At 37.6% G+C, this 68,800-nt stretch overlaps 3 protein-coding genes across 3 annotated transcripts; 1 reads left to right on the forward strand and 2 right to left on the reverse strand.

Annotated features, from left to right (window-relative positions):
* The first annotated feature begins 11,142 nt into the window (after positions 1-11,142).
* On the forward strand, positions 11,143-31,390 carry Arp10 (Actin-related protein 10). Its single transcript, XM_089235670.1, has 13 exons — positions 11,143-11,386; positions 14,540-14,612; positions 16,921-17,000; positions 17,993-18,101; positions 20,305-20,412; positions 21,328-21,395; positions 22,476-22,561; positions 23,241-23,276; positions 24,155-24,252; positions 26,979-27,061; positions 27,935-28,016; positions 29,100-29,301; positions 30,960-31,390. Exons 1-13 carry the CDS (start codon positions 11,313-11,315, stop codon positions 31,085-31,087), a joined length of 1,227 nt encoding a protein of 408 aa, XP_089091796.1. The 5' UTR covers positions 11,143-11,312; the 3' UTR covers positions 31,088-31,390.
* A 1,702-nt stretch (positions 31,391-33,092) lies between these two features.
* LOC149082156 (lewis-type alpha-(1,3)-fucosyltransferase-like) lies at positions 33,093-34,620 on the reverse strand. Its single transcript, XM_089236868.1, has one exon. The coding sequence runs from the start codon at positions 34,586-34,588 to the stop codon at positions 33,194-33,196; it is 1,395 nt and encodes a 464-aa protein (XP_089092994.1). The 5' UTR covers positions 34,589-34,620; the 3' UTR covers positions 33,093-33,193.
* An 8,737-nt stretch (positions 34,621-43,357) lies between these two features.
* On the reverse strand, positions 43,358-50,344 carry baf (barrier to autointegration factor). The gene is made up of 3 exons (XM_089235675.1): positions 50,182-50,344; positions 49,832-49,971; positions 43,358-45,381 (listed from the first exon to the last, which is right to left on the reverse strand). The coding sequence occupies exons 2-3, from the start codon at positions 49,955-49,957 to the stop codon at positions 45,235-45,237; spliced, it is 273 nt and encodes a 90-aa protein (XP_089091801.1). The 5' UTR covers positions 49,958-49,971; positions 50,182-50,344; the 3' UTR covers positions 43,358-45,234.
* Between the last annotated feature and the right edge of the window lie 18,456 nt (positions 50,345-68,800).

A 68,800-nucleotide genomic window follows, 5' to 3' on the forward strand; every position in this document is an offset into this window, starting at 1 on the left:
TCTAATTGATATTAGTAATATCCATATTTGGGTTCAAATAAAATTATACCTTCATACTTAGGTTCACCATACATCATTGGGTAGAATGCAGGAAATTGCGGTTCTAAATATGGAATGTCACTAAATTTTGCCAAAAATTTCAATTCATTGCTTTAAATGTAATTACTGCTAAAATTGCTGAAGGGTGTGGAAATAAAGGGCTGCTGGAAATCGCAGAGTAAACAAAAATGCATTTCCCGAATAAACTATTCAAATCATCTGATGACCATATTTCATTGAGAAAAATAAAATTCATTAAACAGGGATTTTAAATGATAATCCATAAAATACGGGACATCGCCAATCGTCATAAGAAAGAAGCAGGCACAATAACCCCAATCGTAATTAAAGTTCCAAAAAAAAATTGAAGGCAAAATGTTAAACCTGACAAATATGTGAGATGTATATTTAGAATTTTTACCCTAATTATCATTAGGGCTCGGATTTTTATGATCTAAAGATGAAACGTCGTTGCTGATAGGTTAAAAAAATCCGAACTTCAGGATTTTTAACCGATCAACAACGACGTTTCATCTTCAAGTCATAAAAAAAAAAAATCCGATTACGAATTATCATAATACAGTAAAACCCCCTCTTAACGGACATCCCCCAGATGCGATCACCGCTATTTTATGGCCAAATAATAATTTCTCCTTATATAATAAATGTTTCCAATGTATGTTAAATATATGTATTTCAAACCCCTGATTAACGGTCACCCTTCTTATTACCGACGAATGAGAGGTACGCCACTGACCCCCAAAAGAGAGGTTTACTGTGTGTGTGCGTATATATATCATAATACAATTTGCATACTGTTTTCTTTTTTAATGTTGTGTATTCATGACATTAGTAAATTTAAAAATTTAAATAAAAGCATCGTTGGAAAAACGGAACAAATGTATAAAAATAGAATTCGGAACGACCAAAATTACAGGAATGTCCCGTAACACGGGGCGCAAATGGATCCGTAAAATTATTTTGGACATTTTACTGGTCCTTGCCTTCAGAAAGGGTGAAAAACACTGATCTAGATAAGAACGCTAGAGTCTAGAGTTCTCAAGCTTTGTAATCCTGCGGCCCCCGGTTGATTTCTTTGAGAGTGGAAGGCCCGGCAAGATACATACGGACTAAAGGAAAATAAATTCGCAAAAAAATTAAACAACGTATCACTCGTGGCCCTATTTGACTGATGGTTGAGAAACACTGATCTAAACTGACGGGTGTCATCGATGATTGCGTAAAAACTGGATAATATTTTCGGGGGGGGGGGTGAAGGCATGGGCGGAGATACGGGGGGGCATTGCTCCCCCCCCCCCCCAGAGTCAAAGGTGGAGTCGACTGTGTGTGTGTGATCTAATGTATTTATGTATATATGAGTTGACATCATCATCGTCGTGCCCCCCAGCAATAATGACCGTGCCTCCCCACCAGACTACCAAGTCTATCTCCGCCTATAAGTGAAGGGTAATTCCTTCAATGGTCCAATAGAGCAGTGGTTCTCGATCTTGGGAACCCTCGGCTATGACGATTCCTTTTTCGTGAGCGGAAACCCCGATCATGCACCGACTACTACGGAAATAAATGAGGAAAAACGAAAGCCCGGTTCGACTAATGTGGTTGTTAATGAGCCCAGTGGTTGAGAAACACCGCTCTATAATAGATCCCTCTTGTAAATACGCCTCTGGGTGTAGTACTACAAATCGGTCAAAATTTTGCAAAGTGTGGGGGGGGGGGGTGCTCTTGTGAAACATATTTATTAACAATTCAAGTATGCATTTCAACAATAAATATTTTTATTATTACGAAAAGAAAAAAATCCCCCCCCCCCCACCAGGACCGTCATTTCAACTTTTTCCGGGGGGGGGGGGCAAAGAACATGTACTCAATGTATGTGTGTGTATATATATATATTTGTATATATATACCATTTTTAGTGTATTTTCTAAAGCCGGGGGGCAACGGCTCCCCCCGACCCCCCAAATGACGGGCCTGCCCCCCCCCCCTATATTTTTTGCAGTTCTGTGAAAACTGCGTGGTGTTACTGTGAAAATTTTGAGAATGGAATATTTTCTAGTTTTTATCCCTCTTTTTTTTTTTGATCAGTCAGTGTAATATATTCACTAGCGTCAGAAATGTAAGGGTTGTTATCATGGGGGTAGAAAAAAAAAATGCATTAGAGCAAAATCAAAGAGGCACTTGCGGTTGTGGTTTACTCGTTTTCGGAATGGACGGAAACAGGTTACCGATAGCAGGAAACGAAGCTAAAAGTGATGTCCGGTGGTCACGCGAAGGTTGTCAGATGCAACGCCAGAGCCGGATATCCTTGTTTCCCGATCCTCGTTCACGGCGACGGGGGTGACAATTCTCTCCCTATCCCCACTTTTATTGCTTATATAGCGAGGAATAAAATAATTCTATTTAGCATAAAAAAGTGGCACCGAAGAAAACAAGTAAAGTACAGCAAACCCTCGATATAACGGTCGTTCATTCTACGGACTTCAGTTTTAACGAACAATTTTTTTTTTTCTCGTATTCTTCGAGTAAAATCTTATTTGCGCGTTGCAGTGAGCGTGTGTATTGTAATTGTATGCGTAACCAAAATCGACAAGATCATCTTTGCGACCAATAAGACCAGCGTCAATAAATAATTTTTGTGGTCAGATGGCAAAATGTAACAAGTCACTTTTCCCAAAAAATTGAGTTGTTCCCATTCTGGAGTCTCGTTCGTCAAAATTATGGAAGGTGACAAAATTTCGTCCGTCTCTTTCGGTTTCTGTGGGAGCAAGGAAGGCAAATTTCAATAAGTCAAAAAGCCACAGTGTATCGCATTTTTACAAAATATTGTTTATATATTTGCCCTCGTGAAATTTTGAAAAAGTGACTTGTTACATTTTGCCATCTGAGCACAGATTTGTCAGCCGGAGCAAGCACGCATTTTGGCGGTTCGTGTAATGTCGAAGGACAAGCAGGGTGGACTCGGTGCCAACTCCGGTCCAGCGACCAATGCACCGGACCTGCCTGTCCCCCCCCCCCGTCCCGTCCCCCCCAGTTACGGCCCTGCATTGGACTGTTCTTCGGAAGTTAGTGAAACCAGTGAAGCAATAAGTGCATTTATAACAGGACTGTAAGTCAATTGTTACGACTTATCTAGGTAGCCCCTGCGAATGAATTTTAAGCTCAAGAGTCCTGTCTGAAAGTGGATTTGTACGCCCCATCTCGGAAAACCCCCAGTGACCCATAGGTTGAGAACCCCCAATTTAAATAGTGAAGTCATACCTCAAAAAATGTCTCTCACTTTCAACGTCACTATACATACACACACATTCCAACATGTACCAATTCGTTAGAGGTTCCGCAGAAGAATATGGACGAAGTACATGTATGGTTTAGTAGTAGTCAGTGCCGTCTTAACGCATGGGCCCTCCCGGGCACGGCCTGGGAGCCTCAAGGGAAGAGGGGGCCTCACAAAAATGAGATCCGTTTGAAATTTTCTATTATTTATCGGGTAGGGCCTCCAAAAAACCACTTGGTCCGGGGGCCCATGATACTCTTAAGACGGCCCTGATAGTAGTAGCACTGAAAAATCAAACACAACACTACGTACTCGCGCAGACTGTTAGATACACTCAGTTGCACTTCCGGCACAACTCAATAGGTAGTAAATCGCCCATAGATGGAAATAGACCGTAGTTATGCCAACACCACCTGTATAACAAGGCCTCCGCACGAAGCTTGTGACGTCAATGAAGAAGGCCATTTCTCCTATTGCCATTGGATATACTTCAAAAAAAAAGAAAAAAGGTAAAGGTATCGCATGCGTTGGCCTACTATATCCAATATCAATAGGTGAAATGGCCTTCTTCAGTGACGTCACGAGCTTCGGGCGGAGGCCTTGTTCTGTAGGTGGTGTTGGTTGTGCTAAGTTTGAAAGAAAAGAAAAGGTACATGTTGGAATGTCTGTGTACGTATAGTGAACTTTCCGTGAAGTTTGTTTCTGTATAATGCTTGTTATGCTTGTAGTGCTTCCACCTGCAATCAATTTCTTTAAACTATGAGTTTTTTTAAAAGAGAAATAGATTAACACCATGTTTAGTAACCACTAGAGCTGGAGGGTTGCTTCACCAGGCGCACGAAGCAAGGAAAGAATCAAAGGGACAGTTTTTTCGCCTCATCCAGAGGTATTTGATTTCAATGTAGTTACACAGACACATAAACAGTTTTTTCGGTTTTTTTTTTGCATGGATTTTTTTCATTTTATTATAGTGTAAAAATGAATACTTAAAGGGTTCTCTGTTGCATTACAATGAATTGGGAAGTCCAAGAGACTGTTGTATAGCTTTCTATCGGTCACCACATCATCCCCCCCCCCCACTTTCCGAATGGTCTGAAATTCTAAAAAAAAATAATCAGTGGGCGGCAACATTTAGATAAGCTTGACAATGTAGGAGCGAAGTGTATATTACTTTTTCCAGATTATGACAGTTCTACTTCACAAACACCTACTACACATAGGCAGAGATAGACTCGGAAGTCTGGGGGGGGGAAACGGTGATGATGATGTTAATTCCTACACAACATATACATTAGATCTGCCCACTCCCTTTTTGACGCTGGGGGGGGCATTGCCCCCCCCCCATGCCCTCCGCCTATGCTACTACAGTTGAATCCCGTTATAACGAACTCCAAGACACCGGTTAAATCACTTCGTTATAACGAAATTTCGTTAAAAAGAATTCCAGGTTTTTGCATTGTTCCCCTGTAAACTTATCTGAGGGGTTAAAAAAAGTGCCCGTTAAAACGAGATTTTTTCGCTATAACGGTATTCGTTAAAACGGGATTCGGCTGTAGATCATTAACATTTGTTCCTCAACAACTTATCGGGTGAGTTCGAACAACCCTGAGCCCGGATTATATGCAAATGCATACGTGCATATTTTTTACCCTTTTTCAGTATTGATGCATAAAATTGGACAGATGCGTTGGAACTGTGTCGCGGGTTACTTCAGTGATCTGAAAATGTGCCACGCGCCGCTTAAATGCTCTGGAATTGTGCCACGGTTCATTTAACCGATTTGTAAATGTGCCACTTATAGTTCATTTTTACAAAATTAGGTTTGTGGGGGCAAGCCACATCAGATAACCTTCAGGGCCACATTTGGTCTGCGGGTCAAGGGTTTACCATATATGGCTTAAAGGGTGGGTCGCAATGAATTTTTATAAAGAGAAATTTTGAGTCGTTACCTTTCAAATAGCATTGAAATTAACAGAAATCGATTATAATAACATATATAAAGGTATTTTCTTTAGAAATTTTAATTTTTTTAAAATATATTTTATGCATTAAAAAAATTATTTTTTTTCGTATTGGGGGGGGGGGCGCACGAGCCCCCTATGCCCAACCCTCCCGCGTACGTTTCTGATCCCGCCAATGTGTTAGGAGGTAGGGAGCAGTGATGACGAAATTTTGTTGATGGGGGGGGGGGGAGGGTCAAAAATGGCTAAAAATTTGCTTACGTAATACTTGAACGGCCCCTTACACGTAATCACCGGTAAAAGTGAATAACAAACAAAATTTATTAACCTTACAAAAATGGTTTATAGCTATGCGTAATAGCTGGCAGGGCCGCAAATAGGGGGGGGGGGGAAGCAGGCGGCTCTACTTCCCCTGGACCAGAAGGGGCGCAAATTTCACACTTTTACCTCCCTTTTAACATTACAAAGGGGCGCCGAAATGCATTCTTGTCCTTGCTGACCAAGCTTCTAGTTGCGGCTCTAATAGTCGGTGATTACGCATAATAAAAGGATTTATCAAATTTCTGCAACATATTTTATACAGTCAAACCTCGTTAATGAGTCACTCTTGGGAGCGCAAAAATATGACTTAGTAAAAAAATTTTTTTGCGAAATCAACAACAAGGAAGGGCCCCAGACTCCGTGGGGAACGGACGCATGATTTCCTTGCTCCCAATAAATGCTAGATAAACCTTAGCACAACGGCCCGTACCCAGTCGGTGCCTACCCGTAATAACTTAATCTTGTAACGAAATAATTAATAGCTCCCCCAAACAGTCAATAGCCTCACTTTCAATGCCTAAATCTAAAGCCAACCCAATTTTTCGATGCTTCGTGCACGATGTTATGAGAGATGCTAAAAACTGGAGATGGAACGACATAACCCTGCTAGCCAAGGGTAACTCTGACGACGCCAGGCTTGCCGATGCAGTCAGAGAACTGCTTAAATTCTCCAAGCAGCTATTCTTCAACTTCCAAAACATGAAGAAAGATTTCAAGCATCACCAGACCTGTCGAAGCGAAGAGATCCTTCGTAACATCTTGGTGAACCTGAAGCGGAAACTTATTGAATCACTCCCAAGCAAAGCTGACTCGGCTCTGTGGAATGACTTCCAACAACTTCTTGTGGTTGGAGGTTGTAACCTTCGCAACGAGAAATCCCTCATTAGCCATGCTGACTCACTAGTATGCAGACAAATCCTGATAGTCCAGGAGAAGAGACCGGGGACAAAACTTCCGGGAAAAATGGACACTAAGGAGCCCCCCAGGAAAACAGAAGAACAGCCAAAAAGTTCTCAGATGAGCATCGCACCTTCCCTGTCGATGCAAACAAGCAACCAATCAAACCACGGTTGCAACGCTGACGCTCCGCCCAACTCGGACGAGAGGAATGAGACCAGCCAGGCGGCGACCATGCGTAGTGGGGACCGGGGAAAATCACTGCGGCAGCGGAACGAGTACGAGGAAACTCTGGAAAGATCCGCCCCGGAGATTCAAACCGACCAATCGCGCCATAGGTGCCCCGACGAGGACTCGCCTCCAGTCTTGGAAGATCGCGGACGCACGGCGAAAACTTTTCCAGTGGAAATTCGAAATGATGGTAACTGGTTCCGGTTAGCGCCATCTATTGAGAGGGCCTGCAAAGAAGAGTTCGATGTTAAAATTCAAACCCACAGCTTCAAAATTTTCTTGCGAACTCCTGACGATCATGATGCCGTCTTGGCGCTCTGTCAAAAAAACAAAATAGAGATACTGAACTTCACGCAGGAGAAACATTGCACAGCCAACTTTGTGCTCAAAGGCCTAGATGCTGCCTCTGAAGTAACAGATATCAAAAAAGAACTTGAAAGTCAGGGTTTCAACATTGCAAATATATTTCAGCTCACGTCACAGCGACGGAGTCGTAAAAAGCTCGCTCTTTGGAGAGTCTCGGTCCCCAAGGACGAATCCGAGCTCCAGCGGTTACGACACGTCATCATTTCAGTGCTCCCCTTCAAAAAAAGGCCCAGACCTCCTGAGCCCAAAAGGTGCATTAAGTGCCAACGTTGGACACATTCAGTGAAAGAATGTAATTTCCCCAAGCGGTGCATCAAATGTACGGAATCTCACCCGGACGTCCCGTGTAAAAGTGTGTCTGGGAAAGACCCGCCAGTGTGTGTCAATTGCGGAAAACATCACCCGGCCTCTTACAGGAACTGTGTTGCCTTCAAGGAAGCGGCAAAAAAACTAAAAGCTGACGCTCAAAATTCGGCTAAAGGGCACGGACAACATGTGCCAAAGAACCATATCACAAATCTAACCGTCTCCAAATCTGCAATAAATTACGGTAGCACAACGTTCCTCCCTCGTGCAGTCTGGGAGAGATTTCACAAATCCCGTCCAAGCACCAGTGACATAAGTGCAGAGTCCAGCAGAAAAAACCCGTCGGAAAAGACCTTGGAGCGAGCCAACATCGTGACAACAAACGATGGAAACTGCCCGAAAAAAACGGCGAAAAAAGCAAAGTCCACCTCTACGGACCTTAGCGCTCCCAGATCTACCGACTTGGTGGAAAACTTAGAAAAACAAGCGGCGAAAATCTCTGACAAAACTCAAGAGAAGCGACCCAAAAAATTTTCGAAGTCCCACCCTACGGACTTGAGATCTTCTACGGACTTCTGCAGAAACTTGGTAAATTCTTGCGTTCCAACAACTTCGAGCAACCAGATGCCCACGAGTTCTCCCGAGCACCATGCCGAGACACCCACGGCTTCCTCCGCCGACAACCACGCGGATTCATCGGACACAGACTCGATACGCAGCAATAACTCGACTTACGAAATGTTTGAATTTGCCAAAGCCTGCTTCGAGGACATCATGAAAATGAACTCTCGAAAAGACAGGAGAGCCATCATCGATAAATTTCTAGTCGATGCAGGAAATATCTTGGTGAAAGACTAGAGTCTGAGCTCTCATATATTTATTTCAGGAAAATTCTCAACTTTTCTTCATTTCCTTTCACCCATCTTTTTTCTTTCAAAAAATCAAAAAAACCCTTCTTCAAAAAAACTTAAAAATTTGTGTGAAAAAAAAAAAATTGTGCTTTTTTTTTTTTTTATTTTGACCTCTTCTACCATTTCTGAACTTTGAAAAATAACATACTAATTCTGTCTCTAAATTTTCCCTTCTTGTTACTAATCTATATCGATTACAGGTCCAGCCAACCAGGGATCGAGACCGCACGAGCCAATCCCGTGCGAGCAGATAGCGAAGATACCTTGTCGCATCACCGTCTTCTTCACAGCGGAACATAATCGTAATAGAACTAACACAAGAAGGTTGAGGCGCCGTTTTACCTGCAAAATTCGTTTAAATTTAATTTTAAACAGGACCATGACCGTATCTTTTTTCCCGATTTTGTCAACTTTCTTCGCTACACATGCACTTTTAATTACACATACTCTCTTGTCTTTCCCTTCATACGCAGTCTCCGTGGCTGCAGTTTGTAAGCCCGCAGTTGGCCCGAAAGGGCCAGGCCCGGGAGGTAAAATTTAATTCTGGTCTGGTCTGGTATGACTTAGTAAGCGGAGTAAGCCATAGCTGTGCAATTCCAATTGGGAGTTCCAAAAAGTGACCCGGTACGCGGAGTGACGTGTTAACCGGGTGACGCACTAACGAGGTTTGACTGTATATATATATAGCGGTCTATTTCAGTTGGAAAACATTATTGTGGGGCGGTGGTTTCCTTTTTTCGGAAAAAAAGTGGCGCCATCTGTTGCGAAAATTGAGGAAAGTGACGTCATCAAGGGTGCGCATGCACACGACTAAGACGCCTTCATATACGGTGTATTAAGGAGTTCTACACACGACTTCCTATATAATCCTATATAGGTTATCTATAGTCCGTTTCAGGTTAACTTTGCAGTGAAGAGGAAGCTACGAGGGAACCGCATCACTCGTTGCTATGACAACGAAAGCCTCTTAACCTATGTGTCGATGCGCGGCTTCGGTAAGGTATGGCTGATTCTCGCCAATCTCGCAGAAAAAAAATATTTTTCACGTGTAACGTAATGCTTGTAGAAAAAATTGCAGTCAGTTAGTAACAAAAAATTAGCTAATAAAAAAAAAAACCATTGTCGATACTTTCAGAAATTAAAATGCGGTTTTTGAAAAAAAAAAAATCTTTTTTTTTTTTAATTGAAAAGTATCTTAGTAACTCCTATTAACCCGGTTTTCACGTTTGAATTTGGGAATAGCCCCAAATAATAATAATAAAAATGATAAGGAAAAATTTAGAATTCTTTTACTCACTTTTCTTACCGAAATTTCCGTCGCTCACCCACCCGAACGCATATACGTCGATGCCACTTGTTATCACTACAGTTTTAGTCATTTTTTACGGATTCCCATTCTATGGAATCCTCACTTGAAGTTGTAGAACTATCGGATTCTCTATTACTTATTAATTGTTGTTGCTCCAACATGTGTTCCATTAGGCCATCTGCAATCCAAAATTCCTCTTCCTTTTAATAACGTGCTTTATGCATTATTGCCAAAAAAAAAGGAGAACGTTTTAGCGTGTCTATCTCTGGTGAAAAGAAGGATACAACTGTCACAGAAGGAAAAAATACACTGCAAGCCTAAACAATTGTGGGTCTCTCTCTCTCTTGCTTATTTATATTTCTCTGGAGAGACAGCCTCTGTGTGTGCTGTGGGGGAGAAGTTGGTGTGGACGCAAAAGAGACATTACTTATGTCAACACCCTCCGCTATCGGCTATTGGAATTCAGAAACCACCCCATCCTACGAACACGGCAAGAAATAGATAATTAAAAAAAAGGGGGGGGGGCGCCGTAATAAAGAGTGGAATCGTAACCTACACCCATAAAGAGAGCCTCTCACAACTGTATAGGCGCTGTCGTGAAAGAGGGACACCTATGAGTGAATATCTGAATTCGTTGGAGGCTATTTTCGGGAGAGAAAAAAACTGATTGAATATTCGTCGTAGGCCTATAACTACATTCAAAACTGAATGGAAAATTCAACAAAATGACGATATAATATATATATATATATAATTGTGCAACCAAAAAAAAAAGCACGACAGTGATATTGGCGGGGAAAATTTCTTGGAAATCGCGCCAAAATGTTCTTGAGCTCGCCATGGATTTTTGATAATGGTAACCAATATTTTTTCTAATTTAAAAATTTTAAACAAATATACATTGGTTCAAAACGGTATTTTTTCAGTATCTTTTTCGAAATCATAAAAAAATTTGAAATATTCTACATAAATGATCATCAGAAACCTCCGATGTATGGGAACTATATTTTGCGGCGAAGGAATACACTCTCTACCTTTCTCTTCACTGCAAAGTTAACCTGAAACAAACTATAGGTGGTCGTGGCATGCATGCGTTGTTTTTTGCGAATCCTACTCATAAACACTGAGCTGTGGTAATGTGGCACCACTGAGCTATAAGTAAAGCTCAGGTTTTAAGAGAAAGCTCAGTGTAATGTGGTTGGAGCATGTAAATTTTGAAGCGCTGTTGCCATATAATTTCCATATTTGGAAATGGCATCAGTGAATATTCAAATCTTTAGATAAAATCTCTTAACTGCAATAGAAAAATATATTCATTTTTTTATTTCATCTTAAAGAAGACTTACTCGCATTAAAATACAGTAATAAAAAAAAGTACCGAAAAAAATATTAAAATGGAAACATATTTAAATGGAAACTCTGATAAAACCGTGTAGTTGTAGCGCCATCTTTCCGCGATGTGCATTTTTATAAATGGATCAAAACGCTTCTGAGATAGTCAAAGCCGTCTGTGTATACGTTTTTTCTGTTGATAGCTGTAAAGGCGATTACTATTGCTATAATAGTCGTGGCAGACGATCGATGGGGTTTTTCGTACTATAATTAGAATATGTAATAAGTTCTGATGTTATAATTTTGTTTGCGCAACTATTCATTTCTAGATTGATCGATTAATTATGCCTCTTTACGAACCAGTAGCCGTTGCCGAAAAGTATTCGGTTGTCCTAGACATCGGATATGCATATTCCAAGTATGTTTCTTCTCCTCTCTTAAATAGACCTATTTCCGATTCGTATTTTTGTATGGGCATTATATTTTCTAATTGACATTATAATTTTAATTTAATTGACATTATAGTTATATTTTAATTGACATTATAATTATATTTAATTGGTAATTATTATACATTGTGCATAATTATTTTAATTGAGGGGTAATTTTATGAATTTTTGCTCGTTTATTGAAATTTTTGTCCAAATGAAGTGTCGCCAACCATGGTGGGGGGCAGGATCGTCCCAACAGCAAAGAGATACACTACTACTAAACCACACATGTACCTCGTCCATATTCCTCTGCGGAACCTCTAACGAATTGATACATGCGGGAATGTGTGTGTACATGTAGTGAAACCTGGCGTAAAGTTTGTTTCTGTGTAATGCTTGTTATGTGTAGTGCTTCCATCTGCCACCAGTTTTTCTAACTATGAGTGAAGTGTAATGATTGAATAATTAATCGTTGTAGTCCTGTTGCTCTCTGTGGCGAGACTTTTTAATGGGGAGGTCGGCTCGCATTTGCGCCTGGAAGTTGGGAACCACAGGAAACCAACTTCAGCCGACCACCACTATGGCGACGGTGGGGCTCGAACCCGGATCCTCGCGATGCGAGTCCGTCATTATAACCACTCGACCACTACAGTGGCAAAGAGATGCACTGGAAGGCAGAGATCCAACTTATCTCATCAAGTGATTTAGTAAACTAAATTTTGAGTTAAGTATTCTATGCTCATACTGAGTTGGCCTCTGACCTTGATGCGTGAAGAGAGGGTTCATTTTCCAAAAAGGGAAAAAAACTCACCAAAATAGCACAAAAGATGCCAACGGAAAATACCAACCTGCTATATTCCATATGACCGAAAAAAGATAAATGGAATCGTCTATCACAACTTTTCATGACGTAGCCAGAGACCAACTAACTCAGCATGTGTATGCAATACTTCAAAATGTATGCAGGTGTTAAGGGCTGTTCACACGCCATTAAGTTGTGCATAGGTGTTAATGCTTCCGATTTTTTTTCAGCCTTATTAACATCTTCCAATCAGAAATCAAGTTCTTCCGATTTTTCGTATCTTCATTAAAAAAATCCCTGAAAGTCCTCAAATTGATCTTTGTTTAAATGTAAAATCTCTAAGGAAAATACTTTTCCAGTACTTGCGGTTTCAGGCTGACCCTGTTTTCTCAGGAAAGATATGGGGAATCAGGATTTCAAGTTAGAAAAATCAGTAATTGTCACTGAATATGATGTTTAAAGCAAGCAAAGTGGGTAATTATTGCAAAAAAAATCAGAACAGGGAAAAATGTGTTCCAGAAAAACTGGATTTATATATGGTCACTCGTTGCAATTTCAAAAAAGTCCCCAGTTTTTCCCTTTTATTTGTTTGGCACGTTTTTTTTAATGCGAAATGTGTCATCACGGGATAAACTACAGATTTTTCAAGTCTGTGAATTGCCACCTATGGTTGTGAAATAAGAATATAGTCGACAAGTGATTTATTTCGTTGAGAAGTAAGTACACCCGATTCCATTTCTTCAGTTAAGTAGTATCCGCCAGTAGGCCTCGTATAAAAATTATCTAATGAGCATTTACTATATCCATTTAAAATGTGGACACTGTTTTAAGAACTTGCGAACTTAAAATTTTGTTCACTACTAAATCATTTAAAGCGTGTAAATGGTCCTGAGCATGCTTGCCTAACTCTATTCACATACTTAAGGCCTGTTTGTGCAAGTTAAGTGATTTAGTAGTTTACACTCAATTTTAAGTTGTCATGTATTTTAGAATCTATGCTAACATGAAGGCCTGTTTACATGGGTTAAGTTGGTAAGTGAGTTAGTGCTAGTAGCTGAATAGAATAGGGGGGTCTGGTCTGTTTTTTGGATCAAGTAGGCACTACTCTCATGTGGGTGACTTCATTTCCAACCCAACTCTATCAATAGTAAATTGTTGTATGGCAATTTGACCGGAATCTGTTTGGCTTGTATTATCCAATGATCATTCCACTATTGGATTAGTTACATTGGGACGGCTATGATTCCCTAAGCGAGGTTGCAGCCAAATTGGCAGGCATTCTTCTATTGCCAATAGTTTACTTTGCCTCTTTCAAACTTTTTCATTGCCAACCAGAATATTTTTCAAGCCAACGTGTTATACTTTTTATTTTTTGCGCCATTTTCAGTTCTTTTTTTTTTTGGTCATCAACATCTTATCTTGTTTGCATCATTTCTTCCATCTGCTTCGTGGTGAGTGCTGACTGTAGGTGTCACACTCAGCTGCCACTCCATTCATTTTAGCACTGTCTCGAGGTACTCAAACACATTATTAGATGACGGTCCCACGTCTGGTTGAGTGGTAATGCCCTCTTTTGAGTCATAAATTAGTTCTGCTCTCACACTTCAAATAAGTTCATTGTCGCTGGGAATTTGGAATCCAGTGCCATAACTACCTACCAGCTAAGGACAAATCGGGACTTAATAACTACTGGATCTTGGCTCTGGACTATAGAGATAGTTCACCCCTGCCCCCAGGGTCTGAAGAATCACACACCAGTCACTTATGTCCTCTACAATGCACTCAGAACATGAAGAAGAATTCCACGAATTTCCACTATGATGTTTCTTATATCCTCAAACTCAGTTGACGTTTCTTCCTGCTTTTCACGACTCTTTCTTTTTTCTTTCAGTGGGGCTATTTTGAAATAACAACACTGGTGACTTATTGTCTGTAGTGCCCCCCCCCCCCCCAAGCGATCCAGATAGCTGAAGTTCTACTGTATTCCAACTTATGAGCCTGAATTCATCCTGTAACTGAAACTAAGTTTTTTCGTGTGAAATAATTAGCATCGACTTGATGTGTGACCATGTTTTCTAGAAGATTAGAATATGTGTAGGCTGTTGATTTTATTAAATATGGTTCATTGGTACAATTTATTATTGTTCAGCTGTTGAAAAATTTGAAAGACTATGTAAAAGGGTCGGACTGTGAAAAAATAGTAGCCTAAATAGTTTTATTCGTTCATTTTTATTTTTAATTTGGTTTTTTTATCATAAGATGGTTTTTTTTTTATTTAATGAGAGTTTAGATTCATTTTCACCATTCTAAGTATGTAATGTTGACTATTTTTTTCTAGGGTTGGTTTTGCTCGAGAGATTGGTCCTAGGTTCATAATACCATCGGTGGTAAACGATCCTGTGACAGATGAGGTGAGAATAAACTACAGTAAAACTTTGATTAACCTTCACTGTCCGGACCAGGGCTGTGATGGATAAAAGAAATCTCTTAATGTGTATGCACAGTAACTTTATTTCACTGCGGGCTTGGGAAGAAAATAAAATCCTTTGAAAGTGAATAAATACATGCATATTGTATTTAATTTTACAAAATGATCAATATAAACTTCAGTATAAGAGTAGTAATGTACAGAAATGTGTTGTAATACTATAAACGTATGCTAGAGTACTTTGAAATAATTTACCATCTTCATCTATGTCTTTGAGGCTCAAGCTTTCTGCGCTGCTATGTTCTGTATCTTACGCAGAAGTAGGATCTGTGTTGCATTTGCCTCGTCTTGCATTTCAAACATTGTCTAACAACTCTGTCATGACTGAGACCAGTATGTAACATGATAGCAACTGGTTAGTGAAGGGTTTGTGACTCGCCATATCAAACTCTTCCGCCACCGACGATTAGTTACTTCCGCCATCATACGGAGTCACTTCCAGCTTTATACAGTAGGGTGCAAAAGTAATCTGTGGACAATTTTGAAGATGTCTGTTTGTTCATTGATACTCACACATTTTTTTTAGACAATGACAGAGAAACTGACACTTAAACGAGTGACTTAATCTAAGTTTTACTGTGCATTTTAACTATAGATACAGTATGATATATACGGGGTGATTATAAAAAAACTATCCCGACATATGGGCCCCTAACTATCATACCATTCACAGAAACTGAATGAAATTTTGGCATAAGGTATTTTGAGGTATGCGCTCAAGAATGATATGGAAAACAACAGTGTCACTCTAACAGTTACGGTTACAGTGAGAAAATTTTGAAAATATCAAATGGCAACACCAAGTTTTTTGTATTGGAATGCGATCTCCATACTGAAAAACACTAAATAGCGTTGGAATGGCACCTGTAGCACGAAAATCCCCGGAGCTAGGCAAGGAAAAAGTAAAAAGGACTTTGCCGTGCACCAGAGCATTAATGTTCGTTTCATTCGTCACACCGTTTCTTCGGCTGAGATCCCAGCCTGATTAGTCCTCCACAAGGTCATGTGGAAAGTTTGTGAAACACAATAAAATGCTTTATTTTATGCTGCTTCTCTGTCCTTATTGGTTGTCCTCACTTTTAGTCTATCTACCGCCGGTGATTTTCATGCTACAGTTGCCGTTCGAACGCTATTTAGGGTTTTTCACAATGGAGATCACATTCCAATACAAAAAACTTGGTGTTGCCATTTGATATTTTCGAAATTTTCTCACTGTAACCGTAACTGTTAGAGTGACACTGTTGTTTTCCATATCATTCTTGAGCGCATACATCAAAATACCTTATGCCAAAATTTCATTCAGTTTCTGTGAATGGTATGATAGTTAGGGGCCCATATGTTGGGATATTTTTTTTATAATCACCCTGTATATATATACATATGCTTATGTACAGTAGAGAGCCTCGCTAATTAAGTCCCAAAACCTTGAGTTTCCAGATAATCCAAGGTGCTAAAATTTTTGTAAAACTCTTTCTCAAAATATCTCATTTTTTACCAAAAATGAGTTTCATTTCTTCTCATTCTTCCTTTATATGAGAGAAATTTCATTATTAGGGAGGGGGTCCTTGATCCCTACGCTTAAGCCTTCGGAGGACGCCCTGACCAAATTTTTTACGGGCTCTTCTGTAGTAAATTATACTTTCATATCAAGTCCCTGGGTGTGGATCCTCTGTCTGCCTCCTCTAAAAAATAGGTGATTGTCCTCTTGGTAGTTGTGCAATGAATTAAGTAGTTGAAATAAGGACAAACAGGTCAGAGTTGGTAACCTCTCTTCATCCCACTTATAATGTCATTTTCTATTAATTTTGGATAATCCTAGTTTTCAGTTCAGCCGGCATGCCGTAAAGCTCTGAGGACGCCAGAGCTTTTTGAGCATTGGAGTCTGGTCCTTTATAAAGTGGGATTTTATAAGGATCAGAATACATTCAAAAGACCGATACATCTGTTTGTATTAAATATTGGATAAATAAGCAAATGAGAATAAAACAATATTTTTCCATTGCAGCTAGCATGTTTTTGCCCTGGAATTTGATAGCACTAATAAAAATTGAGTGTTTACTTATTGATCTAATTTAGCTATCCTTAAACAAATACGAAATACATATATTTTGGAAGTTTTTTTTTTACCCATTCAAAGATTGAAGAAATATGTTGCCGCTTCTGTATTATGATATCATGTTATGCAGTGCAATTCTGTAAGTTTTCGTTTTGCTTTGTTCCAACTTTATTAGGAAAGAAAAATATGGAGTTACAGAAGTGGAGGAGAGTTGTTTGTATTGCTGAAAGAGTTCATCCACAAGTTGTATTTCAAGTAAGAATTTGTGCGTTAGATTTCTTTCAAGAATTTTTGATCTGTCACCAGTTGGAGCGTTCACATTTGCCAAGTCTGGTATTTATATTGGTTTAATATTATGATCTGCTTTTTTTGAGGACCACAGGGTCAGTATATATATGCTACAGTGTTTCCAAAGTGGTCAATATTGCCTCCTGGGGACAATGGAAAGCATAGAAAGCCAAAATAAGTTTCCATATTGTATATAAACTAGCTATAATGTCTGGTGCTGCCTGGGTTTTCTTCAATTGCTGAGAGGATTGGAAAAGTGACAGACCATTATAAAGGCATATAAACTACTATACATATACTGACAGGATCGAAGAAGTGACAAACCATTGTAAAGGCATGTGTACGTTGGAAATGCATTGCTAGGGATCTACAGTAACCAAAGCAAACATTCCAAAAGTGATTGTTGAGGTCCATTGTTGCTGACAGTTTTTCACCCATTTTGGGCATTTTCCCTGCTCTGATGAACTTTTAAAGTAGCCTATCGTTCAATCCGGGTCCCGTTTGGCATATATGCAAAATTTGTGGAAACAATCTATCTAAAATTGTAGATTTGTATGGAGAACATGCACACACACACTGACAGAAAATCAATTTTGTATGTGTAGACTTATTTAATTTTGCCTAATTTTATTTTAAAAATGGGTAACTAAATTAGTTTTCTTACCCAATGCATCTACATTTAAGGGGCAAACTAGGCAATTATGCAATCATTTCTTGCATCTCAATTGAATGTATTATATTCTTTGAAATGTAATGCTAAATAATCTATGTTTGTTTATGCAAGATTTAAATGCTATGTGGAGATTATTTTTGTAAAAAAAAGAAAAATTCACTTACCTCTGTTAGAGGCAAGAAAATTTTTCTAGTAATTGATTTATTTTACAGGTAAATCTGTCATATACAAGTGGATAGTAATTGTCTACAATTGTTTATTTTGTTAATCTAATTAAATATTTTAGGTACTTGGTAGTTAATCCAAAGGACCGGAGAGTTGTTATTGTTGAGTCCGTTTTATGTCCTACAGTCTTTCGAGAAACTTTGGCAAAAGTTCTTTTCACTCACTATGATGTGAGTATATTATTGTTATTACAGATTGCAATAAATGTTACAAAGTGAATAGTTTTTATGCAATGAAATAATGTGAATGTATAATATGTATGTATGTATACAGTGCTGTCTCAATGCATGGGGCCCCCACCTAGGGGCTTCAAGAGAAGAGGGGGCCTCACAAAAATGAGGTATAGTTGAAATTTTCGAGAATCATACACATGAATTTGCCTGGTAGGGCCCAAGAAAAGTCAATTTGCCTGGAGTCCCCATGGTGCTTCTAAGACGGCCCTGTATTTGTATATATTTTGTGTATAAATGATAAATTTCACATAAGGTAAACTGAGGGAAGTGTAACTGCTTTTTTCATTAGTTGAAGTTCAATCTAGCACCTACATTACAGAAGTCAACAAAACTTCTTGAAAATATGGCAGCAGGTTTTTGAATCATTCTATTTTTAGAGATGGTGCTTTAACCTCATTTTCTTAACTTTGCCGCTGTGGTGGTTGAGTGGTTATAGTTACGGACTCACGATGCGATGATCCGGGTTCGAACCCCACAGTGGTGGTTGGCTGAAGTTGGTTTTCTGTGGTTCCCAACTTCAAGGCGCAAATGCGAGCCGATCTCCCCATTAAAAAGTCTCGCCACCGAGAGCAACAGTCCTACAACGATAAATCATTCAATCATAACACTTCACTCATAGTTAGAAAAACTGGTGGCAGATGGCAGCACTACACATAACAAGCATTACAGAGAAACAAAAAAAACTTCACATCAGGTTTCACTATACGTACACGCACATTCCCGCATGTACCGATTCGTTGGGGGTTCCGCGGGGGGGGGGGGTGCATGTGTGGTGTGGCAGTAGTAGGTAGGGCCTCCAAAAATGGCTCGGGGATCCATGATGTTCTTGGGTCAGCCACCTCGTTGGGCAATTTTCCTGTTGTGGCGTTGTATTTGTATTGGTATTTAAATGTCCCCTTTTCAAGATTAATTTTAATTTTTCAGTGGCTGCTGGAACTTGAGTCTGATTGCTTTGAAATCATTATGTTTGAATCATCATAAAATGATGCTTCATAAATAAAGAAGTGAATGAATATGTTGATATTTTATGAATATGTTGAATATAACCATTCCAGTTTGGATTTGAACAAAGGGAAAAAATTCATTTAAACTGGTAAAAGCCAAAAAAAATTATTGTTCTGAGAAGCAAATTAACAATCTTGGTATGCAGAAAACTCTGAAAATGTTAATTAAAAACCTTGGTATGTAGAAAATTCACAATAATGCTTCCCTCCCTTATAAATATTTATCGACATTATATGAGACAAATAAGAAAGAAAACATGAATTTTTTCACTGATTATCAAACTTGAGAGGTGAAAGAAAGAACAGAACTTCATCACCTGTAATGATATTTTGTTAATAGAACCTTCAATGTTGAACCACTGAGAGGTACGTGTAGTAACAATTCTTTTTCCAAATTTTGCTTCCCAATGCATCTTAACTTTGGTTAGTTGCCCAATTAACATCTTTAATGACTTCTTATTTGTGAATTTGCCGAGAACCTAGTCACCAACTTTTGCTTCTGAAATGTTTTTTGACATCATGTCTATGAAGTTTTGTTTTTCCTCTATTTCAAGACACTCATCTTTTAAGTTTATAGAAGCAAAGCTAGTTCTGACTCGGGAACTTTTTCTCTTTCTTCACACTCGTATCACAGCTGATAAAACCAATGCAAATAGGTACAGGGTCAGTATAAATAAATTGGGTTCCACTTGCTTCAGCACAGGGAAAATGTGGAAGAAATATAACCCTCCTAATTCCTACTTTACCTAGAGGGGGGGTATTAGAATTATATTAAAATGACAGATAAAATAATAAGAATGAATAAATATAGGCAGATAAAATTATTATTAGGCCAACTTGCACTTTCAGAAATATTCTAAGTGTAAAGGGCACAAAACAGGTGGCAACATAACCACAAACATAACTTCTCAGTATCAAAGCTCCTTAGAACCTTCTATAAGCAGATATCATACCAATTGCGTATTTACTGAAAAATAAAGTATGAAAAAAAATCTGCAAGAGACTGTTCCCAGGAGCTAACTGAATTTTACGAATTGAATCATGTGTGGGTCCACTTATTCCCAATTTCCACTTATCTCGGTATGGGCTACCGTATTTCTTTATATTTAAGAATTTATTTTTTATTCTATTTACAGATACCATCTTTGCTGTTTGTGCCTTCACATCTGATGGCTTTGTTCACTCTTGGGATATCAACTGCATTAGTCATGGATACTGGTTATGCAGAGACTACTGTGCTCCCAATATCCTTTATGTGGGAATATGTATAAGGCCAGGATTATGCACTATAAAAGTTATAAAAATTCTTCCATAAAACTTAAAAAATGCTATTAATAAGCTAATTAGTTGAATTTGCTTGAATGTAATTTATTGGCTGCATTTTCAAATTTTATAAACGAACTTCATAAAACTTAGTCAGCTAACCAATTAATTTCTCCTTTTTCCCTTTTTCAAAAGTGTGAAGCTAATAAAATATACTTTCCTGTTTAAAACTTTTTATGAATATATTGAAACTAACTTCCTCATGTTTTTTAACTGTGTTTTTAAATCATCTACAACAAAAAATTATGATAATTCAAATGATTATTAATTAGCTTTCAAAAATTTAAATAATTAGATTGAAAATCTGCTCAACGGCATATGCCATCATAATCAGCTGACTGGTTAATGTATGTTAGTGTTGTTTTCTTTTCCATCCTTAATTGAATTTTCAATTTTTATAGATAGTTTTTTAAATCTTGATTGAAGAATTTCACTTCAATTTTTTTCTTTTCAGCTGTAACTTTCGTATTAAAATTTTATTTTATTTTTTGTTTTTCTTTTATTTTCTTTGCTTGAGTTATAAAATATGTTAGCAATTTGCGAAATATCGATATGCATTTTATTTGAGACAAAAAAAGTATATAAAAACAACAATTGAACATGTATTATTTTTTACACAGTAAGTTGAAATTGTGGATACATTGTGCTACCTGCTGGGTTTTTTTTACTTGGAGGCTTTATCTAGGATTTTTTTTTAAATATAACTATTTTTATATGAATTTTTTGTGTAACAAAATTTTCTTTTTTGTTAATAAAATCATCTCAGTGGTGATTGATTTTATTTGAATCTGTTTATCATGAAACAACTAATTTTTTCTATTCCTTGACATTCATACGTTTATGAAGAAGTTCCAATTCTTGGTGCTTGTCAAGCGCTACCTGTTGGAGGTGAAGCTATTCATAGGTGGGTTAAAATATATCATTTTAGGTTATCCCAAAAGTTTCTTGTTACATCAGCAAGGGTATTTAGTATATTATATTACTCGATTGTATGCAATCAATTTTATTACCTTCCTCTGTCTCTCTGAAAGCCACACACCATCTTTCCAAAATTTTGTGGTTTACAAGTAAATTACCTATCCAAAGCATATTTATGCCATTCATTGCACTAGATCTTTTACTGCAAAGCTATTACAGCAACATTTGGATATTACAGATGAGGAAGGACATCTCAGTCGAATGCTGAGGATATATTTTTAATGATTAAAGACATGGGAGGCTAGTTTATGCAGACAGTATTTTATTAAGTAAGCATAAAAGAATGGATGTCTAACCATGAAAGATGGTGTTGTGCTGCAATGTTCTATAAATGCTTAACTGCTTGCTATGCTTCTTTTTATTTTGAAAGGCATTATTCTGTAACCGGGTATTGACAGGATATCTTGCCAAACCCAATGTGTTGTATTTTAGCATTGATGAGGTATCTTGTTTACTTAAAAAGCCTTTTATTTCATCATTGACTAACAAGCCCAGATATTTTGTTGAACTGACTTTTTATGGAACATTTTTCTCCATCCCTCTTATTTTGTACCTGCTGAAAATAAAAAAAAAAGCCTACTTTCTAAAAAAGGATGTGGCATTTTATAGAGGGTGTATGCCTTAACATATGATGTATGCCTTAACATTTTTAATGCTGATGTGTGAAATGGATTGTGCTTAGAAAAGATTTAATATGAATTTTTGAAACAAAAATAATAATAGTAATTTATAAATGTTATCATTCTGTTCAAAAGTATACACATCGCCTATCATTTAAATTGCTACTAAAATAGTAATTTTATAAAACAACTATCTCAAAGGAAGTGAGCAGCATTATTCCTCATTTTAAATTTTAATAATTTGAATAAGGAAATCAAAAAAATTATTTTTGTGAGTGCCATACAGTTTTAGGAAACTGAGATTCTGCGTCGTGTTGTTTTGTTTCATTCATGAATAAATATCTTTATCTCTTTTTCATAATGTTCAAATGTTTATTAATTCAAAGGAGGATTGAAGCAGAACTTATGGAAAAAGCAAAAGTGAAAATACCTGATTTGGAGGAAGAGCAACAACTTGGAGCTGTTCTGATGAGTAAGTCCAATAAGTGATAAATCTGTTTTAAATCTGATTTCAAATCTTATTATCTTATTTTAATTACTAAATCATATTAATTTGTCTTAAAAATAAATAAATAAATAAAATATTTTTTGTTTGTCTTAGCATTGCAAAGTTCAATTGTTTTAGAACTTTGATACCAATTTGGTATCCAAAAAGTTGGTATGGTACATACTTTCACAAAGTGTGTGATTATAGATCTAGATACATGCATATATGTAAGACCTATGTTCTCATTTACTTTGTTGTATAAAAAAAAATTGTGAATAAAAATGTTATTATATGTACACATATATTACATCACGTGTCAGAAAAATAATGATTGTTTTTTTTTTTCTTATTCTTTGCTGTCCATGAAGAGCTTGAAGGTATAATTCATATAATATATTCCATCATGAATTTCATTTGTCTTTTAACTTTTTTATTTTAACCACATTCTCAGACTTTCTTTGGAAGTTCAATTATCTTCATCAAGAAAAGATAAATCTACATTTTTAAATTAAATTTTTCTTTCACTAAGTCTGTGGAAAATTTAAAAATTTGAATAGAAAATGGTAGAGATAACTATTGTTGTTGTAAATGTTGCAAGTGTATCCTTTCTGTTATTAGATTAACCTCTTTATATTTATTAACTTTCTTCAATTTTTTTCGACAGAGCCATTATCAGAAGAAGTACTAGAAGATGTAAAAGGTATACGCTTTCATTTTATTATATATTTTTTAATATGTATATATTTGTTTTCAAATTTTCATTTCATTGAGCATATTGTGCTATTTTAAAATTATCTATTATTCACATATTGTAATTTCATTAATACATTTTAATTGATCTATGAGTGAATAGATATATAATCCAGAGATACAAATGATTACATAAATGTGTAAATGCATATGCATGCAATCAGGCAAGCTGATGTTGATAAGATATCATTGTAAACCAGTTTCTCCCGAGTGCAAGCATGAGGTATTCATTGCGTTGACCATGAAATATATGTCTAAGTTTCATCATAAGTCTTTGATATAAGAACATTTGTAGAATATGAAAACAATATATCGTCAGTTAAAAAAAATCATCCCTGATCATAAGAGTTAGTCTGATGACGATGAATCTATGTTTTAACTCTGACCCATTATACAACCATCCAATATAGTAACACATTATAACCACAGGTTTCACATAATCCTTGATTACTTTCCTAAACATTTTTACCTGCAGCCACCTCTATTTTAATCCATTATAGTTCTACTTGTTTATTTGATTTAGTGCTAATACGATGAGGCACTTTAGTTCAGTCACACATAAAAACCAAATTTCACAATGTACTGGCTGCTTTGCCCATTCCATGTATTGACACTGTCTGCATCTAACATCAATAATTTTTTCCTTTTTTTTCCGCATTAAGTCAGTCTTCCCAAATATGTTGCTTTCCACTACTTGATGTCATGACTTTCATAATTGCACAATATTAACAGAGAGAGAGAGAGGCACATGTTATGTAATTTAATCTGTGATATTTTGAACTAAAATTCGACCCAGGAAACTAATTGCATAATGTTTTGTGAATACAGTAAGAACATGTTTTGTAACCACTCGAGCTAGAGGGTTGATTCACCAGGCTCATGAAGCAAGGAAAAGAATCAAAGGGACAGTTTCGCCTGACCCAGAGGTATCTGATTTCAATGTATTTACAGAGACATAAACACTGTTTTTTTACATGGATTTTTTTATTTTATTATAGTGTAAAAATAGATACTTGAAGTTTCACAACTTTCGTTAGTCTTATTTGCAATTTGGAAGTTGTGGTCGTAAGAACCTTTATTAATTTTCTGTGATGTTTTGGTTTTAGGTGCAGTCTGTAGTAAGTGTAATCAATTCTAAAACCCAGACGTTAATTTTGCACTCTATTTTTTTTCTTTTTCTTTTACTGTGACACATGGTCTTACATAATAAAAAAACATTAATTATGATCATACCATCTTTGAGATTAATAGTTTCAAGTCTTTTATTGCAATGAACTCTAGCAATAGTTGCTCTGGATGCTAGTCAAACTTTCATCATAACGGTATTTTCTATATCCTTTCAGCAAAAGAAATAATAGTACGTAATTTGAAATTTCAAAGAAAAAACTTTTAATTACCAATGAAATGACTGATGAAAATTGATCACGATGAAAAGACTATTATTATGATTAATAATCACATAGTGGTTATTGCACAATGTGTTTAAGGAGAAAAATGATTAGAATCAGAAAAAGGGACTTTTAGAAATTTTTAATGGTGGTAATTATTGTGAGCCTGTCTGTCCAACAAGTTTGAGAATTTTTATTTAAAATTTTGTCAATCAACACTTGCTACAGTTGACTCTCATTTTTACGAACCCCTTGCAGACTTGATACTTTGTTCATAAAATCGAAAGTTCGTAAATGGGAGAGGCGATAAAAAAAACATGGGAAATAAAAAAATAAGTCAGTCATTCTTCTCCATTTCATACAATCTCGCCTCTCTGAAATATTTTCAGGATGGTGGAACGCCACTGGAACCACCTGCCGTAAGAACGACCGTTTCCTGATCATTGATTGAGGACTCGTGTAATTTTTTTAATCCCATACTTTTTGGCAGTGTCTGTCTTTGTAAGACTTCACACATTAATTGCTTTCAATTTTTTTTTAAATCTCAACTATCAAACACAATCTTTTCTGTTTTTTTCACGTTGCGAAAAGAAAACTAGACGAACAGTGGTTGATTGAAATGGAGACCAATTGAACCTTTTTCCTGGCATGTGTTCACAAAACACCCTGTATGTTGGTGATGATAAATTGATAAACTCTCTATCTTCCCCTTCCTATATTTTCTCTCAAGACATGCAGAACGTCCAAAAATTAAAGTTTACTTTTGATTACAATGAACTCAGAGGTGGCTGAGAGAACAAAATAACCGGGAAAAAAATAGCAGAAGAAAAATGAAGTTTGTAAAATAGAGAATTAATCAAAATGGGAGTTTGTAAAATAGAGCAGATTTTAACATTAGCTCTATGACATGCTGTTTGGGACAGATGACTGGTTCATAAAAAGAGCATGTTCGTAAATTGAAGGTTTGTGAAATCAAGCGACAACTGCATATACCAGTTATATGATCAATTGATCATAAATGTAATTTCTGAAAGCTTCAAATAAATCTGCCACAAACATCTTTTATTACTCATTAGTTTATAATGTAATTTATAATAAAAGTAATTTATAATGATATTAATTGATATACATTTATAAAACAATTTATAATGTAGTATAATAAAAACATTTTTTTTTATTTTAATAAAATTTTGAATGTATATTTGATGTACATGTATATTTAAATTTTGAGTGTACAAAATGGGAAATAATTGTTTAATTTTTCAGCTGGGAAATATCTTTTCAAATATTCTCCTCCTTTTCAAAGGTCAATTCTCAGTACCTTTAAATACATCTCGATCTTCAAATAGACTAAATAATATGTTTTTACTTCTGTTACCTCATAAAACACTTTTGAAGAAATATTTTACTTACCTTATCCCAAAATTTCACCATACATTACTGCGAGAAATCACTCACACTACTAATTTATCATCCTTTAAAAATGTGTTAAGCATAATACATATTTTCACTTGATAGTATAGAAATTTGTTTTTTATAATTTTCTGTTGCTCGTGTATTCCTTATATAACATAACATCTAGTTGTTTTTGATTCTAATCCAAATATATATATATATATATATTTTTTTTTTTTTTTTTTTTTGATGCAACATGTAAAACTGTTTTTAAATTGTACTCCTCTGTTGCCATAAATTTTATATATATGTATATCCAGTACTATCCGTTCAATATTTTGTTTTCCATACTAATTTTTACTACCATTTACCAGAATGGGTCATTTGTTTACTTGACTCCTTGATAAATTTTTTTTCTATATGGTTTTTTTTTGTACTTGTATAATGATAATGATAGATTTTATTTGATTTGAAAATAACATCCATTTACTTTGAGATGACACAGAGACAGGAGGCATGGAGAATGTTTTTTCCTCCTATGGCAGAATTGCTATGACAATGTTTGAATGTTTCCAATATTATATCAACAATTGGGCTAATATGAATTTTTTATTGTTTTAGTTGGAATTTCGCTCGCATACAAAGTATTAAAAACCATTGAAACAAAAGTGCATAGAAATTCTTTTTTCTCTCTCATATAAATTTTGAATGTTGAAACTAGTCCATATTCTGCTGAAGTACTTGAATATGGTTTAAAATAAATAATTTAATTAACTTTTTTTCCTCTGTTGATTTAGAAATCATTTTTTTTATGAAGGTATGAACCGTTGTATCAAATTTTATATTTTTACCCATGTCCATTTTGTTAGCCTCTGGAAGTGCCGCCACCACCTCCTGATGTTGATTATCCCCTAGATGGTGCTAAAATTATGACCATACCTGGTTGTATAAGGTGAGTATTTAAGCTATATTCAATTAACCAAAGTGAAAAATTATTGTGGGATTTTGGCTAATTCAATGTAATTTTTCACAGGTTTTATTTTGAGTAAAATAAATTAATTGAGATTCATACTTATATATGTACGTACAGTAGACTCTCACTAATCCGGCACATATCAGACTAGGGTGTGTCGGTTTATCTGAATTACGGGAAGTCAGTTGAAAAGCCTGTTTAAATAATATAAACTGTGCACAGACATATACTGACATGTTTTCCTCTTTTATGTTTAAAGAAAACCTGCATAAAAAACAAACGTAGTATAGCTGGATGCGCTGCATTATAAGAGTCAACTATATACAGGGTGTTCTGTTAATAGATAAATGAACCCCCAGCCCATGCGTTTCGCGACGCTGCTTACGTCAGATATGGTGTGCAAACCCACGAACGTATTCAGCAATCAACTGGCATCCATCTTTCGTCTCCTCTACACTCAGAGCCTGCATGTGTTTTTCGTGATCTTCACTCTCTCAACGTGGTTTGCGACACCATGCTGCATTGCAATTTTCATTCCTCTTGATGTCTACTAACAACCCTCTGAGTTTGTCGGTCCATTAACAGACCATTCCTGTTGCTTGTATAAGTATGAATACATATTATCACATCAGCATGTTATGCAGGATTTTTTTGTGTGCTTATAATTATTTACTTGCCAGTTAATAACCATTTATTGTTAGTAGTTAGTATTTATTAACATTTCTGAGATTTAAATAATTGACACTATTTTTCTAAGGTTATTTCAACATATATTGTGTGTATGCATTTGGCTTCTGGTGAAAAATCATGTATTAATGTTTGTGTGTGTGTCTCATACTTATTTTTGGTTAGGGAATGGGCAGCAGAATTGCTATTTGAACAAGATGCTGATGGTCATTCCATAGCGACACTGATATTAGATGCTTTGTTAAAGGTTAGCTCTTGCTCTCATGAATTTAATATCACCCTATAAACATTATTTGATGTTCGTTGTTGTGTTAACTTAAAAAAAAATCTAGGTGCAGTGTGGGAGAGGGAGAAAGAATGAATGATTAATGATTTGAAATTAAATTATGGCATAGTTCATATCATTAGCTGTTGGTTTTTCTATCGTGGATGAAAATAGTAAATGACATATCACTTTTTTCCCCTCATGCATATTCACAGTCTAATTCAGTTTATATATAGAGGTTTTTAAAATCATGAGTAAGAATTCTATCTTAGCTAGCCATGAAAGTTTGAAATTCTGAAATTGAAACAATGACAAAAAACATTGAATTTTTATACTCTGTAGCAGATGATTGTTATTTGAGTCCTGATGAGTGTGTCTCTCATTAAGCATAAACTTATCTGTCAGGAACTTGCTTAACATAATTTATTGTTAACTGAAATAGCTGGAAATACTTGATATTCTTCTTCGTTTTGTGCAATCAAAATAACATGCAAATTCACTGGGGCCTAAGAGTCTGCTGCCCTAGATGCTGGGAAATAGAGGGTGCCAAAAGAAGTGTTGCGTCCCTGCACATATGAAATCAGGGTTAAACCAGATTAATGAAATCATATATACTATTAAAAGGATATTGAAGAAAAAAATCATTGAAATGATATCAAGTTCTGCGCACAGTCATGCAAAAAGACATGTTTTCCCTCCTCTATGCTTGCAAAGAGCCCACCTTAAAATGCTGGATTTTTTAGAGTCTTGTATTTGAATGAAACATCAAAATTTCAATTGCATATAACCTGCAGGTGGTGTATAATCCAAAGATGCAAATTTTGTTATTTTGTAGAGAAAAAATGTCAGTAGTAGAGCTGCTCAGTTTTTTTTTTATGGTCACATTATATAATTCAAATTTATTCAGAATTCCCTGTTTCCATCTTGGAAACAGGAACTTTGTTCAAAATATCTATAGCTCTTAAGTACTATATTTCCTCTGTTGATATTATGATTTGGCTATGTATATATTATTATTTTGCATACTATAGAAAAATATTTAAAAAATTCTTTTTGTGATTACAGTGTCCAATAGATACCAGGAAATCTTTAGCTAACAATGTTATCATAATGGGTGGAACTGCTATGCTACCTGGTTTCAAGCACTCTCTTGTAACTGAGGTGAAAATGTTACTCGAAGACCCTAGGTATTGCAAGCGCTTGCCACTCAAGGAAATCAAAATACATAGCCCTCCGGCTAAAGAAAACTATGTTGCCTGGCTTGGAGGTAGATAAAAAAAGTTCATTTATAGTGTGAAATTATATCATTTATGCTTGGCATTTATTATTATTGTATGTAATGCAGTAAAACAGTGGTTTTACTCAACCTTTTGGACTATGAATATGTATGTCGATGCACCCTGTCATGGTAACTAATCCATAGAGAAGCTCAAATCATCACGTTTCTTAAATAGTTTTTGAGGTTTCTGCCTGCCTCAAATTGATAAGAAGTTTTACGTGATACACACACACACTATCAAAATCAGAAGTTTTACATGATACTAATAGAATCAGGAAAATATTATTAATTTAGCTGAATAATGGCTTTAGTCTTTATATAAGTTAAACTTTTGTTCCAATAGCTTCATCCACCTATTTATTACAATAACAACATTAACCTCTCCCTGCATGTCTAATTACACATTGTATTCTTGTTTGTTTCCAGTGTAATATTTCTCAATGAGTTCTAGAAAATATTTACTAAATCTCTCTTCCGCATTAGCTGATATATGGAAACATTGAGACCAGCATGCCAGGAAATTTGAGTCACAAATTCTGAAAAATTCTCAAATTTCAAGAATTAAGAATCGGTTGGATTGGCTGATTCAAAGCTTGTTTGTCATTTGTACTTCAGGATCTTCTTTGTTTTAAGAACTATGTTGGAGATAAATGAAACAATGAACATCTCCACTAATTATACAAAGTACAGATGACACACACAGACAAAGCAAAGACAGTGGAAAAAAAAGTCACATTTCTCTGTGGGAAATCAAACCACCAACCTCTCACTGTCTAGACGAATGCTGTACCATTAAGATTCAGTGGACAGACATTTTCCAACTGTAGAACAATGTGTTCCTTGGGCTGAACGGGACCATGCAATAGACAGCCATCTAACTCAGTAACAGCTTGTATATGGCATTAGCCCCCAAGATGTCAACGTTCACTTATGTTGATAGGTTAGTGCTTTGATTGCCCACAGAGAAATGTGACTTTTCTTTCTGACATTATCTACTCTTTGTATCCAGTCATCTTACTTCTTGAAGTACATTAGAGATAGCTTAAATTTCACATTTACTTAAGCTACCATTAATCTTGGTTTATTGCAAATGTCTGATACTAAGCATGTTTGTTTTTATATTATTTGATCAAGTTTAAATCTTTGTTCAAGATTTGAATAAGCAGAATGAATAATGTAATAATTTCATTTTAAAGTATGTTTAAATACAAAATCGACAGTATATTTCTTCAATCTCTGAACATCCAAAAAACAACGTGCAAAATGCAGTACCATATTTGTATTTTGTATTTGACCGTGTGATAATTAGGTTAGAGCAACAAATAAATACTCAATTTTCATTATTGCTATCAAACTTCAGGACAAAACATGTTTGCTACTGTGAAAACTATCATTTTATTCCAATTCATATATTTATTCAGTTTTTAATATAGATTGATATTGGTCTTCTCTGGATGTACCATGTGATCCTTATTTGCTTTTCTCAGCATACTGGGAACACCCCAGACTCCAACATTCAAAAATCTAGTGTCCCCCCCAATTTTTATGCCATGTCATCTAATGCTGGGGAATATGGTAACTATAATTTTCTATTGTAATATATTGAATTAGCTGCTTCTATTTTTGTTATTTATTTTTTAATCTAGCTGCGACTTTCGGTGCAACTGAAGCTGTACCTTCAAGATCCATTACGAAAGAGCAGTACTTGCAGAAGCGTTATATTCCAGACTGGTCTGACCAAAGCTGGACAGATTCCTCTGGAAAATCTGTATAAAATTTTCAGCAGCTGCTGGTACACACTTTTCAATCAAACTCTTTGTAGCTTGCTAGGTATATATTTAATATGGGGATGTGTACATTTGGGATGTCAATCTTTTTTTTCACTCTTCGTTGACTTTTTTTTTCCTTTTGTTACTATATACATGAAATATTTTACATATTTGTGTTATAAAGATAAATTTTGTAAGCTTTTTTACATGGATGCAGCTCATGCAAAATTAATTTCTGTAAATTTTTCAGATTGCCTTATTTATTTCTATAAACTGCGTGTTTTAAAAACAATACGTTTCAAAAACTATTTGGTGAGTTGGCATGAGTGGATTTGTTCAAGTGATTTGTCTTCTTCTTTTTGATATTTCGTTCATAAAATTGAATACAATTGAACTTTGTTGACATGAGACCACAGAATACAGCTTCACAAGAAACGTGTTTGGTTCCTTCAAGATGTTTTAAAAATTTTATTGCCTATGTGAAATAAAGTTGATGCTCGTTATAATGATCTCCCATCACCCCATCAAAAATGGATGTTATATTGGAAGGTAATTATATCTTAAAGAAAAAACATATAGGTTGTTCATTATATGAAAAAATTTGGGACTTATCCTACTGGTTGTTGTTATGGAATGGTTGCTGTAATGTGGGGTCGTTATAACGAGCGTTAACTGTATCTTTTATAACGCAAAATTATTTCCTTGGTCCATTCTGTTCTCATGTTAGCATGCTTTGACTGTAAATTCACATTGGCCGAGAAAATTAGCGAAATTTAAAACCAGCATCAATTTTTATTCAACTATTTTATATTTTTCATTGAGGCATGAATGAAGCACATTTTTATCAAATTGTTGGCTAAAAATTCGAAATTTGAAGTGCACAATTTTCATAAATTTCTAGACTATGATTAACTGAGGTTCAGGTTATTTGAGACACTTTCCATAAATTGACTTAAAAAATTAGGTGCAATAAAACGACTTATCAAATGCGTTGTGTTCATTCACAGAATGCTGAGTGATGAAAGCTCTATGATTTGTTGAGGTGGACTAAATCATTGTTTCTCAAAATGGGTGATTGTTTCCTTAGAAGGGTGATAAAATGAACCAAAGGAGTGGAATAAGCTACAGATACAGTATGGGATCTAATAAGTTTGCTTAGCAAAGAGAATGATAGAAATCTAATTCTTCTGAGAAGAGGTGATGAGGAAAATAAGTTTGAAAGACTTTAGACTAGGCAAACATCTCAAATGTTGTTGCTCACAAGCACCACGGTGCTTCCTCAAGCATTTAAGAGGGCTCTATGACAAAAGCCATTGAAAGACTATTTTTCAAAGTACTGTGATGCAATCTCTGAAATTTTATGAACTGCAGATGCATTACAGTATTTCATGCAACTTTTTATACAATATTTATTTGATCTTTTTTTTCTGCACTGTACAGGAATTTGAAAAAATAAACGTGTATATAAACGTAATTTTCACCACTTCATGCTTTTCATTTATCTTAAAATTCTGTATAAGGTCTGTATTATCCGAGGTGGGTCCATTCTATATTAGCTCAGCTAATCAGATTCCTACTGTATTTATTTATTTTAACTGACTTCTATATGGTTTAATTCATTTCTTTACTAATAGTCAAAAGATTTTAATGAAGTTAAAACTGTGTGTGTGCATGCACAGGGGCATAATCATGAAAGTTTCAGAGCATTTCCTGTGATATAAATATGATTATTTCATATGCAGCCTGCCCTTAAAAAATTACAGTGGAGAATCCTGTTTTATACAACTTTAACATTTTTTAAGTTTGATTCGGTCCTGATTTATCTCTCTATACATTTTAATGTGTTAAAATATTTCATCTATATTGTCACCCAATTGCAACACACGACTTCACTGGGTTCCCAGTAAAATCTGATTGATCCTTTCCCTGATGATAACTCCTGAAGGAAGAAGTGAAATTTAAAATCTTGACCTTCCAAACGTTTTTCAAGTTTTTTATTTTTACCTCAGCACAATTTTTTCCGACTTTTATTGAAAGTCCTTAAAAGAAAAAATATTTGATCATGAATTTTTTTCATTGAAACGTTTCTTGAATAGAAATCTTGATTGTTATTAAGGAATTATTTGCTTTTTGTAACATGGTAATGGAGGATTCCCTTCAGGGAGTCGGAATGTCCTTCCACTCCACCTGCGACAGCTATTTCCATCCGACCACCATGTCTGGAGTTCCCGCGCAGTCCTGTAGCCGATATTCGAATGCAATTTCTTGCATAACTCGCACATCCAAGGATACAGGTACGACTTGTACGTTTTCTTCCATTCAAAATACGACTTGTAAATGGTATAGTTGCGTGAAACAAGCCCCATATATTCTGCCAATGCTTTTGGACTGGGAAACGATGTGGCATCTATGACGGAATTCGGCGGAGCAGTTAAGCCGTAGTCAGTTCCTCCAATGACCACTGGGATGATATCGAATCCTAATATGTTGTAGAGTTTTTCCGTTACGTAACTGTCACAGATGGCGTTTTCGAAGGCTAAATAGAACATGTATTTCCTGGCAATTATCCTGTAACAGCGTTTGGTTTCCGGAGGTCTGCAGAGCTCTTTACCGCACCCACCAAAAACATCTATTCCATAGTATTGGTTCAGCTGCGAAATGTATTGTTCTCTGTTGCTGTCTGTGCAGCAGTTGCTCACAAAGCACGCCGCTTTCCTCTTCTTCTTTTCGAAGCGTTTTTCCAGCAGAACATCTCTAAGCTTTGCCTTCTCTGGATCTATCTTCCGATTCTGTCTCCTTCCTACGAAGCCGTACTTGACAACGACATCTGAACCTTCTCTGTAGCTCATCGTCCAGTTGAAGAAGTTCTCGAACCTCTCAAAGTTCATCGTCTCTAGCCAAGGTGGTTCCATAGAGTACAGTATATATATTTGATCCTCCCTTCTATGATTTGGAATCTTTTCAATCGTGAAATCTCTGACATGAAATAAAACGGCATCTGCTTCTCGTAGGCGATTCTTATCGTTTGTGACATTACAGGATTGCACTGGACACGCGTATCTTGTGAATGTCTTCTCGCCGAGGTGTGGAAAATAGTAATGGTATGGATTCCATTCCCCGAAGTGTTGTGTCGCCAAGTATATGAGTTTGTATTTATTTGGTTTAGCGTTCGGTACATCATCGGGTAATGGTAATGCTACTCTTCTAGATTCCTCATTCGGGAATTTTGACTCCCTTTGATTAAGATACAATTCCAAAACTTCAGGAAACATTTTCGTTTCGTCGAGCATCACTGTCTGAGTGACGGTGCTGAAGGTTGTCGTGACTTTCGGGTACATTTCAATTTTTTTCTGTCTTATAATATGTTTCTTCTGCATGTTTGGGAAAAGGTGAGTTGTTTTGAAACAAACCACGACCAGTAGTATAGCTATCACAGCGAACAGCGCCTTCAGAACGTTGATGAAAACAAGGACGGAGGATGAGTTTTGAATTTGTGCGCGCACCATATTCCTGCCATCCGATGAAGCTTGCGAGATCTTGAATTCTGAAAGAAAAGCGTTAAGATTAAAACAATCTGGAGGTTTTGGACATTTCGTGCATTACACACTCTCGAATGATGATAGCATACATTTTATTGGCCAAAAAAATCTCTTATTCTAATAATTTGTTGGAACTCCTTCGGCACGTATTCTTCGTGAATTCTTTTGTATGAGAAATAACGGCTTTACATAGAGGCAATTCGTACATAGAGGCAATACCTTGAGCCTATGAGAGGCCCATGTTGTCATTAAATGTACGCATTTCTTTTTATTCGTGTAGATCAGGGGTGTCCAACCTTTTAGTACGAGGACAACGTGGAATGATTTGGTATCAAGTCGTAGGCCATCGATCGAATTATTATATGTAATGAAGCAAGTTACTAGTCATTTGGTTGGTAACCGCAATTTCTCCCGAGAGTCATGGCTTAAGTAAGGATGTCTCTTTTTAGGTGTACTGTGGGCCGCGTTGTAGAAGGAAAAACCATTTTGTGGGCCACCATTCGAGAAACAAAAAATAAGTGACGAGAGTACTTGGAAGCAAAATTTATACCATTCACAGTCAAAATAAATGAGAGCAAGTCTTTCCCTTGGTGGCTACCGAAACACTACTAAAATACTAGGGAAAATATTTGTTTATTTATTAGAAATACTATGTACTGGTTGGGTCTCCTGCAGTCCGCGGTTGACACCCAAATTTATAGCGTATGTATGTATGTAGATCAGTGATTCCCAACAGGTGTACCACAGTAATCTAGAGATCCGTGACATTAGTACGGAAAGGTTATTTCGATATTTTGAGAGCAAAATTATCTTGCAGTAAATTTAGAGCGATTAAGCCGTCTTAAGAGCATCATGGCCTCCCCCCCCCCCGGGCCAAGTGATCTTTCTGAAGCCATACCAGGCGAATTCTCGGAAATTTCAACCAGATCTCATTTTTGTGAACCCGGGCCGTGCCTTAATACGGCACTACCCCTACCAATAACCTTTTAACGGCCTTATAGATCGGAAGGAAATATTTTTTTGTCCATGAAACACTTGATTTTTCCTTCCCCCTCCCGAATGTCTGAGATTCCAAACTTAATTTACAAAACAAAAATTTCAATCATTTCAATACACATGCCACCAATTTAATTTTTTTTAAATCGCCTATTTTTAAGGGAAAATAAAATTTAATTTTTTATTTTCAATTTTATTGCTATTCCTATGAACATGGGCAAGTCCTGAAAACACACGGGGAAATTTTTCTTTTCATGAATTTTTGATTGATTTGTCCAAACTAAAAGATCAGAAGAGGGGGGGGGGGGGGAATAAAAGGGAAAAAATTATAAAAATCAATCTAAATCTGAATTCGGCCGGTAAAAGGTCAATTCATTCAGAAATCAAAATTTACCACATGAATTATTAGATAAATACTTTGTAAAACTATGTTTTAGAAAATAAAATGATAATTTTTAAGTATAAATGAAATTAAAGTATGAGAAATGATTCCAGACTTGATGAAAATTCAGAATAAAAGAAATAATTACAGAATTTTTTGAAGAAAATTCAGAATAAAGAAAAGAGATAATTCCAGAATTTTTTGAAGAAAATTCAGAATAAAGAAAAGAGATAATTCCAGAATTTTTTGAAGAAAATTCAGAATAAAGAAAAGAGATAATTCCAGAATTTTTTGAAGAAAATTCATTTATCTGAATTTTTTCAAAAGAAATTTTCAAGAAGGAAAGATAATTTTAGAATTGATGAAAATTCAGAATAAATGAAAGAAATGATTATCATTGCCGTAAGTGCGGGGCCCGACGCGATCCCACCTGTCACACACCCCTAAGGGTGGCTCTGCCCTACGACTAAATTCGTCTTACTCCACACGACTAAACTAAGATAATTTCGGGGGGGAAATAATACTTACTTTTAAGGAATTACTTCAACTTCTCCACACACACACAATTGGATGCTTCATTTTTTGTATGGCCTGGCTTCATTTCATTGAATTTACATTATATGTATTGGTATGAGGCTTAAAGTCGTAGCGTCCCGCCTCTCGGGGCATACGCTGGTATATGTATTGGTATAATGAATCGTACATTTTCCATTTTCATCGAACCGCTAGCGCATGTGGCGCGTTAATAATTCCCGTAGACGAGAGTGCGCCGACTATCAACGGAAGTAGAAGTGTAAATGGAAATGCGGCGATTCAATGAACGCCGTTACGCGACACTAATCCTTTGAAAACACGACAATACAACGTGTATATTCAATTCACGCTTTATTACGCTCGAAATAGTTCGTTGACTTATGGTACGCGTTGTATAACAAAGAATCTGCTTGAAGGGGGAACGACCCCTTCGCGTGATAGGGGGGGGGGGGTATACTCACTGTGGTTTGAAATAATAAAATTTTAAATGATTTCAAATCAGAGCAGTGGTGTCGGAGACACCCATAGTAGTATAATTCAGAAATCAAAATTTTCTGTATAGAGACCTTAGTGGAGCTAACAGCTCTCCCCCCCCCCCCCCTCCCTGAAGAAGAGGGAGTGTTGGTCGAGCACCCACAAATATCTAAAACACTTCCGACGCTTCTGAATCAGTGCAATCAGGCTTTAGAATGACTGTCAGCCCCGCTTATAAGGGTAAAATCCTCCCATAGAGAAATTTTGGGGGCTTATTTATATTTAACCGCTTAATATGATCATTTCGACTCTTTTTCACGCTTGTAATCGAATATTACGTCCCACACGTCACCTGTTAATATACACCAACACAATGTTTTCATTGAATGAAACATTTAGAATTAATGAAAAATATGTTACTTTAGTTAAAATGAATACATTTGAGAGTAGGTACTTTCCTCCAAGTATTCAAGTTGTCTTCAATACGTGCATTTAATTACACTGAACCCCCTTTTAACGGACACCCCTCTTTTACGGCCAAATAATAATTTCCCCCTTGTGTAATAAATGTATGCATTTCAAACCCCTGATTAACGATCTTTTACTGATGATTTTTTTTTTGTCCCGCAGGTTACCGCAAAAGAGAGGTTTTATACTGTATTTAGTTTCCGTTCTCTGTTGAGCCAATAGAGGGCGCTAACATTATCAATGAAAAGCAAAAAACTTAGGTATTGTGATCATTGTAATTGAATACAAGTTTCATTTGATTTTTGCGTCAGTTTTATTCGAGAAGCTTCATCAATATTGATCTTTCCTCTCTCAGTTAATTTTCACTAATACTTACGTTGCAAAATGGCAATTGAATTGCTCCTCGCATAATTGGATATTGTGTACTGGAATCGTTGATATTCAGTTAGGCGAGGCCGACTGTATTTAAATACTGGTGGTTTTGCACCGGTATTAAAATGCCTTATAGGGGAAAAAAAAGGCAGCATAAATATTAAAAAAAAAAACACCAAGAAAGAGGCATAATAAGTCAATTAAAGGCCAAAAAAGGCAGAAGTAAATTAAAGGGACATTGAGACCAGGACCGTCTTTAGAGCATCATGGGCCCTTGGGCCAAGTGATGGAACCTGGCCAATTGTCGAAAATTTCAACCGGTTCTCTTGAGACCTTCGGGCCGCACCCGGGTGGGCCCATGCACAGGGCCATCTTAACAATTAACATCATGGGGCCAAGTGATTTTTCTGAGGCTCCACCTGGCAAATTCTCGAAAAATTCAACTACTACTCGTTTTTCTGAGGCCCCCGGGTGGGGCCCATGCTTTAAGACAGCACTGCCCAAGCGTTAAGACGGCACTGATTGGGACCATCGAGCTTATACATTATTACTGAACGGAGCATCGACCCTCTGCGGTGGGGTCAACATCGAATGCAAGGAAATCACGTGACTCGTTGAATAACACAGTTCCCGCCTGGCAATTTCCCCATTGAAATGTACAATCCAGTCTCTATATATTGCGTTTTTATACATAAAAAAAAAAGGATAGAGAACTCATCTAAAGATAAAAGAAAGATTAATTATTTATTTCATTAATATTGAAATCAGGGCCGGACTTAGGCAGGTGCGAAGGATGCGGCCGCACCGGGCCGCTAAATTTTTGGGGCCGAAAAAGGAGATGAAAATGTTTTGATTGCATTTCGACTTCAACTTCTTAACAAAGCAATAGCTTAAAATTCAGTCCAAGATAGAGAACCTCTAAGTTTGAGGGCTGGGATAGATACAGTCGGTCCCGCTTACAACGTTTTCCCTTTAGTAGGACTTATTTTCGTGGTCCTAACTCTAACAAATTCTCATTAAGATTTCCTGTTTGAAGCGTTTTCTCGCTTACAACGTTTTTTCATAACGATTTTTTGAAAAACGTTATAAGCGGGATCCAATGTAATCGTTTTTTTAGCCCCGAGAGCCCTAAACCTTCAAGTGCCTGGCGACTCGCCCCCAGGCCCGAAGTGTCACTGGGAAGCGGACACTTTTGCCCGTATTCATTGCCAAATGACATTTTGTACGACCACGAAGTGGTTTTACAGTCGTTCTCGGACACCAGTGTGAACCTGGTGGGCACCAGAGTACCCATGGACACCCTGGGGTATTGGAAAATCCCTGTGTTTAGAGGGGCCGTAAATTATTTTTTTTTTTGCACCGGGCCGCAAAATACACTCATGTCCATAAATTAAGGATAATGCCAGCTCCGGCAAATAAAGGTTCAGAAACAAAACAAACGTTACTTATTCATAAAGCCCATTTAGGTCTTCTCCATGCCGTTGAACAAAACCGCGTTCCAATCTTCTTGAGTCAGGATCTGGAAACACACATCCATAGCAGAAACATCAATTAAACAAAAGATAAAGAACAAAAACGATGGTGTATGTATGATACCATTCATAAAAACTACGATTTTTGCTCCCTGGAGCAAGTGCAAAAAATATCTCCTTTACAAAAACTTACTATTACATGGTTGGTATGATGGTTAATACATTGTATGTCTCCCGTGCGATGAAATACAGTCCGTACAACGCCTAGGCATGCTGAATACCAAATTATCGATCTGATCTTGGGGAAGATCGCTCCACTCAGCAAGCAATGCTCTCCGAAGTTCCGGTACACATGTAGGAGGTGGTTGACGGGCTGCAACTCGTCGGCCAAGCATGTCCTACACATGATCTATCGGATTCAAGTCAGTTGAGAATGCTGGCCATTCCATACGGGTTATATCCTCAGATTCAAGGCATTCGTTTACGATGTTTGCTCGGTGAGGACGGGCGTTGTCATCCATAAACACAAATTCTGCGTCCATGGCACCCCTAAACAAACGTACATGTTGTTCCAGAATGATGTCCCGATAAATTTGGGCTTTCATGGTTCCGGTTTGAACATGCAGATCTGTTCTGGAACCCAGTATAATTCCACCCCAAACGAGCAATGCTGCACCACCGTAACGGTGTCATTCAATGATGTTGTCTTGGTGGTAACGGGTACCTGGCGTTCTCCATATGAAAGTCCGACGTGAATTAGACTGCAAGCTAAACCTGGACTCGTCGGAAAACATCACACAAGCCCACTGTGACGATGTCCACATTGCATGTTCTCTACTCCAGGCTAATTGCCGCCGACAGTGAGTTGCCGTGAGCGGAACACATCTGACAGGCCTGCGAGCATATAGACCAATATCTCCCAAACGTCTGTACACGGTTTGCCTTGAAACTGTGGTACCCGTGGCTGCAGATAGCTGACGAGACAGGTCGGATGCTGTGCTCCGTCTGCTTCTTTTGGCAGTTACTGCCAAATACCGGTCTTCATTCGGCGTTGTAACTCGGGGGCGACCTGTACTGTAACGTCTACTGACATTTCCGTTATCTTGGAATCGTGGCCAAAGCCTAGAGATGACACTTTGGGCAATTGCAAGTTCCTCGGATACTTCCATCTGAGTGCGCCCACATTCCAGGCGGCCGATAATTCTACCACGTAAAAAATCATCCACATGCGTCCTCTGTGTCATAACTATTCGCTTATGGCACTGAGCGCCTTAGAGAACTCTTGTGAACAATTTCACTTCTTTGCAACCATTCCTTATGTACCCCCCCCCCCTTACACTCTCGTCATTGTGACGTACTATCGCCATCATCTGGTGGCTTCCTGAAATTTGCTTATCATTCTTGCAGATGTGTGTGATAATTCTACAGGTGAAATTTTTACTTTCGATTTCGATGTGATTCTGAATTATCCTTAATTTATGGACATGAGTGTACTTGAGCCCGTCCCTGATTGAAATCATTTCTCTTTCGTTAATGCTGAAATTTCCTTTCATTAATTCTGGAAAATTATTTTCATTATTAATTATTATTTCTTTCACCAATTCTGGATTTGTTTCTGTCATAGGCGAAGAAAGACTTGAGAATCTGGGGGGGGGGGCATGATGATGATGATGTCAATTCATATATACGCAAATAGGCTACATTATATCAGTCGACTTCCCCTTTGATGCCGGGGGGGGGGGGAGTTTTCCCCCAATGACCCCCCCCCCCCCTCCCTTATCTCCGCCCATATGTTTCTTTTATTAATGCTGGAATTATTTCTTTTATTAATACTGGAACTATTTTTTTCATTGATTCTGGAATTATCTTTCATTAATTTTCGAATTATATCACTTTCATCGACGCTAAAATTATTTCTTTCATTAATTTTGGAATTATCTTTTTCCTTAATTCTAGAATTATCTTTTAATACTGAAATTATCTTTCATTAATTTTGGAATTTATCACTTTCATAAATTCTGGAACTATCTTTCATTTTAATGCTAGAATTATCGATTTTATTTATTTTGGAATTATAAATTCATCAATGTTGAAATTATCGGCAGAATCGGAAGCAATATCGGAATAAAGCACCGATTACAGAACAGCTGTCGCCATCTGACATTTATGGAAAAATAAAATAAAATTAACGTCTAGTACTATCTTTAAAAACTAGATGACAGTAAAATCTTCATTCAGGAAAATGTTTTCAATAATGTGAAATTAGATGTATATCAGAGCCGTACATCTTTCGGGATAAACTATATTAAGTCAAGACCGACCATATTTACTTCAGTAACGTGCATTTAAGATGGATGTTTATAGATTATTTTATGCTTGTCGGTTGTTGTGTGAGCCACCATTGGCACGGTTTTCGCCTTACCCCTAACTGGCATTTGTTGAGGTCGGTTTGTCACGTCGATAGTAGCCTGTATCAGCAAATTCGTCAGGAACAATCCGTTATATCCTGGGCTGCGAATTCAAACGGGCCGCCATGTTTGTTGACATAAAAAATCGGACGGCCTCAATCACTGGTAAAAAAAATTACTTTAGCCTGTATCACGAATTTGCTGCCATCTATGGTATAGAAATAGCACTAGTTGATAGTTTTTCGTTTGTTTTCTCAACAATAGATGACAGCACAAGTCTTATTTTTCTGTTCGATTCATTAATGAAGTTCTGTAATTTCTAGATAGATGGCAGCAAAAGCAGCAGTATTTCAACATTCGCAGCAGGGAGCAATGGGTCTACAACTAGGGTAACCAGTTTTAAAAACAGGGCGCCTGCACCAAAGCCGCTTGAAAGATGCGGCTTTGGCCTGCACTAGAACTCCTTAATACATGAAGGTATATGAAGGCGTCTTAGCCTGCACACGCACCCATAGTGACGTCATTTATCCCAACAGATGGCGCCCCATTATGCCTACCAACAAAACCGGTCACAATAATTTTTCATAACTCTAAAAAACAAAAAATTCTGGTAATTTTGACGGCTATTGGTAGATGCGTGTGGAGAGAAAAAAAAACATTCATATCAATGAAAAAATGAGTGTTTCAAAACCCCAGAAACCTGAAAAGGACCAATTTTCCAAAACTTGGGAACACCTGAAATGCAGTGTCGTTTTAACGCATGGGCCCACCCGGGGCCTCAGAAAAGAGGGTAGTAGTTGAATTTTTAGAGAATTTGCTAGGTAGGTAGGTAGGGCCTTAGAAAAATCACTTGGCCCTGGGACCCATGACGCTCTTAAGATGGCCCTGCTGAAATGACAAAAAAAAAAAAGGACGACGGTTAGTAACCCTACCTACAGAACAAATATTCAATCATCCCACTTTATCCATTGTTCGAAAAAATAGATGGCAGCATTATAACAAACTTCATGTTCACAATACATATTCCAATGTGTACTTATTTCAGTAGGTTCCCAGAGGAATACGGACAAGCTGTATGTGTGTTCATCGAACAGTAAGTGCTTCCGCAGAACAATCTGGAAGAATTTTAAGAAAAATGTAGAAAACACTATCATGGGAATTTTTACTGCAGAACATTTGTCTCAACCTAGAGCTCGTGGCAGAACAATGCAAAACATTCCAACATGTACTCAGAGGTGCCTGTGGTTTAGTAATTGGTGACACCCTCATTGCAATTAGCGCATTCAATTTTTAAACAGCTCCACTGCTCTTGCTTTGAAAACAGTGCAACAGTATCCTCATCCACAACCGTTCTGTTCCTGTTATCACTGCACATGCAGAGAGTTCATTTGCCCAGAGAAAGGGTAGGCATTTAATCTGTGGTACAAACGAAATGGTTTGAGTTTTCATGGTGTCACTAAGGCACTCTGTTGCCACTATTAAAAAGTACACAAGACTAAAAAATTTAAGAATCTTGATATAACACGATAAAAAATTAAGGACCAATTAAATATTGCAATTGTCTTTGAAATACAGATGGAGCCAAAATACACTAATCTAAAATTAAAAACAAAAAATAACTAAAGCCCAATAGTGTCAGACATTTTTATTGAAGCACCATAAACATTAAAATACACAACCAACTTACTTCATGTTAATTCTCAGTGGTGTGTGGGGGAAAAATTCAACTATATAAGTATAATAAAGCAACGTTATTTGAATGTTTTATCAAATAAATGCCGACCTGGAGAACCAAAAAAATTTTTCTATATAATAAAATGCTCAAAATATCTTATATGTTTAAAAGCATCTAGAGAAATATACATTATACAGCTATAATTACCAACAGCAAAGAAAGATTGTCGCACACAACACAAGCAACCTTTTAACTTGCCTTAAAATCTTTTATAAACTGGTGCCGAATTACTTCCACAAAAGGAAAAGCCATGAAGTAGCTATGTACAATATGTAAAAGCATTTTACAGAATTCACGAATATACTCGTATAATTACAGATCCTATAAAATATCGCTCCACTTAACGGATTACACAATACTGGGTCTCTCACTTGTGAAAATACTTCTGAAACTGAACACACAATACATTTCTATTCACGAAAGAGAAGGAACATTTAATTGAGAACATCAATTTCACTCAAGACCTAAGGACGTTTGAAACAATTTAAAAAATAACGGGTTACACCCAATTCTTGCACACATCACATAAATATACTATTCATATCATAAGCAAGAATGTACATCTGACACTGGCAATTGATATTTTAAAATATGGGGTTTATTTTAAAACAGTGGGCTTAGAAACATTTCCGATTTGTGTATAGGTTATTTAATTAGACCGATTTATAAATAGGGTACATAATTTCACCTAATCTGCCAAATGATGGGGGGGGGGGGAATATAGACGGGCCCATGTGGATAAAAGGAAAACGAGTCCAGTTCTGAATAAAAATCCCCTAAATTTATAGAGTTCCTGAAAGACCTACACGCAAGCTATGCGCATATTTGAAAAGAGCAGAAAAAATCCAATATATTCATCAATATATTTGGATTTAATTGCCAGCTACAAGTGCTGAGAGATTGATTAAGTGCAAAATTGAATTGTTGCTAAAATCTGCAAATGGCAAGTCTAAAAATCACCCTTCTAGCTGCAATCAGCCAAAATTTACCAAAAACTCGTAGCCTTTTTAGAAATCTGGTGGAATGGACAAATTATTCGAAAATTTCATCGATTGAAGCAAGGGTGTTTGTAGAATTGCCAGTTATAGATTTTGGGAAAATTTTATTGTGTACTCCATCAATCTCTCAGCTCTTGTAGCTTGCCGTTAAATCCAGATAATCTGACGAAATGGTTACCCATTAGAATTTTTTTTTCTACTCTCTTCAAATATGCGCTTAGTTTGCATGTGGGTCCTTCAGAAACTTCACAAATTTGGGGTTTTCAGAACTGGACACATATTCCTACAATCCACCATAAATCAGACACCAAGATAGTACAGAATTGCTATAGTCCAAGTGATCGTCTACTACTCCCACCCCCTTGGTTTGGTAGATTAAGTGAATTTCACCCCGTACATTGGTTTCAATCTAAGGCATCTCCGGCATCCAAACCACCAACTACATTCAAACAGACGTGTAATCACAATACAAAAACAAAATTAGGCTGAAATTATCACAATCAACACAAGAGAAAAAAATTGTTCAAATAAACATGACATCGGTATAACAAAAAACAGCTGCGAGAATAATTATGCGTGGCAAAAATAAAATGAGAAAAATTCAAATGATAGTTGTTAAAATTAAAAAAAGACTTCCCCGCATTCTTGAATACAAACTTTTTTTAAATGAATATACACACACGTGTGCACAAGCAATCATTCTCTTTAAAAATTAATGCATAGAGATATGCTCAAGTTCTCTGTCCCCAAAGCATTTGCCAAAACATCGAGGATCTACAGGAATTCATCGCACCAGTCAGTGAGGCACTGGTAGCATTCCAGGGCTTGCTTGCTATTGGCACCACTGATGTCCTTCAACCAATCTACAAAGAGTTCCTTGTGTTTCTTCAGAACCAAAAACTGGCCGAGAACCACATGAGCCTGGGAAAAAAATAGACTAAATTTAGTCAAAAAAAACCATGAATCATTGAAAAAAGGAAATATTTATCATTATCATCAACCTCCACATAAGGGTCACTTTCGACACAAGAGGGCTATAACCAGGGCCTAAAATATTTTTGTCAATTTTGAACCACATATAGGTTGGCTCACTATTCCTGGACGGAGCAGGGGTGGTTTTAGCTTATTTGCCGCCCCTAATGGCAACCTTAACAGGATTTTTTTCCCCAGAATTATTTTTACCATTCTTAATAATGCAAGATAACTTAATCCTTGAAACAGCACTTATTTTTGTGAGCCATCATCACTTACCCTGCAAAGATATATATATATATATGCGGGGTGCATGTGTGGTGTAGCAGTAGTAGGTAGGGCCTCCAAAAAATAGCTCGGGCATCCATGATGTTCTTAAATCAGCCACCTCGTTGGGCAGTTTGCCTGTTGTGGCGTTGTATTTATATAACGAGGTCATTTTTTAAGAAATTTTTTTCCTTTGCTTTCATTTGACTATTCTGGAACAAATTCTGGGTGAAGGAACCAAAATGCACACTTGCCCCTTGTGATAGAGTACAGAGGTGAGGCTTGGCCATATGTCCCACTGCGGCTGCATGGGGTGCTCATGAGATGTGCTAAATCTGAGGTCAATGGGTAAAAGTTCCATTGGTCGTAAAAAAATCAAAGAAAACGTTTTGTTTGTTCTGGAGGGGCACAAAATTCAAGATTAAGGGTTTTTTTTTTGGATAAGTTGTGAGGGGGAGGGCTCCAGTTTGGGGGCCCGGGACTAAATCCTTTTAATAATAAAAATCCTAATCTTAAATAATTTCTTTTTTTCACACTATAAATTAACTATAGAAGGGGCACCATGGAAAATCTGGCTTGGGTCCCATGAAGGAATCCAGCATTGACCCCTGACACAGAATATAAGGGCTATGGGGGTGGAGAGATAGGCAGGAGGTACAAAAAATTAATTCGGCACGGGTAGAGATTTTGTCTCGAGCCACCCCGATAGTTATTGTTTCTAGTATTACGGTCAAAGGACCTGTCTATTTTGTCAACGTTTCTGTTGTTGAGGTATGACTTAAAAGCGTGATGTCATGTGAATTTTCATTGTGTTAAATTTTGTAGTCTTAATGCTACTGCCTGGGTGCACCGTAGCTTAAGCCGCCCCTGGGATGGGGAAAGGGGGGGGGCATTAGTATATTCAGCAGATTTTATATATATATATATATATATATATATAGCCATTTTTCAACCCCTCCCGTCAGTAAAATTTTGTCTTAGCTCTGCTACCCACCATCTCCTACTGTATATTGGATTCGTTTCCACCCCCCCCCCCAGAAAAGTATTTTAAAAAAAGCAAAAATGTATTTAAAAAAATTAAAACATAGAAAGAAAATAGCTTTTTATGCTGTTATTTTCAATTTATGTTAAAATTTCAATGCTATTTCAAGGCTAATAAAATTCCTCTAAGAAATTCATTGCAATCCCTTCCTCCATACGTTGACCCCCCCCCCCTCGATCGGGATTGCCCTTTGAAAATATACATAGTGAGTCTAACGGCCACTGTTTGACACTTTTCAGTAACTTTGCTATGAATGCACAGGGATAACGTTTTACTTACTTTTTATAACAAACTGAACAGTGGACGCACTATATTTTTTGCTTGTGTTTCAAATTTTGAACATTAATCATTCGAGTGGTCAGACTGCAGATGCTAAATGGAACGAATTACAGAGCATTGAGCTCACGTCTTCTTCATGGCATCCTTAAATTCCAGAGATTTAAGCCTAATCAGTTAATCAATGCCAAGATGGTGGCTTAATCTAAAATTTTATATGCGTGATTATTAAATACAAGTCGGGACAACATGAGATTTTTGGAATTTATATCTCGGCATGCCTCTTAACTTGCGAAAGGGACTCACCAAGTCCTGAAAAAGACTGAAAATATTATTTTGGTCCATTTTCTTTTTGAAAATTTATTGGCTCCTAAGAAACTTTGCTGGCATCTAAATTTTTTGATTTGCTTACTGTGACATCATACACATATTAGTCAATAAAACATGTATATTGCATCTCAGGGCCGCAGATTGCTTTCTCTGGGCAGACTTTTTCTTGGGATCTTACTTGAAAGGGTTATTATGCAAAATAAGTTATTAGTGATCCCCATTCCCCCACATTAGCTCGAAGCCCAGGTTGCCCCGGCCTAGTTACAGCCTGTTTCAACTTATATGAAGAACAGTACAAGTCCAGAATGTTTACTAAAGAACTGTTTTTTGCCACCCCCGAGAAAATCCAGATTTTCTTTGATTTGGCGATTTAACACTAATTAGGCAGAATAGCCAGTTCTTTTGCTTGCAAAATGAAACATTTAATTAAGATTCAGCACAATGACGATTAATAACAAAATCCCTGTGCTGACTTTTTTTAAGACAATATACTTTGCATTAATTACTCAGAAAACAGCCTTTAGCCTACCATATAACTAAACGATCGCAGATATCTATTGGGTTTTCATGATGGGTAGCCTGATAAGGACCCACAATTTTCAGCAATAATATCTAGCACACAATAACTTGCCAGAGATAAATCTAAAAATGGGTTCATAAAAAAAAATCTGACCTTTTTTTGCCTTATCCTCATGTTGTGACTTTTCCGGGACTTCATGATTTTTCAATGATAGTAGATAACACTGCTACCGTGACCCAATTGGAATATGAAATAATGGTCAATGGTCTTGCCATTAAACTAAAACATGTTTAATACTTCTTTTTTTAAATAAGGCCTCTACACTAAATAATTTTTCAAGGAGGGAATATAGGATTATGCAGGACTTGTTGGATTTTAAGTGGTCAATTTACGTTTAACTCTATATAGTAAAACCACAGATCATAGGCAGAGATAAGACTTGAAAGGCTGAAGGGGGAACATGATATCAATTCATATCAGGGTTGGCAGGTTTTTGACAGATTATACTGTCATGTCAAAAATTGTTGTCAAAAACCTCAAACATTGCTTTTCAATATAAAAATCCCCATTGGAAATACACACATCAATTGCATGTAATGTTTAAAGTGACTGTTATACAAAGAATAAATATTTAATATGATTGTAAAATAATTTTCTACTCTCTACAGAATTATTTTGCACAAAAATATATATGGTTTTTTATAAAATATACGGAACAGCTTTGATATAAGGGACACGCCAAGTTGGTGGCTTTTTCCAGATAAGTCTCTGTGCTCTGGTTTTTTCATTCTGCTAGGTTATCATCTATACAACATGCAGGACCGTTGTTTATAAGAATCTGGATACCCAGAAAGAGTCTGGATTTTAATTTTTTGTTTCCTGATATTTTTCATATTTGAATGGGTTTTTATTGTTTTCTATGCTGAAGATTTTTGCTTCAGCACCCATAACGTCTAACAGCCTTGGCAACTTTTGGTTGGGTCATCTGACATGTTTGGCACCAAAAAAAAAGTCTCAGTAAATCGCCAAGTTGCCCCTTATACCAAAGCTGTTCAGATTTATTATTCAAACAAGGGTCCGGACTTTATTTAAACAAGGCTCTGTTTTATTCAAACCCTGATCGATTTATTATGTAAACCATGCCTGGGTTTTATTTATACCCCGATTGATTTATTTAAACAAGGGTCCAGGCTTCATTAAAACCCTGATCAATTTATTTTTATCCAGTTTTATTTTTTAAACAACAGGAAGGGTTGTTTACTTAAAAGGGTCTGGAGGCCTTATGTTGTTTTGATTATTGTTATTATATTTAATAATTATGTGCTTGTTGGTTTCCATTTTTTATGCTGGTGATTTTATTTTCGGCACCCGTAATGTGTCTGACAGTCTTGGCGACTTTTGATCGGGTCATCTGATATGTTCATCGCCAAGCTGCCCCTTAAACCGAAGCTGTTCGGCTTGTTATAGTGCTATCCTCAATTTTTCTAACTATGAGTAATACGTAATGATTGAATAATTGTATTGTCGTAGGCCTAATGTTATCTGTGGCGAGACTATTTAATGAGGGGATCAGCTTTCATTCGAGCCTTGATGTTGGGAACTTGTGAAGATTCCGCAAGCTGGACCATTTCGGCTGAAGAAAACCCCTGGATATGTATTTGCGATTTTATGATAGATTTTTAGTCAAGGATCTCAGATATGATACCATCATTGGTTAACTCCAGAAGTACCAACATCAGTGTATCATGATATGGGGGCGGGTACAAGGGGAAAAAAAAAGATCCAAAAAACCCTGAAAGCATCTAGTTACAACGCTGAAGTTGGGTGGCCCAACAAATCTCTATCCACATCTTCAAGAACATGCTCAAGTTACCGCATGGTTTCATTGCCAAACCCTTGACAGTCGCGTAATATATCACAAAAGCATTGAAAACGTGGAAGTAAGCAAACAGAATTAGGAATACCTTATCGAATCCTTTGGCTTCGAGTCTCTTTCCCAAGACTTCACCGATACCAGCCAAATCGGTGACGGGCTTGTCACCCATGGGCTCGGTGACGAAATTGTGATGCTTCTGCGACGTTGAAGACATTGTTTTCGATTTTCCTAAAATTACAAATTCAACCATTATAACAATTATAAATTCATTACAACGAAAAATAAACAATTTTTTTTATTATTTTGAAATAAAGGCTAAAAATCACCGTTTCTTGTTTACGCGAACGGAACTCGAATTGCGCTTCAATAAATAAAGATGGAATTAGAAACGAAGCGAAATTCTTCAAATAATGGAAGCGAATAATTTGTAAAACTTACTTCTCGAAGCGACGGAGAAGGTAAAGAATTGTTCGAAGGTCAGCGAATTTCGTAATTACGCTTCCAGTTCCAGACGACAGACAGACATTCACCAACGAATTGCGCGTTTTCGAATTAATTGACTGTCGCGAGTTTTGGTCTTCACGCCTTTTCTTTTGTTTCTAACTTGATTTTTTATTGGCCGACAGCTTTTCGGATAACTCTACTGAGTTCGCTACGAAACTCTTTTTTTTCTTTTTTTACAGATTCTTCTCCAGATTCCCGTCCCCTCCCTCTGATTCGCGTGATCAAAAAGTTTCGAATATTTCAGCAAATATCATTAAAAAATTTTAAGATATTAATAAAAATGTTGTTAGCTTCATTTACACTTCAAATCACCTGACATGCATAGTTTCCTTACGAAGTGCCGTCAAATCCTGGAGCAGGGGGGACCATGGCACCAGATCTTGAAGCAGCCCCCCCCCCCAGGCTAGGATCTTCGACGGTCCCCCAGCAAGACTTTCCATGGCCTCCCCCCCCCCAAGGTGAATTTACACAGTGAAGAAAAAAAATTAGTATCGTTCCGGGCTCCAGATCTGGAGCTCTGTCAGCCCAACCCTCTGCCCCCCCCCCCAAGGGCACTATAGTGCCTTCAGCCTAGTTATCTTTGCTGGCTACCCTGGCTATCTTTGGCTGACCCTTAAGTCATGGCTTGGTCTGCAAAATTTTCACGGGCCCCTATATAGTGAATTTATATCATGAGAAAACAAAATATGATGGTAATTGTCCCTTCCGTGGCCCCAGGAATGGAGCAATACCAGCCTCACGCTTGCAGGAAGGGAGTCATGTATTAAGGCTGGGGTCGTACGCAGGGCCTGTTTTTCGCAAACGCGGCATGTGACCAAGGTCCAAAAATTTTCGGGTCCCATTCTGATGTCAAAATTGGCATCTTCTTTCGATATTTAAATTTATTTACAAAAATGTAAATAAATATGTTTAATTTTTTTTTCGTCTGGCGGAAGAGGGACACGGACTCCATGCCCCTCTACCCCTGCGTACACCTCTCGCCCAAAGAATGCTACTCATAAAGGGCACTAAAATTTGCGTTTGCCCAAATTTTGGGTGTCCGAACCTTAGAGGAGAAATAAGGTATATTATTTCTTCTCAATGGGCCCGATAGTCCAGATTCTACAGTATTTTATTGTTCTTCAAACTATAGTGGGGCTCGTGAAAATCTGATCAGGGTCCACCAGGGCCAAAGGACCCTGCTGCAGTATGTAAGTTAATTAAAATTAAAAAAACGCATTCTTTCTGTAAATATCACCAAATTGGCAACAAACTTAGCGAAGTTTGGCGATTGCTCCGATGATTTGGTGACGTCTTGCCGCCAAGAGACTAGGCCGGATCCTAGGCCCGATAGTCCAGCAGATTATACACACAGTAGTTCATTTTATTGTTTTTCAAACTATAAGTGGGGCTCGTGAAAATTTGATCAGGGTCCACCAGGGCCACAAAGCAGTGCCGTCTTAACGCATGGGCCTACCCGGGCACGGCCCAGGGGCCTTAAGAGAAGAGGGGCCTCACAAAAATAAGGACTAATTGAATTTTCGAGAATTTTCCAAGTAGAGAAAAACCAATTGACCCAGGGGCCCATGATGCTCTTAAGACGGCCCTGCCACAAAGGACCCTGCTGCAGTATGTAAGGGATAAGTTTTGTTTTTTCCCCCAAAGGCAATGCGGTTCTCCCATCGAGCTCTTATATGGGTTCTCCATCAGATTCCCTTTCGCCAGGAAACTAGTGTGAGTAGACTGACCATATTTCTTCGAGAGAAATACGGGACATTAAGATTCCAAATACGGGGAAATACGGGACATTGCCAATTATCGCCAAAAATGACGCCAAAACCGAACAAAGTTGCCAAATATTGTTGAAATTACGGAAAATCAAAATGGCGAGAAATGAACCACTACTGCAAATTGAAGTGGATTAAAATGAATTACACGAAGAAAAACGTTCACCAAGACGAATGTGGGAGATTAATATTCTCTTTTATAGTTGTAATCATCATAAAATAATTTATGAGTTGAAAAATAATGTCAATCTTTGACTTCAATAAAGAGTAAATATTCAAGTAGGCTTTGTGTAAAATACGGGAAAAACCGGGACACTTTTGCCAAAAACTCGGGACGACCAAAAAAAAAAGAAAATACCAGTACTGTCCCGGGAAATACGGGACGTATGGTCACTCTAAGTATGAGCAATCGAAATGTTTTCTGCCGATAATTGAATCACCATCGAATTATCAATTAAAACTATTAATCAAACAAAATCAAATTATTTTTTGAAATCAATTTCGAAAAAATAAATAAATGAAGATGGTTTTTTTGCAAAAATTGAGAAGTCAAATATTTCGAGCGTCAAAATTCAATCTGGTCAAAAATCTTATCTAACAGTTACTGCTGCCATCTGCTGATAATGATGTGAAGCTAAAAAGATTACAGGCTGCAAAAAAATATATCAGATACACTTAATAAAACGGACTAGATGCAAGTAACTAAACTATGTTATAATGCGATAATGCTAATGATTGTATGCAAAAAAAATATTTGATCATCTGTTGAATAACGACTCTTTTTGTTTTAATAATAACAAACTAGATGGCAGCATCAATCTGAATTTCAAGGTTTGTTGCCTAAGTTAAAGCGGGAATTCCAAAAATTGCTAATTTCCCTTTATTTCTATTCTTTGAGAATTCGAAGGGACCATCTTTGACTTAGGACCCTGGACCCCATTGGCTCAACACGCAAATAATTGAATAAATTGCCACACCATTTGCGTGTTCAAACTTCATGCACGAATTTCGGACGTGTAGACGACACGGGACCGTAACTAGATGAGGGAGGCGCGGGTGGGGAGAAGGGGCAACTGTCCCGGATGGCAAAATTTAGGGGGCGGCAGTTTTAGGTGGAAAACAAAGAGAGCCATTACAAAATTATCGAATTTTAAAGTTGTGGGGGCAGCAAAAATCCCAGTTACGGCTCTGATACATGGGCGGAGATACGGGGGGCGTGGGGGGCATTTCCCCTTAGCATCAAAGGTGAAGTTGACTGATCTAATGTATATATGCATATATAAATTGACATCATCATCGTGTCCCCCAGAAATAATGACCGTGCCCCCACCCCCCCAGACTTCCAAGTCTATCTCCGCCTATGCCCTGATACATTAAATCCCGTTCCCGGCCATCGGGATGTCATATTCAGGGCCGTCTTAAAAGCATCGGGTAGGGGGGGGGGCCAACTGATTTTTTTGGAGCCCTACCTGGTGAATTCTCGAGAATTTCAACTAGTTTTAATTTTTGTGATGCCCTTGTGTTCTTGAGGCCCCCGGGCCGTGCCAACATCCACTATAGCAGAAGGCCTCCACGCGAAGCTCGTGACGTCACTGAAGAAGGTCACTTATAGCCATTGGACCTTCAGTGACGTCACGAGCTTCGCACGGAGGCCTTCTGCTCTAGTGGCGTTGGCCGTGCGCATTTTGAGAACAACTGTTCTAGACCATATGCTTTCAGCTGCTGTTGCCCACGGAACTGTGGGAGTTCTATGAGTACTTTTTAGAATCCCGTGAAATCAAACGTCACGAAACTCTAAAAAATAGTGAAAACAAAAGAGAGCTATTAATTGACTACAGTCAATTGCCCATACTTCTGCCCTTTTTACTTCTGTTACCGTGAGTGCGGGGTCCGGTGCGACCGCACCTATGGCACACACCTAAGGGCGGCTCTGGGGACAGCGGCTTGACTTGGGACTATTTGGGTCTTTTTGTTTCAATGCGTTGGTAGCCCTGACGGTTTTTGCAGGTTACGGGTTATAAGGCAGCACGTTTGTTTGTTGTTGTATTAACAATTTTTCATGGTAGTTTCCAGTGGTGTAGAACGTGTTCTGGTTGAGGAAAAGTTTTTCCTGAAAAAAACGGTGAGTTTTTTATAAGTAACATTTAAAGTATGCGCAGCATTCTGGCTCGCGTTTTACACGTTCTTTTTTAAAATACTACATGTGCCATATGAGCATGAGCCTCTTTCGTCTTATCTTGTCTTATCTCTTTCTGCACTAAAGGTTAAGTTTAGACATGGAGGTGTGTGTGTGTATTTTCAATGCTATTGTTAAGTACAGCCTGACTTGAGTATAAAAGAATCAAGTTTGTCTAAACTGGGAACACTGTTCCCAGTTTAGTTTCCACATTACATGGAATTACAAGTTAATTAGCCTACATAAGAATGGTCATTCTTATTAATGGTCGTTCATTGGGAAGCTGTTCACAGTCCGTTTTATGAGAACTTACATGGGTAAAACAGACGTGTTGCCATTTCCTGATGTTGAAGACTGATGAAGTTTCAATAAATGCGATAAAGGGAACATCTTAGCGTCCGCCAGGATCGCAATACTATTGTCCTCTAGCTTTTCAAACATTTCAATGTTTTTGAAGTCGCTACGCAAATTAACGTTTTTCAAGTTTGTTCAGAGTTTTTCTAGTTTATAAATTTTCTACTTCCTAAGTTCAGTTGTTCCTTTTTTGAATATGTGCTGTGATATGCGATACAGTCGAATCTCGTTATAACGGACTTCAAAAGACTGAAGAAATCACTTCGTTATAACGAAAATCTTTTATAAAGGAATTTCCAGTTTCACGAATTTTAACATTCGTTAAAAAATTTCGTTGTAGTGAAATTTGATTCTGAGGGAAAAATTACTTATTTACGTTCTAGATAATAAAAAGAATGAAATTGAATTTCAAAAATAACTCAAAGCAACTCGCATCTACACATGCGAAGCCTTTTCTCATATGAGTGGAATGGTGACGCAAATTTCGATAATAATTACACTGAAACCATGTATATTTCTGGAAAATATCTTGAATTTCCGGTAAAGACAGCTACATTCGCATCTTGAAATTTGAGATTCTGGTCTTTTTTTTTTCTATGGGGGTCCTACAACTGCTGTTGGATTTGGTCCTGGTCTGATTTTTCAGAAATGTTGAAAGAATACATGGAGGTATTCCGTATTTTAATGCCACACGCTGTTTCTATTTACTCCAGCATCAACTTCAGAAAATGATCTCAAGTTTTTCTTCAATCAAAAATTGTTTCCTTTCAAAGGCCATTCATTTTGAAACAGAAGAAACATGAAACATTCCTAATAAAGGTGCGATTATAGTGCACGCGTGTTTCTGATTCTGGAAACCCGCGTCGTCTCCGATTGGTTAAAAAAATCCGAATTCAACTTTTTTTAGCTTTCAAAAGCGGGTGACCAACGGGAAAATTTCTTGATGTTCCCGATTCCGGCAATCGATAGCGATCGGGCCAATGAATGAATGAACGCCAGGGTCTCTGCCACCCGACTTATCCCGTTGCCGAGATCTCTTCCACCCCAGCTTCGTGGTAGAGTCTGGAACAAAGTGAGTGTGTACACCTAACAGTCTGAGTGTGTAGCTAGTGTTGTATATGATATTTCAGTGCTGCCATCTATACTTCACATTGTGAGTGAAGTGTAATGATTGAATATTTGTAACGTTGTAGGCCTGCTGCTCTCTGTGGCGAGACTTTTTAACTGGGAGATCGGCTCGCATTCGCGCCTTGAAGTTGGGAACCACAGAAAACCAACTTCAGCCGACCACTAGCGATCGGGCCAATCGAAATAAGGAAACTCTCCGTTCATTTGCATAGCGTGTCGCCGCTTTACGCAAACCGGCTGTGAAAAGCAGAAAATTAACCGGAAAGAAAATTAAAGAATAAAACCGGTTAAAGATTCCGCGCTTGTTGGACTTGGTATTTGAACTACTGTAGATTGTGAGCGACAGAAGATACTGATTTATTGATTAATATAAAATGATATTTTTTCAATTTTCTTTCGAAAACCCAAACTTGGTACTCTCGTAAATTTGAAAATATTGAGAAAATCGTTCGACATCAGTTAGTAGTTAGGAAAAAAGATGACAATATTCACCACATGTTTTGTTTTTTTTGGTTAAGAACTTAAAATATTTTAATAGTTATAAAATAATTATACCAGGCTTATATTTGTTTTTCTATAGGCGGTATAAACCACAGAGTAATAATACTATAGAGTGCGCGCGAGGGGTTACAATGTGAAGCAAAGATCCGGAGTCACGTGACTCCGGTCGAAAGGCTGGTCAGGGAATCTCGCTGGCAATGCTTTCCTTATGGCTACTCGTATGACGATCTACACGTGCTGTCTTATTTTTTTTTAGAATGGTCACCACGTGTGCAGCTTTCGGATGTTCTGAACGGTTTAGGAAAGGGGGACCAGTGTCCTTTCACAAGGGAATACTTTTTTGCTTATTCCCCTTCTTATAAATTAAAAATTGGAATATTAAATTGACGATGCAATGGATTTCTGACGTAATCTCAGTTTTTAACGACTCCATTTTGGATTTAATTCAATTAAAGTTCCAAGTTTTGGTAAAATTCAAATGTCATGAATCATAATTAAATGTTTTAATAGAATTTTTGGCAATAAATGATTGAAATTGTGAGTTTTATGAAGTTTTAACTGAAATATACGTCTCCGCAAGATTTGGCGAGATTTGGCGAGCTAGTGAGTTCATTCGAGTTTTGCTCAACTTGGAAGAAAATATGCTTTTCAGAAGGAGAAATTTATGAAAAATATTCTATTTAAATAGAATGTGAGGAAAACTCCCCCCCCCCCTCTAGACAATTGCAGTTTGGCATAAAAATGCATAACAACCTCTAAAAATAATAGTATTTTTACCCCTCTTCACACCTGAGATAAAACTATTACAGAAAAGAAATTTTTTTATTCATTAATTTATGTTTTTTGTATGTGAAATTGCCGCTTCAAACGAGAAAATTAATTATTCAATTGATTTTTTGAGTCAATATCTGTACTAAGACCTGAAGTCATATATTGTGTACCTCAGATGTTATCTTGAAAAAGAATCATTCTAAAAACGATTTAATACCTTAAATTAAGATTAACATATGCATACTTTTGGAGCGAAGAGATTACATATGTCACACATTATATATATATATATATATATATATGTGACATGTGTAAATATTATATTATATATATGAAATATTATATCCTAATATATATATATATATACACACACACACACACACACACTTTAAATTATTACATATATACTCTACATGGAATTTTAATTCTTTATAATTTAGAGAAATTGATGATGAGATTCTGTAATTTTCTTGAGTAAAATCTATTTTAATCCTGAAATATTATGTAAGTGTTTACAGTTTTGTGTGATGAGGTTATAAAAGGTTTTTCAGGAATGTTAGAAATGAAACTTTTTCTTATTGTTTGAATATTATTTCATGACTGAATATGGTATGAGTGTGAATGTGTTACATTACATAACATAATATGATGCATTATAATTAATTATACATTAATTATGAGTATATAGAGTAATTGTAATGTTCTGGAAAGATATATTTTTGTTTTAATTACCCCTAGTATAAATAAATTTTCGAAATTAAAAGCGACAAAGTGAATGAAGAGAATATTTAAAAATATAAATGAATTAGGCTTTACAACATAGACGATTTTCTAGCATTTATTTTTACTCCAACATGTTATGTATAATGTATCAAATTTACAGTAACATAAACATTATATATTTGTTGTATACAATATTTTGTTTCCTGTGTGTGTATAGATATTTAGAAAGCTATTAAAAACTGTGCCAAAAAAATTTATTTCATGAAATTTATACTGTTTATATTCACTTCCTTCAAATATTATATATTCAATTAAAATTTAAAAACCCATGTGTTAAGAAATTATTTAGAATTATCCCTTAATGGAAAATAAAAAAATTCCGTTTTCCAATATTTGTTTATTTTATAGAATTTATATTTTCAAATCTGATACTCCCTAAATATTTCACATAAAAATGAGTGAAATTCATTGAAAAAATGAAGGAAAGTTTTCATCAACTTGATCGAATTGAGTCAAATTTAGTTACAGCAACATACTAGCTTCTGCGAAAACGCGCCAAATGTAATAGCGCAGAACCTGTTCTTTCCCCGACAATACTGCTCATCTTTTCTTCACGTTCGACAAGTTTTATGAATAGCGTGCGCGGTCTATTTATATCTTAAGTCTATGGTATAAACCCATCAAAGGTAAATACCATACCAGTCCCCAGTCCTACAGTTGACATGCATACATTTCGTGATCTGAAGAGATTTCCAATCCTCCGAATCCATCCAACAGATTGGTTATTAATTATTTAACTGAAGCTCTTCCCGAGGCGAGTTTACTGGGCCCAGAGTTGAGAAAGATACCAAAAATACTAAATTTGAGATCTCTCCCTAACCCCTTCATACTTTATGGCCGGGATGGCCAACAGCTGGCCCACGTGCTCCGGACAAGGTAAAATTAATTATCAAATTAATATTAATAATTTACAAGATGTTAAATCAAATTAGTGATCATTATTCGAGCTATTTTTCGTCGCTATTTTTCAACAGCGGAAAACTACTTACATTCATTATTGTTAATGACGAAAATAGTTTACTACGTTATCACCAAGTCCCGGATGATGTTGCTCTGAAAATCTTGAAAAATGACTAAAAAAAATGCCATCAAAGTAATAAAACCAAGTTCTCTTGAAAAGCTAAGTGTGTTCGATATGTCGAAAGAAAGTTTTGACAGCATCAAAATCATATAAACAAGAGAAAAAAAATTTACATATTTCATCAAAAATAACAATTTTCCAAATAAACGAGTTATAATTCATGAATCGGTTAGGAACACTGGCGTTATGCCCCCCATAAGGAAGGGGCTGACAGGGCTCCGACTTGGGGGCCCGAGTCGAATAAATGAATCTTATTTTTTGTTTTTTCAGAAGAAATTCAGTATTTAGAGAGTCCCCCCCCCCCCGTAAAGCATCTGATCGGTGGGCCCTGTTGCTAGATGTGGGGGGGGGGGGCATGACTCACTAGTCATGATGACCGGAGGAGGGTGAATAGGGTTTATTCAAGTAAAAAACTAAAAATGAAACATCCCCCCGAGGTAATCTTGTGTATGCATACCTATGGTTAGGAAGCCAAAAAAATCAGAAAAATCTTTTATTTTCCAAGAAATTCAAGCATATTTTTTCATTAGTTCTCAATGCAATCAGTATTATAATTTTCTCAATCTTTTCCATTATCAAAAAACTTGAAAAGTTAAAAATTATCGTTAAAATGCCAAAAAAAAAAAATGTCCCTAAACTAAAAAAAAAATGCTCTAACGGTTTTTACCGTTAGAGCATTTGACATTTGCATTTTTATGCTTTTTTTAAAAAAAAAACATAAAAATGCAAATGTCATCAACATCCGGGTCCTGGTTATCACCATACTCCCTTTTATGAAGAAACAGATTGCTCCTAAAACTTGACCAATGGGCAATTTGTTTTCCTACTTTTTCTGCCACCTCGTTTGCCAAATTGCCTATTTTAGCAGAATAATAATTGCAAAAAAAATTGGAACAAATGCTTCATTTGTGAGAGAAACTCAAACTATAATTTGCAGACGAAATTAATTTTTGATGCATTACATGTGACTGGGAACGAAACCAAATGAACAACAAATATTGTATTGGAGATGAAAGACAGTAAAACAACACCCACACACGGTACAAAAGAAAAATCGCGAAACTGCTTTTTTTACGTCAGAATTTTTTTTTTTTTTTTTTAGTGTTTTTCCCTCCCGCCAGTTTGACAATTAAAAAAGAAACAGTATAAAGTACAGCAGCGGAAAAAACCAGATAGCATATACACTATGTGAGCACCATCAAAGCCTACTAATATATTCTAGGAGGCTTTAGCACCATCCCGGCACTAGTAAACCACGCCCACTACCTGATTCTGAAACCAGCAGGATGCACCTATAATCGCACCCTAACGCGTAGTGTCACTGGTTACCACAGATTTTATTTCTCTTTTCACGCACCGTATTGATTAAGATTTCTTCCAGCTTCTCTCTGAACCCGATTTTACGGGACCACTTTTGGAACGTTCTTGCCCATTTGCAGAAACTTGTTTTTGAATTCGTTATAACGGATTTTTCATTTCGCAATACGTTGTTCCTATGTAAACTCATATCGCCAAGAAGCGACGATGAGTAGCCAACTATTGCCAACAATTTTTTGCGGCTTTAATAATTGCATTCCGTAGATAATTTTTTTGTTTTTATGTGTTTTTGGGTGAAATGAATGTACTTGAGTTTTTTGAGGACGACACCTTGGAACCCTTTCCATTTTTTGTTATAAACTTATCTTAGGAAGATTGATGGTGTTTGTGATTAGTTATAAGCTGTTACAGAGTCTTCCCTATTGATATCAATCAGGATGGTCGGAAAGAACCGAAATAACACTCTAGCTTCGCCATGAAGTGATTGAGTTGTGCGGAATGTGGTTGTAGATATGAACGCTTGATCTGTGTTCACTGGTAGTCAGAGATGCAGAGCTTCGACGAATCTTTTATGTCTGATGACCTCAGGGCTGAGTACGTCGAGACATCCCGAGTCATGGTTTTATGTCAAGACGACAAACGGAAAAGTGGCGGAGGAGTCATCAAGGACTTGACCGAAAAATACCCTACGGCGTGCTACGTGTGCGTGTCAGGGAACAGCCAAAACGAAGACTCGAGAGCCCCGGCTCTCTACCAAGACGCCAAAGTTGCCTGCCAGACTGGTAAGAACGTCGTCATCGCCTGGTCCAATAACATGATGTTCGAAGACATAAGGCAATTGATCCACCTAGCTTACGGAGCCGGGTACGTGCTACTGATCGTACCACCATTCGCCTGGACGAGTGACCAGCCAAGTGTCGGCAAAAGTGTGGGAATTCCTCCGATTATAAAGCGCGCGAATGTTCCTGAAACGTTCGTTTACCACGTGTCATTCGGTTGGTATTTGAATATGGTCGACTCGTCGGCATTGAGGAAAGAAGCTTGGGCCTGCTTGTACGAGTGCTGGAAAAACATCCCGGAATTCAAGGAGACGTTCTCGCGCATGTGCAGCAGCGATGAAGACGTCGTCTCCCGGTACGGCTTGGATTCCAAATCGAACCTTCGTAGGGGCGACTCTCGAGTGCACTGCGACACAAAGCTTTGCGGATATCACGCCTCGGCCGCGTACGATTATTTGGGTAGCACACCGGCAGGCAATACGTACGGGTCATACGACACGCTGCGTATTTCCGGGTTCGTTATCTCGCCGAACGTCGTTGCGTCGATCGTGGACGTTACATACGCACAGAGGGAATTGTGGGACCGTGTGGACGAGAAGACAAAACGAGCACCAGGAATATGCGACACGATCGAGTACGCCGAAAAAATCAAGGCGAGAATCCACTGTTCTCGTTCAAGCGTGGGCTCGGGCGAGTCGGTTGGGGTCCGAACGTTGAGGTCGTCGAGTTACTACCGAGACAACAGTAACGCACCCCGAAAAAACATCAGAAGGCGCAGAGGTACTCCTCACATGGTACTGGGTGAATCGAGCACGGCCTCGCTCTGCAGTCTTCTGTACGACGTTCCACAAGCGATCGACGAGATGGAGGCTGAAGACGGCGACGGGATTCCCGTCGACGGAACGAGGCGACGAGATTTTTCTAGAAGCTGGCGCGGTGGATGCGCCGCAACGTACGACCTAAGAGTTTTCAGTGTGAGGCGCTGCGGGAAGTTCTGGATAGTAACGCTGAAAGAACCCTTGGAAGTCGAGGCGATGTTCACTTCCAGTGTCATCCCTTGCTATCCGTCATAGTTGCAGCATCCCTCGTGTTTCACTTCGTACAGTATACATTTCGTTCTTTATTTGTGTACATACCTCGTTGTTGCTATTATAGTCTTTCATTAGACCAAGGTTTCCGACCGAGTTTCATTATTCGTTGCTGTTTGGATAACCAGAATACTCGTCACTACTTGGCAACAGTTCTAAGCAGGGTCCGATTTGACATGGGGGAACTTGGGCAAGGCAAGCTAGGTGGAGGGGGGCCGTTTGGGGGTTTGAAACTAGGAAGTAGCAGGAGGTCTTATGTCTCGGGCACTGTACATGTCTATCTATGACACTCTATGGCAGTAAAAGTTGTGTAAATAATCGGTCTACTTCCTATTTATCACTGCGTTGGTGCATGCATATCAGCATATCAGTACCCGGCGCGACACCCTCGACCAGGTTTAGCAACGCCCCGAAGACCCGCGCTGCACCTTCATGAGTAACTGCTATAAATGATCTGATAGGTCGCAGGTTCATTTATCGTTATGGAAGAAGTCATATGGTTTACGGAAATTCCGCCTCCGGCATTTCGCCCCCGACATTTTGACCTGACCGTATGAATGAATGACCGTAAGACTGACCAGGCGAGTGCGTGAGTGACCAAGTTAGTAACCATGAGTGACAAAATTAGTAACTATGAATGACCAAATTAGTAACTATGAAGGACCAAGTTAGTGACTATGAGTGACCAAGTTAGTGACCATGAGTGACTGACGGTATGATTTACCAAGTGTGTGAGCGTATGAGGGATCAAGTTAGTCACCGTATGAGGGAACAAGTGATTGGGTGGGTGATCATATTAGTGTGTGACAGTATGTGACCGTATGAGAAACCAAATGGTCGCTCATGTACTTACTAAATTGATCACTCACATGGCCACACACTTGGTCATTCATACGGTTTCGCACTTGGTCACTCATATGGTCACGCACCTGGTCACTTGCACGGTCACTAACTTAATCACTAAAACGGTCACTCATTCATTAATACAATCAATTGCACACACCCACTTGGTCATTCATGCGGTCACTCACTCACTTGTATGGTCATTCATACGGTCACACACCCAATCACTTGGTCACTCACAGTCAGTCACTTACTTAAAGTCCCCCCTCCATATCATTGGGGATCCAAACAAATGCTCCTCTTGCCCATGCACAAATCAGGCCAAGGTTCGAAGTCTAAGAATCGTCGTTAGAGAATGAACCAAAGCGAGAAATTTGATAGGAAGTCCAACTTCTGAACCATAAAGTTTGACCCCCCCCCTCCCCCTCTATTTATGACCGTTTCACCGACGATCATAAGCGGAAACAGGCTCTGAAAGGGGGCTACAGCCTAACCTTGGAGAGATCTCGAGAAGATCAAGTTTAATTTTTTAAAATTATTTACGGGGGGGGGGGGGGGGTCTTAGCTTGCTACAGCTACGGCCGACTAGACATTCAATTTTTCAGTGGGCTATGCTACAGCCCAGACCGACAAGTTTGGTCGGGCGGTGAATTTGAGGAGCGAGTGGTCAAAAATATCAGTAGAATAGGAAAAAAGCAGCAAAATATGTGTAAACAGCTGGCAGCAAAACCACAAATCGACCTCTGCGTAGAGAGCGAGGGACCAAACGAGTGACCTAGAGAGTTTACAAGCACGTGAATGATGAAAACAGTGACCTAGAGAGCAAGGGGCCAGGTAGGTTAACGACCAAAACAGTGTGCAGGCATGTCAGTGATCTAGAAAGTGAGGGATCAAGTCAAGTGAGCCACCAAAAAAAAAGTAAACTAGAGAGCAAGGAATCTCAGGTCAATGAGCGACCAAAAGAGTAACCTACAGTCCTGAAATCAAGTGAGTGACCATAGGAGTGGCCCAGAGAGTATAAAACCATGCGAGTGACTAAACAAAACGACAGTGTGCAAGCATGTGTATGACCAAAAGCAGCGTGACCTAGAGAGTTTATGAGCATTGGCGTGGCCTAGAGAGCAAGGTACCCAGTTAGTGAGCTGTCAGCACTAGAGTGGCGCAGTGGTAAGATGCTGAAGTTGGTTTTCTGCGGTTTCCAACTTCGAGGCGCGATTGCGACCCGATCTCCACGTTAAAAAGTCTCGCTGCAGAGAGCAACAGGCCTACAACGTGAAAATTATTCGTCCATTACACTTCACTCACTAAGAGTTGAGGAAAAACTCATAGTTAAAAAAAATTCATTTCAGATGGCAAAAACACTACACATAACAAGCATTACACAGAAACAAACTTCACGGAAGGTTCACTACACGTACACGCACATTCCAACCATGTTGTACCAATTCGTTAGAAGTTCCGCAGAGGAATATGAATGAGGTGCATGTATGGTTTAGTAGTAGAGGTAGGATGCTCGTTTTCCACAACGAAGGTTACTGTCAAGGCCCGCGGGTTAGAATCCGGGCAAAGAACGTCGGTAGGTAGAGAAACAAGTTCTTTACTTACTAAGCCGTGATAGTCAAATTTGGCGCTATGGTACTTGGCCACGACCACCTAGATAATTATATAGGAGGTCGTGACTTGGCCCGGGGGTCCACGGCACTGTTAAAACGATCCCGTTGAGTGACCAAATCATACCACAATGGGAGAAGTGCAGCAAAATCTGTGTGTTAACCCACACAGGCGGAAAAACCATATAAATCCGACTTTGGCGAACCTGTTGAAAATCCCTGCAGATTTGGAGGACCTCGATTATGCCATTCTTATACTATAATGGCCACCCTCAAATATAAATTTTTATAAAACAAACATACGCGGGTAATCTATTCAGAAAGCATGAGGAGGGGGGGGGGGGAAGTGATCATTATAAGGTAGAAGAAAACGACGGGGCCAATCCCTCTTACGAACCAAAAAAAAAACCAGCAATATGTTATAAATGTTTATCGTGCGGTGACTCACAAAGAGATCTAAAAGGAAAAAATGTCGGCATGGCATGAGACTTCATATTTCCATTCGCCCTGGTGTTTTCTAAGCAATTTTTCTCTCTTTGAATCTCCTCTTGATAACATCTATAATAATAATACCGTAATAATAACAACATCATGGGGGGGGGGAGGGGAATGGAAGGGATGGTAGAGAAAAAAAAAACGCAATCCCACCCCATATCCCTTCAGGATCAGCACAAAATTACAAGCTATGGAATGCGCTATTTGCATATTAGAGGATCGCCTTCGGGCTCCACCTCAACCGGAACTGTTGTTTGTCTCTAGGTATATGGTGGGGGGAGCCGAAAATATGGCGCCAAACTCTATCCGGGAGAGTAGACATGTTGGTGAGATGAAAACAAGAGTGACGGAGTAAATTAGAGAGTATAGGAACTCGTAGAAATTCGGTTGTAACGACGCCTTGGCTATAACGTCAATCGTTCCTCTCGCGTTTGATGATCCTCTGAAAGTGTTAACAAAATTGCCGTTAAACTGTTTTCTGTGTAGCACAAAAAAGTGCTGTGCGGTAAACCACTTTACAGTGTGGAACAACTAACTGAATTTTATTAATCAATTTATAATTTTTTTGCTCTAATTAAATCTTTTTAATGCATTTTGTGGTTAACAACGTCAATTTAGAAGAGATGCCAACAGCAGCGTAAATTTGGTGGTGATCAGGGGCGTCGGACGTGTTTCGAATCTGTGGGTACTCACCTTGAGCACTATGCAGGAAATATTGATTTCTGTATCAATTCTGGGGTGCTCGAAGCCGTGCATCCACAGCATCCTCGGCTCCGAACTCACTGGTGAGGATTGATGATAATTCTATCTCTAATAACGATAACCTCTACAACAATATTTTTTCTTGGTTCGCAGAGCATTGTTATATCGCGGTTTCACTGTATAAGCAATTTCGGCGATATTTAGCAACATGTTTGGTGAGAATCGACGATGTTCCATATTAATTATCCCAATTTCCTGTATTTTCCTCTACCAAATTGGTCACCCTAATCCTATGGCTCTCAAATTATTTTTTGCCTCCACGGTTCCCTGGCCCAGACATCGTTTATCCGCGGCTTCCCAGAACGATCTGGGGAGGAGGGCTCTTCAAAGCACTGAGCTATCGTACTTACTTCCGCCGGTTCCTCGTGACGCACAGTCTTCTAAATCGCCTACAACGGTACAAACAGGCCTATAACGGTACAATTCATCATAGAAGAACTGATGGCAGATGGTAGCACTACACATAAAAAAACGTACACGCACATTTCCGCATGTACCAATTCGTTAGAAATTCTGTGAAGGCACGTGTACGAGGTTCTCATGTACGGTTAAGCAGTAGTAGTAGCAGTGGTCCAAATCGCGAAATTTTAGCTGGAAAAACATCAAAAATGAAGTTTTCGTATCGGGGGAAAAAACCATATTATATAGTGTTTGTAGAAAAATGTCTGGTGTGTATCTTGAGGTGTAGTTGATTTCGTGGTATTCGTTTACATCGGGAAACATCGGAGGATCAAAGTTGGGTGATAACTCATCCGAATGGGATTTTCGCTGAAATGTGATGAAAAACAACTTTCTTAGCTTCTAACTCGGTTGTGTTTGAGTTGAAACACTACCAAATCATTTTTTTTTGTTCGTTTTTAGGGTTCTTTCCGATTCTTTGTTTTCTCAGCTCCTTGTAGAATAAATTGTTTTAGAAAATGGTACCTGCACAGTCTTGCTTATTTTCGAGTAGTTTCAAGCACAAAAAAGTGACTTACGAAAAAATTCCATCTGCCCCACCTTTTCAGATATTTTACATGTTGTGGGCGAACGCGTTGTATGATCCACTGAAACCCTAGCAGCCCATTATTTTGTAATAATTTTTTTTTAATTACCTTAAGTATGACTCGCATAATGCTAGTGATGGATTAGGCTTGAGTCAACAGATCTGTTGATCAAATCCATTGATGAGTTCACACACATAAAATTTAAACATTCCCTTGAACTTACGTAGAAGCATTAAATTTTGCCTGAACAGTGAAGCATTTCGTCAGTCACCTTTTAGGAAATTGAAATTCATGCAACCGGACTCTGTTGTGTTTCCTCGATAGGAATTCGTTGTGATTACAAGGACAAATCGATAAACCATGGAAAATACATCTATATGCCAGATCTTCCGGTCAACGCTGATATGATGAAGTTTCAAAATCACTTCGTTGCTGGAGGATTCCTTTTTTTCTTTGTCAATTTTTGATTTGAAGAAAAAATTTCATAAGCGTTAATTAATTTAAACAATTAAATAATATATTTTTCAAGTGTTTTCAGCATCCTGTGAGCATATACAGGGTTTTTTGTTAATGGACCGACAAACTCAGAGAGTTGTTAGTAGACATCAAGAGGAACACAAATTGCAATGGAAGATGGTGTCGAAAACCACGTTGAGAGGGTGGAAATCGCGGAAAACGCATGTAGGTTTCGACGTCACACTGGAACGACAAAAAATACAATAATAACTACAAAAATACTTATTTGATTATAAATAATTATTACAAGAGTTGTTGGAAGTGGCGGCCACTGATGTCATTGCACAGTCTTCAACGACGCAAAAATGATTCCCGGACGCGCGCTCGAAGATACCAGGTATGAGTTACTTACCCCGACCCGGCGAATGTGATTCGCCATACGGGGGTTCCCCGAAGGAAGCATTTATTTTCTCAATCAAAAAAAAAAAAAAAAAAATAATAATAATAATAATAATTACATGTTAAAAATATATACATTCTATATCACCGGAGCATCATTGGTCCGAGGTTGACAATTCACCTTCCAAAAGAAGGGCAACACCATTAACAACCCGCGAGCAGGAATTTGGTGTTCCCGATTACCACTTTTCAATCCACATGTTAAAATTATATACATTCTATATCCCCGGAGCACCATTGGTCCGATGTTACCTTACAAAACTCGGGCAACACCATTAACAACCCGCGAGCAGGAATTTGGTGCTCCCGATTACCACTTTTCAATCTATTTGTTTCTCTCGGGAACATTTCACTCTGTTCCTAAGTACCTTTGCACTGCCAAAGATACCAGGTATGCTTTTGATGTCCGCCGCAGCTATGATATCCTCCGGTGTGCCCACAGGCGTTTCGCAATTCTGCTTACGTCAGACATGGCGAGCGAACCCACAAACACATTCATTCAGCGATCAACTGACATCAACTTTTTGTCTCCTCTGGACTCAGAGCCTGCATGCGTTTGTCGCAATTTTCACCCGATGGTTTGCGACCCATGTTCCATTGCAATTTTTGTTCTTCTTGATGCCTACAAACAACCCTCTGAGTTTGTCGGTCCATTAACAGAACACCCTGTATTTGTTAATTTTAAGTATAATCGATGGTTTCTCTTATTTTTTGTTTGAAATTCCATTCTAATGTTAAATATCTGATCGGTAATCCAAATCGGAAATACAAAACTTGTATTTTGTGATTTTACATAGTTTATTTTTGAAGTGTTGTACGGAGGAAAAAAAATTATAATTTTTTTTTTGAATGAAAAAGCTTGATCATATTCATGCAAACATTGAATGAAGTGATCCGAAAAGAAACATTTTCACTCTGGCATTTTGTTAAGAAATACTTTTGGGGTATCATTGTCTATTTCAATTTTTTCGTTCTGAGTATGAGGGATATATTATTATTTTGAGTACAATCAATCAACAAAAAAAATTTTATTAATAAATGAAAAAAAATTACTCAGAAAAAGTAAATTTTGACTTTAAAATAAATGCAGAGGATTGCAAGAAAATGGAAAATGTGGTAATACTCTGTTCAAATGATTTTAAAATTACCGAATGCTATTAGTATTCATTCATGCTTTTCAGCATGTGTGGATCTAATC

This window comes from Pholcus phalangioides, unplaced genomic scaffold, assembly GCF_987345545.1.
Source record: "Pholcus phalangioides strain wild (caught in Gottingen) unplaced genomic scaffold, Ppha-v1.0 ptg000009l_1, whole genome shotgun sequence".
NCBI classification, from domain to species: domain Eukaryota; kingdom Metazoa; phylum Arthropoda; class Arachnida; order Araneae; family Pholcidae; genus Pholcus; species Pholcus phalangioides.

Coding starts and splice junctions, on each gene's coding strand:
- Arp10 (XM_089235670.1), top strand. CDS start 11,313: ATGCCTCTTTACGAACCAGTAGCCGTTGCCGAAAAGTATTCGGTTGTC. Junction 20,413..21,327: donor CAGAGACTACTGTGCTCCCA/ATATCCTTTATG, acceptor TGACATTCATAC/GTTTATGAAGAAGTTCCAAT. Junction 24,253..26,978: donor CAGTTTCGCCTGACCCAGAG/GTATCTGATTTC, acceptor CCATTTTGTTAG/CCTCTGGAAGTGCCGCCACC.
- LOC149082156 (XM_089236868.1), bottom strand. CDS start 34,588: ATGGTGCGCGCACAAATTCAAAACTCATCCTCCGTCCTTGTTTTCATC.
- baf (XM_089235675.1), bottom strand. CDS start 49,957: ATGTCTTCAACGTCGCAGAAGCATCACAATTTCGTCACCGAGCCCATG. Junction 45,382..49,831: donor AAGCCAAAGGATTCGATAAG/GTATTCCTAATT, acceptor TTTTTTTCCCAG/GCTCATGTGGTTCTCGGCCA.